Below are 72,089 nucleotides of genomic sequence, written 5' to 3'. Positions count from 1 at the left end.
TTCAATGGCCTTGAGAAATGACACTTCCTTGTTAACCAACCCAAGTTTCAACCCTTAAGTCTTTGTGATTCTTGCTTTTACGCTTTTTATATAAATGTTGTGTAGATGATTGCATAATTAATTCTGGATGTTGGCGACATTGTTGTGTGAGTGTTAGGTCCTCAATTTTGTCTCTTACTAGAGAAGTGTGTAGGTTGTGATTCAATTTTGAACTTATTTTGTTTTAGGAGCTGTTTACATCAATTGTGTATTTAGTATTAGTATCTCAAGCATGGTATTATTTGAGCAAGGGTGAGATGTTGCTTGTGTGCTTATGGAATTTGAACCACCCATTTGTTCTTGTCTTAGCTTGTGCTCTCTTGGTTTTGCTTGTTGATTGTTTTTGTGTTTGTTTTCGTTTGAGGACAAACAAAGGTTTAGTTGGGGAGAGTTGTTAGTTACCAATTTGTGTAAATATCTTAGGTAATTTTTGGTAACTCTCAAGTCTTTTTGTGGTTAATAGTAGTATTTTATTGTCATTTGGTATATATTTATTCTTATATTTATATTATTGTTGAATAGTTCTTATCTTTGCAATCTATGTTGGATTTTGTAGTTTTTATAGATAATTGGAAGCTGGGACCATGGAAAAAGCACTTTGAAGATGTTCCAAGACCAAAGCCAAGGATTGCTGAAAAGAGGTAGCGCGCTAAGCGAGGTTGAGCCCGCTAAGCGCGCTTTTGAAGAAAAGAAGGAAGTTCTGGCAGAGAGTTCCGCGCTAAGCGAGGTCTGGACCCCGCTTAGCGCGGTTGGGCGGTTTAAGCAATTATTGATAGCGCGCTTAGCGGGCTGCACCGCGCTAAGCGCGGTCTGCGAAACTTTGTTTATTTGTTTATGGGCCAGATCACTTTTGTGAGAGTGGGAGATATTTTAGAGAGAAACAAGAGCAATATACACTGTAGCAAATATAGAGTTGAAGATTGGAAGCCTTGATCGTCGATTAATCGCCATTTGATGCTTGTTGATCTTCATCCTTACCTTCTTGTGCAAGCTACCATTCTCATGGATAGCTAAACCACTTTTGTATCAAGATAAGATGTAATCTTCCTAGCCTTTTGTATGTTTTTCTTGTGAATATATGTGTATGAACAAGTGATGATCAATATAGATGGTTTAGTTTGTTTATTAAAGCTTTTCCTTTGGTATAAATGTTTGAGACATCAATGTTTGTATCTAGACCTAACTAATCATCTTTCAAACTATAAGTTGCAGACATGGATTTAGAGTTTGATGTTTACTAAGTATCGGTTCTTAAAACGTTATTTGTATTGTTTAAACGGTGGAGAAATCGTCGGTTAAACAATACGGTAAATCTAACTATATCGTTGCGGACACGGACGATATAGGTGTCGATACGTAATTATATTGATCGTTAGCAAGTTCATAAGCATCTATTTATAAGGAAACATACAAATTTAGGTCGATGAAATCGAATCTTGATACATTTTCTTTAACTTAGAACTTTCATTAATTTACTCTTTGCTACTAAAAGAATTGAATGATCTTTTGCAAACCTAAAACTAAAGTAACATTAACTCAAGACAAAATAGGCTATAGAACGGCGGTGATATCGCAATAATCCCTGTGGATACGATATAAACGAAAAGTACACCACAATACTCTTTCAACAAGGGTGGCCTTTAAGAGCGCTTTTTTAGGAAAAAGCGCTCTTAAAGCCCACCCTATAAGAGCGCTTTTACAGAAGCGCTTTCGTATGTTGCGTTTTTTTTTTTAATTCATTTTTATTAATCTTTGGCAGCGCTTTTACTTAGAAGCGCTTTAGTAGGTTTGTGAGGTTTTTTAATGTGCAGCCTGTAATTTAATCCTCCCAGTCGACCTGTAATATTTTCGACCTGTAATATTTTCGACCTGTAATTTATTTTCGACCTGTAATTTATTTTCGACGATATTATTTCAGCCATCAGTAAGACAATATATATACCAAAATTATATATATACATCATATATTACAACATCAATAATGTTATATAAAATTGTAAGTAAATCGACACAAATCCTACATGAAAAAGTGCTTAATGTAAAAATGACTCAAATCCTCTTTTATTTCTTCCAACTTAAGTTTCGGGTATGTAGCGGCACGGAATTCGTCAAGGTACTACAAAACAAAAAAAAATATGAATGATACATTTAGTTAAATGTAATAAGTTATATGAAATTATCTTAAGTTATAAATTCATACCGTGAGCGGAATCTCTAATTGATTTGCCTGAAGGATTTCTTTTATATACCTCAATACAAAGTATCCGCAATCGTAACTGTTTCGCTGTTGCGGACACTACATAGAAAAACAAATAAGATTCTATAGTTGTGCATTGTTTTATCAAGTAGCATAAATATATTATAAGCAACATTGTGAAAAATAATGTACCTGCACTTGGATCCAAGTAATGTTGCTAGATTTAGTTCGGGATACCTGTGCGTCCCGTTGACTTCGGAACACTTGTATTGATCTAATTAACAAATATATAAAAGCATATGTTTAGATCAATCCCACAAATAAGTAAATATATATATAAATATACACGAATATATATTTAGAACGATCCCACTTACAAATCAACGATGTCCTTCATGGCCTGATAATTGGTCCATTCACCGTTTACCGAATTCAGATAATACACGACTTCCTTTATAGGGTTGATAGCAAGCAGCAACCAGTGTGCTCTATAAATAAAAACAATAGGTTATATGAAAATTTTGCTATTAACAAAAGAAACAGAGATTAGATGAACAAAGAATGAGAAACTAACCCTACTGGTCGGGTATTATACGCCCAAAGATGCAGACATTCTGTGTTGCCGGTGGACATGAATCTATCGACTAATCGCTGTCTAACTGATTCCCGTTCCGAAGCAATTGCCATTCCGCTGCAGTGGGCGGAAGACACGAAACGGAATCTGTTAGACAACGGAGTCCCGCGCAACACTCTGTCATACAACAACCTTAAATAAAAACATAACAAACATTAGATTATTTTCATTGAAATGTGTAAATAAATTATATTGTGAGACTAATTAAATAATATATCGGATGAGGGAATATTACCGGATGTATGAGTGCATGTTATTGACGCCTAGTTGATCATGCTTAAAAATCTCCTCCAAGTCATCAAGTTCAATAAGTGACTTGAATTCAATACCGAAGACACTCTCATCCATAACGATTTCACGTAAAGCACCGTCCTTCAAATCGGACATATCAACCATTGTTGCGAGCGTCGACCGGTACCGAGGCACAAAAGCACCGCCTTTTTTTCCCGCTGGCTTCGGAGGACCAGTGGGTGGTACGGTACGAACATGCTGCGTCACTTGTTGTGACTCCCGAGCGGATGCCTAAAAATCATATAAGTTAGGTAAAATATAAAATCATGCAGATTTAGATTCAGATTAATTATTAACACTTTAAATGTACCTCTTTTAGTGATGCAACAGACTCCTCCTCCTGTAAAATCCCTTTACCCTTATTTGCGGGTTTTATAGGAGCAATCTAAAATTAAAATGTAAAAAATAGTTAATAAACGGTTTAGAATTGACATTCGAAAACTAAATGATTTCTTAATCGTTTTCAATATACCTCATCACTAATGACAATGAGCTCCGAGGGCCATGCAACAAATGATCCTATTGCATCTCGCAGCAATGTCGTCTCTGAGACCAAGTCAGGTACCGGTAGCATCGCATCATGATCTACTACAACATCCACCGATACTTTCAGGTGTCCATCCGGGAGCGGTCTATGGTGAAGTAAATCTCCCACAGTGTTGTGCACTTTTCCCTTGCCAACTAGGCGATAACACGGTGCCGATAAGAATAGTTGGCAAGAAGAAATGCCCTAAACCAATAGTAAATATAAAGTCATTATCGTTAACAAAATAGAACAATTTGTAAGGAAATAGAACAATTTGTAAGAAATACCTCGGGAAATTTTCTTTGACCGTTGAAACTAGCTTTATCACTAGTTTCTCTCACCGATGCAGTATTGCACTTTTCTCTCATATACAAATCTTTATCTTTTTGCAATGCAGAGACTTGTGCTTGCAATTCCGCCAACTTTTGCAACACTTCTTCATTTGAAGGATTTCTTCTCCTAGGATTCTTGTAATAAGAGGTTGGAGTCACACCATGACCCTTACCCCTCACCCGACCGGGATACTCAGGAGCATGTAGGGCTCTACTAAGTACGCTCCTATCATCATGATCCTCACCGGTGGACACCGATTGCGACAAGGTCTCCTGTAATTCATTTATATTTCAATAATTATTAGTGGAGATAAAAAATCATTTATATATTAAAAAACATTTGATTTAAATAAAGACACAGTATTATACTTACACATTCAGTATACACTCTCTGAACTTCGGGATCGACGGCTTGATTCTTGCCCACCCGAGCTTCCCTCCACAACACATGTACAGGAAGTGAGGTTTCCTCACTTTTAGACTCCTCCAACTATGCATTGACACAAATCGCAAAATCGTCAAATAAAACACATTTAGACAATTAATTAAAACGCATTTCTATTTACTTACAATTTTATCCTCCAAGCGTGCATATCCCATACGCCCTTTTTTGTATGGATATGCGGGTTTTGATGCTCTCGCGCTATTTGTGACACTCCTTTTCCGAAAAGCTTCATCTCTTTGATTTACAAACTTAACCCAATCTTCTTCATCAATGAAGATCTTATACTTTAGTGGTCTTCCCGGCGCCTCTTCAAGAAAGTTTCCATCTTTATCCTTAAGATAGTTATTTGTCAAAAAAGCTTTCCACCCTCTATATCTTTTTCCGGCCAAACTAAGTATGTACTTTTTACGCTCATCTGGTATGTCAAAGGTCCTCTGCAAAAAAACATACGCATAGTGTGTTAGTATAAGTAATGTAAACAATTTATCGTCAATATAATAACAACAACCATATATGGTATATACCTGAAGCTCTTCCCAAATCGCCTTTTTTTTATTATCCAAGTCGTCACTCTTCATATTCCATTTAGCTACGGAGATTGGAATATGCATACGAACAAGTGTACCAATGTAACTTGTCAACTTTGCAGAATTAGGACCAATTGGTTGGTTTTCAGAATTCCATTCCAAAGGGTATACTAATCCTGGGTCTCTATGTCGTATGATTCCCTTCATAATCGTGATGCCTCGTGCAACTTCTTTTGCTTCAGTATCAGGTGGAGCATTTGTATCCGGAGCATCTCTTTCTTGTGAGTTTTCTTGTGAGTTTGCAGGTGGAGCATCTTTATCTGAAGCCATTGAACCTGTATCAAACAAAGTAAAGCACATTAGTACACTATTAATAAGCTTACAATCTATACAAGTCAAACCATGCATGAACAAGTGTATCGGAAACGAAATCGGTACAAATCAAAATGAGCGTCAAAAAAGAAAGTTGTCGGAATTGAACGAAATTTACATGGCTATGGTAAAACGTCCCCACGGACTCAAAAATAAAGTCGGTTTTCTGAAATTCAGACCCTAAGCCCGACTTTTGATTACGGGCAGAAGCAAAACCGATAAAAAAACAGTCCCGAAATGTAAAGATAAGTGCATGAGCAGCTCCGGAATCGTCAAAATAGTATATTTACATGTAAAAAAGTCGACAAACGGATACATGGTTCAAAACAAATTAGTCGGTAAAAATTGAATAAAATAATCGGTACAAATTGAATAAAACAATCGGTACAAATTGAATAAAACAAATTGAATAAGTACTATACTATTGAATAAAACAATCGGTACAAAGTGAATAAAACTATTACCTTTATCACTAACGTCTCTTTCTTTTCTTGGTAGGATTGTGTTCAACGCGTCTCTTAACAACGCGGACGGTTGGATTAATCCAAATACCCTCATTATGATCATTTCTAGTACAAGATTCATTCTCATTTTGATCGCTTCTTGTACAAGAATCAATGCCAACACCAATATCACCTTGATCTTCAATGTTTTCATCAACTATTTTGTTAGATAAAAGCACTATAGAGCATTTCGTACTTGAAGGATCATTGACATAGAACACTTGTTTAGCTTGAGAGGCTAGAATGAAAGGCTCATCTTTGTACCCTACCCTATTGAGATCCACTTGCAAAAATCCTGACTTATCCATTCGTATGCCACTATTATTTTCAACCCACTTGCAACCAAATACAGGAATCTGAAACTTCGCGTAATCAAACACCAAAATGCGCTCGATAACCCCAAAATATGACAAATTTGCAAATTTCGGATTTAAGTCATTCGCACTTGATATGCGCATTGCTTCAGCCACCAAGGTAACACCACTATTTTGCATAGTACTTTTATCATCCTGTTCTTTGGTATAAAATGTGTATCCATTAATTGCGTATGCGCTATAAGAAAGCACAATTACAGTTGGACCATAGGCTAAGCATCTCAACCTTTCTGTTACTGAAGCAGGATCTGAACGATACTTTGAATAAATATGATCCCTAAACCACGGTATGAAACTTCGATTGTGCTCTCGTACTATCCAGTTCTCATTTCTATTTGGATTTAAATCTCGGAGAACAATCTTGTGCATTTCAACATACGGCTCAACCTCAATCTCATTGTGCAGAACATACAAGTGCGCTTGATCCCGTTCGACCATTGATACTGTCACAACTTTATTTCCAATTAGCCTTTTTCCTTCTTTTTTTCCGACAATATGAGACTTAGGGAGTCCAATAGATTGAACATTTGACAGATATTCAGTACAAAACTCAACCGCTTCTTCAACAACGTATCGTTCCGTAATACAGCCCTCCGGTCGACTTCTGTTTTTCACGTACCCTTTTAATATTTTCATATAACGTTCAGCAGGGTACATCCATCTCATATAAGCTGGTCCGCACAATTGTGTCTCTTTCACAAGATGCACGACTAGATGAACCATTATGTCAAAAAACGAGGGAGGAAAATACATTTCAAGATCACATAAAGTAACAACTATCTCTTTTTGCATTGTTGGTAAGATCGCGGGATCGACCACCTTACTGCAAATTGACCTGAAGAAGAAACACAGCTTAGTTATTGCGCTTCTTACTTTTTCTGGAAGAATAGAACGTATACCTATTGGTAAAAAATGTTCCATTATAACATGACAATCATGCGTCTTCAAACTCTTTAACTTGAGGTCTTTCATGGACACAAGTCTTCTAATATCTGAAGAGTAGCCTTCTGGAACTTTAACTTCACTGAGAAACTTACACAATGTTTTCTTCTCCTTTCTAGATAGAGTGTAAACAGCAGGTGGCAGATATGTTCGTCTTCCTTTTGTCACGGGTCCCAATTCAGTTCTCATTCCCATGTTTACCATGTCCTTCCTTATGTTAAGGCCATCCTTAGACTTTCCTTGTATATTGAGTAACGTACCTATGACGCTGTCAAATACATTTTTTTCAATATGCATAACATCCAGGAAATGTCTTACGTACAACGACTTCCAATATGGAAGTTCAAAAAAAATTGACTTCTTCTTCCACCCACCCTTGACAAGTGAATGTGCAAAAGGCTTGCCAAACTGAGTGCTCACATCTTTCACCTTTTCAAAAATTTGATCACCTGACAAAAAAGGCGGGGCTGTACCGTGTTCGGCCTTTCCGTTGAATGCTTTTCTCCACCCACGGTAGTGATGATTAGAATTTAAGAATCTACGATGGCCGAGAAAGACATTCTTCTGACAAAGCTCCAATCGTGTCGTATCGGTTTCATCTTCACAAACGGGACACGCCTTTTGACCTTTATTGCTGTACCCGGATAGATTTTCGTATGCTGGAAAATCATTAATTGTTCCAAACAACATCGCCCTCAAGTTGAAACTTTCCTTCCTATACCCATCGTAAACCTCCACACCGTTCTCCCACAAAAACTTTAAATCTTCGATTAAGGGTGCCAAGTATACATCTATGTCATTCCCTGGTTGTTTAGGCCCAGAAATTAGCATAGATAACATCATGTACTTACGCTTCATACATAGCCACGGAGGTAGGTTATAGATCATAAGAATCACAGGCCATGTGCTATGCGAGATACTTTGAATACCATGCGGGTTCATTCCATCAGTAGACAATGACAACCGAAGGTTTCTTGCTTCTTTTCCAAATTCAGGATATTCAGTATCAACTTTCATCCATTGTGGTGAGTCTGCCGGATGTCGCAACTTTCCATCAATAATTCTTTCATCTGCATGCCAAGTCAAGTGTCTTGAATCGGTCTCACTACGATACATGCGTCTAAATCTCGGAATTATAGGAAAATACCATAAGACTTTAGCAGGAGACAACTTTTTCTTATATCGAGGGGCACCACATTTAGGACACTCATTCAACGCTGCATACTCGTTTCGAAACAAAACGCAATCGTTTGGACATGCATGTATCTTATCATAGCTCATGCCAATAGAGGACAACATCTTTTTGGCTTCATACGTTCGATTGGGAAGAACATTATCCTCTGGTAGCATATCTTTCATAAGGGCTAATAACTCTGTGAAACTTTTATCCGACCATCCATTGTCCGCCTTTAAGTTGTACAACTTTAACACCGCAGACAATCTTGTGAATTTTGAACAACCATCATACAACAGTTTCTCTGCATCGCTTACCAACCTCTCAAACATTTTGGGACAATCCGCAAGATCTTCTTCAAGCGCTTCTGCAATCTCTTCGACTCGATCGCAATCGTATGTGTCTGTGCAATCGTCGTTTGAAGCATACTTCCTATTACAACTCGACCCAGCATTCCCGTTACTTTTCTCACCATGCATTGTCCAACATGTATAACTTCTATCAATTCCAAACCGTAGTAAATGGGATCCCAACTTTTTCCCGTCAACCTTATCCCCATAACAGCAACCCAAGCAAGGACACGGCATTCGAAGCGGGTCTTCGGAGTGCGCAACCGCAAACTCAACGAATTTCCATACCCCTTTCTCGTACTCTTTCGACAATCGGTTTGATCTCATCCATGTCTTATCCATGACTTAATTAAGCTAAACAAAAACGGTCAAACTTTCACTCTTCACAAGTAACCCCTATGGCGAATTCAATTCACAAAGTTAGTAAGTACATCACTTAACGATTAACGAAATTGATATCATGTCGGAATAATGAGTATTACTTAATATAATCTAAAAGTTACAAAGTTAGTAAGTTCATCACTTCAAAATCAGAGAATATTCCACATGTCGGAATAATGAGTATTACACTCATGTCTTAAATAATTAAGCTAAACAAAAACAACTAATTATTTAGGAACAGAACGGTATAATGCGTTTCTGTCAATAAAACGCAATGAATCAGAAGCAATAAAACGCAACATATTACGGAATGAATCAGAAGCAATAAAACTCAACATATTACTTTGGCGAGAGAGAACAATATATTACCTGTATAGTAGTAAGCAACTTGTAGACCCACACAATGTAAGATTCTTGAATGAGATCAAACTTTCACTCTTCACAAGTAACCCCTATCAATACAAAAAGAATAAGTCACAAATCTATAACATTGACAACACTAGAAATTGTGTCAATGGAAAGCAATTAATTACCTGTATAGTAGAAAGCAACTTCTTGAATGAGATCAAACTTTCACTCTTCACAAGTAACCCCTATCTAGCAAAGATATTCCTAAAAAATATAAAATAAAAAACTTAATTGAAGAATATAAAAATTAGGTCATAATCCATAGCTTAAAAAAATCAGCATTGTATCATTATGTCAAATTCATTCAAATTCAAGTAAACTCACAAACAAACACAATTTTCAAACCAAAAATGAAACAAGATGCAAGAAGTCACATTGTACCATGAGAAATTGGGTTCAAAACAAGTTCTAAATCCCTAAACCAACATCCCGGACAACCATGATATACGTATAAATTGGCTCTCAAAATTCACTTCAAACAAGTTCAAGATGAAATAATGTAAAATTTGAAAGAGAATAATGTGAATGTTTCCCATCTCATTTCATTTCAGAAATAAATAATGTGAATGTTTCCCATCCCATCTCATTTGAAAGAGAACAACGATCATGTTTTAGAATAAAGATAGCATTTTCATTCTCAATCCCACAAATAAGTAAATATATAAATATACTTCACGAAATAGTATGCCAAAGTTTTCATGTAATCAAAATAACAGTAGAACTTCAAAACTTATACTTTTATATAAAACCTCACGAAACATTGTTCCAATAAGTCAACAAAACCTGAAGCATAACTACCTAACTTAAGTATACTTAAGTATAGTTAAGAGCACAAACCTGAACTAAGGAGAAAGAAGAGTGGTGATATATTGGGAACAAGGTTAAGCAATTTTCTTTTAGAGATTCAGATTCTGCAGATACAAAGAGACAATAAAACAAGATTATAAAAATTGTCTCACCAAATCACCATCTCAAGTAAGAAAATATCATAAAAGTAAGAAAATATTCAATGAAAATTAAACACTCTAAAGACACTTAATCAAACATGTAATATGCTTCATTCTCAAATTGCAGTGCAACCCTTAGTTGAAACCCTTAAAACTAAACCCATAAATCATATTACCTTGCACAGTCAGACGGAGGAGAGAACGACGGTGGTGGCTGGCGACGGAGGGACGAACGTGGTGGCTGGCGACGGAGGGACGAACGGTGGTGGATGGCGACGGAGGGACGAACGGTGGTGGCTGTGGCTGGCGACGACGGAGGGTTTTTCGGTTGCAGAGAAAGTGAGAAACAGTAATAAAAAGAAAACGAAAGAGAGAAAGTGAGAAAGTGAAAGCGTGTTTTTGTTTTTAATTTTTACTAATAAAGGCTACTAAAGCGCTTCTGAAAAGCGCTCTCATAGCCTGGTCTATACCAGCGCTTTTTAGCAAAAAGCGCTCTCATTAAACCCCCCTATAGCAGCGCTTTGAAAAGCGCTCTCATACCCCCCCTTACCAAAGCGCTTTTCAAAAGCGCTCTCATACCCCCCCTTACCAAAGCGCTTTTGAAAAGCGCTCTCATACACCCCCCTACCACAGCGCTTTTCAGAAGCGCTCTCATACCCCCCCCCTCTTTAAGAGCGCTTTTTTAGCGTGTTTTTTTATTTTGTTTTTAGTGCAACCTATAAGAGCGCTTTTTACTAGAAGCGCTTTAGTAGGGGTGCTGTTAAAAATTAAATTTGGCGTAGTGATAAAAAAAATTCATTAATAATAATATATAAGATAACCATGTGTTGTTACCGGTAGGAACTCAAACATGAACATAAATTAGTATTACTCAAATTTGGACAAAGCTTATCCACTAAAAATTTAGTCTTAGCTCATAGTAGAAAATTACCCTAAATCAGTTCTCACATAGGTGAAGATCTAGAAAACATTTTTGATATTTAGGAAAACACTTGAAGTAGTGCATAACAAAATCCAATTAAGTTTGTAAACTATAATTAGAAGAATAACAGTGACTCATGCAATAACCAAACAAAAAACCTAATCAGGTTATTTTAAGAGCATACAAAAACTAACATTAAGAATATGCATCAATATATAATCGAACAAAAGCTTTCAAGTTTTTATTGGGGTGGTGTAAAAACAGCATACAGAATGAGTTCAAAAAACGAAGTTACCAATAACAATCTCTATCCAAAAATAAGACAAACTGAATATCTAATAGAGCTACATGTGTACATATAAATTTCTACTACGACCAACTGATAATCCCCTCAAGCAATCATTCTAGCAGCTCCTCACCCAAATCAACCTCCCCGGACCCGGTCCCGTAGCTAAAGGTTCATTTGAAATGCTTTGTCGGCACAAAATGATATAATTATTGGACCAACTAAATCACCAGCAGCGCATCCTGGTAAATGGAATCTTTGTTAGTCTAAGCAAAAATTCAATGAATAGCATAGAGTGATTCAATTCCTCCACTCACCTTTCCTTTTGATGGACGACCGTCAATGTTCATTCGTCTGTATCCAACTCAGGTGTTGCCTGAGGTTTCAAAAGTATTTTCATTAGTTTTATGACTCAGAATATATGCAAAAAATAAATTAGTTTTATGACTCCAAGTATATCATAATTGAAGATTAAGAGATCAAATGTTACTTACACATCAGAAGTATTCAACAAAGCGAGGTTCTTGGAAAACAATTGAGTGATATTCTTTTGTTGCAATGATAGCCATCTCATCCAAAAGGGCACGCCATTGTGGTTTTGATGACATAGGAGGATGCATCCCGTGTTCCAGGGTAGCTGCAGTGAAACGTTGAAGTGTTCTAAAGCACAAATGCTTATCTCTGAATGATTATTTGATAACTTCACCTTGAATTGTTATATGAAATGAGTTGTGAATAGTATCCGTTTACTAAGATAATATAGCAATATGAGTAGGACCTCTTCCTCTTCCAACTGTCCCTCCTCTGTCGTGGAACATCGTGAGCTTAACACTGAACTCCTCCACTGCATTTATGAGTTCCTATTGAGCCTTGTATAATTTGTCTCTGATTTTTCTCACAGTTGTTGGATCCATTTATGATCCTTGCAGAAACCTTAATAGCCAATTAGCATGTAAGATAAATACACTAAATTTTGACATAATCAAATTAAAAACTACTCAAAATATACCTGTAACTCCCAAAATTTACATCTACAATAACTTCATTGTCAATGCTTTCACCAATGGAATGACTTTTTCTCATAAACCTGGTCATAAAAAGATAGTAGCACACTGAAATAGAATGATCATCATACAAATAAGTTGAAGATATAACGTTCTTTTTTTTACGAGCTGCAATACACAAGATGAAAGTGCCGTTGAAAAAACACTGTTAAAATCTCTTAATATTGCTTGGCAACCTAGCTGAAATGTCAATAAACCGGAAATGTTAGAAAAAATGAATACATATAAATAATTTAGCCAACAAAGTGAACTGTTTATATTGTTAAATCATGAAAAACTGAAACTGCAACTACATGAGGTATACTTGAAATGAAGCCAACAAAGTGAATATGGTGTTTCCCTTTAGAATGACATCCACTTTCCTCATATAATTGGTACTGAAACATAAAAGAGCATATGTATAGAATTTTTACTATCGTAAGCAAACAAATGAATTAGTCAATCATAACACACATTTTATTGAAGTGCATATTACTTCCTTTACTTAAACATGATTTGTCATCTTAAATAACAAAACCTTAAATATGAATAATGATTTATAACTCAATCAATTGTTTGGTTCAGAACTTCACTCAAAATTTGGTTCTCCATGAAAATTTGGACACTTGTGAATTTCTGACCTACTGATGAATGAAAATGCAATAAAGTTTTAGTTAGAACATGAGAAATATCTTGAATCTGACAGAAGTAATAAAACCATAGATTCAATAGTTGATGACACTTTAAGGGAAATGAAAACCTGCATAATTCATAATTCAAATTCTTTGGCGGCAAGGATGTGAAATCAGTTCCAGACTTGCCAAAACATGCATAACATCAACCGTCAATCAATGCTTAAAACATAATACTTGTCTAAACCTGCATAAAATCTACATTTAATCAGTATTCATAAGTCATAATCAAAAAAATGTTTTATAATTTCACTAATCAGTTACCTTTTCCCCAAGCTTTCAATGATGTTACCAGTGATATGTCTTTCTAATAATAATTCATATTCATAGAATACAACAAACATAAGCAAAATATAAAATATTATAACCTGAGATTAGATTCTTTACCAGCAACATCAATATATTGGTGTGCCCATGACAAAAAGATCTACCGATACCGCCAGTAGTGTCATCGATCAGTTTACTTCTTTTCGAAATAACTCATACCCTTAACATCCAAGAAATTAAAAGACCAATTATTCCAACAAAAATCTTCAATTGCAGTTTGCAAAAGAATAAAAATCTAACAAAATGGAAAGAGAGTAAACTCAAGTTCACATTCCAACCCGTTCTTCGTTGAAAAGGAAAAAGAGTGCTTCTTCTAATAGTATAATGACAACTTCTCATATCCAGAGCATGCTACAGAAGAAATCAAATTTATTAATCTTTTTATCCCCAATAAACTGACATATATTTGTCAACTGCAACAGAATAATCAAAACCATAAAATATAATCAAATAACATACAAATTATTTCCTTTTGTAAGCAACTAACCTGGAGCTTATTCATAGCTAGTAGCTAAGCCAATCTTTCTAAAACTTTGAAGATGTATAACTATAGCTTTGAGAAGTTACAAAGTGACATCTTCAGATTCGAGTTCAATCGCTTTGTCGTCTTCGATTAGGACTTTGTTGGTAGTGCAAAGGGAGAAGAGGATTGCGATGATAATGGAAGAAGAAGAGGAAGACGATTGAGGAGGAAGAGAAGAAGAATAAGGAGAAAGAAGATGAAAGATGAGAAAGATAAAAGATAGAGAGAAAGAGAAAAAGAAAACGAATGAGAAGGTGAAAAGGGAGAAATAGGTAAAGGATGAGAGAGAGAGTAAAAAAAAGTAAATTTTGAATTTTGAATTTTGAATTAAAGGTGTAATTGGAATAAGAGATAAGACGAAAAGAATTGAATTAGAACATGTGACATCATCATTTGATCCAAACTCACCAAGAAAGGGCAAAAAATAACAGCCATATAATTGAAATAGAACCATATGACATCAATAGTTGGAAAAAAAAATTTAAGACACAAAATACCCTCATTTTGAAGAGGTGGCAAATTAAGAGGCAAGGGCATTGATGACTTTTCCAGAGCCATTAATGTTCTTATATGGTAGATTTATGAAAAAAATATTAAATCTTTTGAATGCGGCACAAAATTATAAATTCAAACTAAAGATTTAATTCTTTAAATTTTGAATACTTTGAATTTTAAAAATTGTTTTCATTAATTCTAAAATTATTTAATTAGTCTCATTAATGCAATTTAGTTGGTAGTTGTGTAGGAACATCAGGTGCAGGAGTGTAAGTTCGAACCCGCGACATTTCACTTGTTCATTTTTAATAAGGTGAATTTCAGCCACTTGACTACTCAACCAACAAAAATTATTTAATTAAAGAATAATTTGATGTATATATTAATATGTTGTGACAATTTTATTTATTTTTTATATATAAAAATTAAAAAAATATTGGTTTATCACCACCGGTATAGTCCGGATCGAGGGTCAGTTCTGACATCAAGTGGTTTCATCCCTCTCCCGATCGCAGTTGCGGGGGATCAAACTGTGGTCTTCCTACCAAGTTCAGCGTCAATCACCACTGAACCAACTAACGATTGGTATAAAAATGTAATCTTTATCTAATTTAAAATTATACTTTTAGCGTGATTATTCTCTTTGAATTTATTGTTATTAAGTTTTTTATAAGAATGTGTTTTTTTTAATCATGCAATTTGGATAAATTCATGAAATTTATGCTTTATTGTTAGTTTGTTCTCACACTAAGAATTATCAATAAATCTTATTATCATCAAACAACATCCTAAATAAATATGACATACATTGTAATAAGTAGTGTCTTGTAAGATTAAGACTCTCCCTATTTAGTTCATTAAAATATATAGTAATTTTAGTTAACTCGGTTGTTACAACAAGTTGCAAAAGTAATCACTTTTATGTAAATTTGATTAAGTCAAAATCACAAAAGATATAATGTATAATTGTTTATGCGAATTGCTATGATTGACAAAAAGGAATACAGTGTTTGGCCTAACAATTAAGCATAACTTTGATGGTAAATATGTGATAATTATTAATTTTATCCATGTGGGTAATGATCGATGTCAAATATGTATATTGTCTGATCAGATTTATTACTAATGTTTGGTTGTTTTGTGGGAGTACCACTTACAATTAATTTTTACTGTAAAAGATTATGAATTAATGGTGTTTTGGTATTATTCCAACAAAGTGTGATTTGGAGAATAAAGGTATGTGCCTCGATAACCTTTGTCTGTTTTCTAGTAGTATCTTGAATCAACATCTCATCTTTAAGCAATCTATCCAAGTAAGGTTTGAGCTAGGATACGTTAAAAACATAGTGAATTTAGATTGTAGGCAATAAATCAAGTTGGAAAGTCACGTATCTAATTACATTCAACAATTTAAAAGGTCACTCAAAATGTTTACATAACTTATGCATTCGTCTGCCCATCATATAATTTTGTCTACAACGTTTTGACTTTATAAACAATGTGTTTCCCACCTTACATGTACGACGTGTTCTTCATTGGTTTGCACAATACTTCACCATAATATGAACCTTTTTTTAAATTTTATTCAAACTTGTAAAATGTCGATCCTATCCACCAAAGCAATGTCCATGACTTGCAATTAAGTGGTACCAACAATGTAAGCTGAGACGGCTTGAGGTGGCCTTCCAAACATCACTTTGAACGGTGAAAATCATGTTGATTTCTATATGTTTGTGTTATAAATCCATTTTCCCATTGGAGGTAATGGCCTTATTGTTTATGTTTATTATGTATGAAACATCTAAGTATTGATGTACCAATTTACTGATAGTCTTTGTCTACCCATCACTTTGGGTATGTTAGGTGTTAGACATATGTAGTTTGTACCACTAAAATGAAACAACTCATGCACTACTACAAAATAGACTTTTTCATAACATCATATTACTATGGTCATTTTGTTAACCGTAGTAATAACTCATTTTTGGGCGCATTTTTTTGCTATTTATTAAAAGATATTTCACTATGGCCAATGCTAACAACTCAGGTGAAATGTACTCGAAGTGTAAGGGTTCAAATTCCAACACCAACAATTTTCTATTTTTTGGTTACAAATAGGGCTTGTCTTTATATTTCATCACAATTCGTATTATCAACTATGGCGTAAGGTTCTAACATACATCACTGTTTTTTATCAACTGTGGTGAAATGTTATATATAAGCGAAGTTATCTCGCTTCAGTACATAACAGTCGTTTCTCTCAAGACAAAACCCTAACATCTCTCTCACACATTTCTCTTATATATCCTAACATCCATTACAATTTTGACAACCTTTCTTCACAAACATTCAAAATGGAAACTCCAAACTCATGCAATGATCTTGTCTTATTCGAATAGTTACCTTTGTTGCATCAAAGCTTACGAAATAGTTACGTTACAGGTTAGTTTTCACGGTATATAATATAGCGTTTTTCATGTTTTAATAATTTATGTTTCCAAATATGTTTATTGGCACGTATAATACAACTTATTTCATGTTGTTTGTAGGATAATATGACCTAATAATTGGTTCACAAATGGGTTATGTTGCTATAAAAAAAAGTACAAAGGGGTGAAGCTAAAGTGAAAGTTGCAAACTTGTGTGAAAGATATTTATTCAAATTTAATACAAGTTTGTTGCTCTCACTTCAACTTCATCCTCCTTTCATTGCGGATGCCATTCTGAGTTACATACGTTCGTGAAACATTCTACAAGTTGATATGTCGTTCTTGTTTAATAAAAGTTTTTGATGTTGTTTCAGGTGTGTTGTTGTTGATAAAAGTTAGATGTTGTTGGTGATTTTGTTTTTGTTGATAATGTGGTTCTTGATAAAAGTTTTATGTTGTTGATATTGTTTTTACTGTTGTATGTTGTATTTTAATTAAGATGTGTGGTTGTCAATGAAAGGTGGATGGTGATGATTTAGTTTTTGTTGATATATGTTATTGTTGATAAAAGTTGTATGCATATTGATAAATGTTGATGTTGATGATGATTTATATGTTGCACGTTGTTGATTTTTAATGATATACCATGTATATTGCTACCCTGACTATTAGATGAGTAACTGGTGATATATGTATATTGCTACACATTGAAATGTTACATGTTTAGTGAATAACTGGTGAAATAAGTATTCCACATATATTATAGTAAACTCAGAGAACAAATCACCACGATTGAAAGAGATAACCATGGTAAAAGGTTATTTAAATAGCAAAAAATGTATTATTTTTCACTACGGTTATTTAAAACAACTATGGTTACAAGTAGCACATTTTCTAGTTTTCTACTACGGGCATTGGATCGTAGTTGTAAATAACCCATGTACAATCACACCCGACCTAACCAGAGTTGTTCAATTGTTATTATAGGTTTTTCACAACTGTGATTGTAACTATTTTTCATAGTAGTGGTGCCATAAATGACATTGAAAATTAGATCTTTTTCTTACACTATGCTTATTGGTATTCCATTTAAAGAAAAAAATTGTCACTTTATTTGCAGCAAAAAGGGTAAATAACAAACTTAAGTGGGTTGCCTTTGATAAGTGGTATACTACCACCAAGATCACAATGTTTGTTTCGAAGGAAGAGAACCCTACGTTGAAACAAAATGAGATGTTTCCTCATACTTTCTCTAATATTGGTAAGGTTTGAAGCAACCCATGTGGAAGGTTATTTGCAGGTTTGGTCTATTGGCACAATGAGATATCCTTGAAAATCTTAATTACATCTTTCCTCGTGTTGGAGATGACTAGATGTCTTATGTATTCCACTATGACATTTGAGACGAATGGAATTACTCTAATAGGACATGTTTAAGAGGTGTCGTGCTTGTGATAAATAACATTCCCTAGAAGAATAACACCCCCCGTAGGATTTGGAAATCCTTGTGGTAATTTAAATTATCCTTGACATTGCTAACTTTTTTTTAGAAATTCATAATCTTTGGCCAAATTCTCTCAAAACTTATATACAAAATCCATGTGAGGATAAATTTTACTAAGCATTCGAGTCGAAATAACATATTTGCCACCCTATAATATCATAAAAATATCCTTACAACTTGGCTAAGTAAAATTGTTACTTTTGTGTTTAAATTACTTCTGTCATTATATCATGCAAGATCCTTTGATTTGCACAAATAATAAAAGTGTTCCTTAGTAAATAAGTTCACCAATTTTTGAGTGTCGAAGCAATAACACACAACTCTCTAACAGATTTGGATGTTTTCAACATTCTTGGCACAAAATTCTAATTAAAATAGGAAATAGAATGGTGTTGTTAGATTGAATAGTATTTCTCCCCTCCATAACCTTTAAGCATCAGTTTCTACATTGAAATTATCCTCAAAATTAGGTATTATTAATAATGGTGTTTCAAAAATTACCTTCTTCAAGATCTCTAAAACAATGCTGTCTTCCTCACACCATTCAAAGGCATTAACTTTTAAGAGAGCTCTGAGGGGGTGCGACCATAATGGTGTAATTTTTAACAAACTTACTATAGAACATGTGAAACCAAGAAATCCTCGTAACTGCTTGACATATTCTGGTGATGGCTAATTGATCATGGCAATGATTTCGACATGGTTCGCTATTACTCTTTCCATATACACAATTTGGGCCAAATATTCAATTGAGTTTTGTGCAAAAGAACATTTTGACTATTTTAAGAAAAACTCACGATTAAAAAGACACTCAAACACAACCCCTAAATGGTGCAAATGATCATCAACTATAGAACTATAAACCTATATATCATAAAAAAAAACACAATTGCAAAACACAATTGGTAGGGTTCAAATGTAAGATTCATGGTAGCTTGGAATTAGAACTGGCGTTACATATTTTGAAAGGAATTACCAGGAATTCATAATGACCGTGGTGACTATGAAAAGTTGTTTGGTGGATATCGCCATTCTCCATATAAATTTAGTGGTACCCATAATGAAGATCTAGTTTCAATAACTAATGTGTGCCATACAAATCATCCAGAAGCTCACCAACAATTGGGATTGCAAAATAATATTTGGCCGCGATCACACTAAACACTCTATAATTTATACATAATTTATAGTTCTCGTATTTATTTCTCACCAGACGAACAAAGAGAAAAGTGCACTCGTGATATACTGGATGGCGTCATTAGTGAACATCTCTTGAATCCAAGCTTCAATCTCTTGTTTTAGAAGCGGGGGTAATAATGAAAACTGGTCATTACATATTTTTAAGCAATATTTTACTCTATTTTTAAATGCTTTTCCAAGTTCCGTAATGATGATACTTCCGAAAAGACGTTTGAAGTACGATGTATTAAATACACGATTCCGTAAGAAACAAATTTTTTTCTCCTTCATTTGGCCAAAGGGGGACCATGGAGTGGTCGACTCCCAAAACTGAGGCATCAAGCCCCCGCCTTACTGCACACCGACAAGGGCTTAGGGGCCCCCTATTATAGGCCGACCACATCAACGGCCCCGACCGACCATCAAGAAGGGGCCCCACTCTGTCTGCAATTTTTTAAGCACACAAAGATTATCATTCAGATGATCACAAGAGATTTCACCTACAAATGCATAAAACGGTTCTCCATATTTCACTCATAATGAATATCGAGTTCGTTATTTACCCCTCTCTCTCTCTCTATATATATATACTCTCTCTCTCTCTCTCTCTCTCTCTCTATATATATATATATATATATATATATATATATATATATATATATATATATATATATATATAGAGAGAGAGAGAGAGAGAGAGAGAGAGAGAGAGAGAGAGAGAGAGAGAGAGAGAGAGAGAGAGAGAGAGAGAGGACGCCAAATTGAAGTTACAAGATTCATATTCAATTTCACTACACTCTTCTTGCTCACATACTAACTTGAACGTTGGAGTGCTAACATTACTGATCCCCCTCTCCACCGTGTCAGAAACCATGATCTACCATCACCGTTGTTTCTTCACTCCTTTCTAGTTTTAGAACGGAACAGACGCAAATTATTTTTACCCATGACAATGCACATGTAAAAAAGTTTTGTCCATGGACAATGAACATGTAAAAAAGTTGTGTCCTTTAGTGCATAACTATTAATCTCTTATTATAGATTTTTTTTATAAAAATAATACGAGTATTATATATTTTTTTAAAAAATATATAATTATTAGACTAATCAAATACTCATGTGCAAATGATTAATTATATCAACTTAAAAACAACTCAAATTGAAAAACCCAACTTTAAATCTCAAGGGAAAAATTCTTAATTAAATTTTACTTTTTTTGAATTTTAGATCATCAAGAGGCCTTTCCATTAAAAACCAAATGATTAACATGAAAAATTTGAATATTAAACAAAAGAAAAAAAAATCCAAAACAAACCAAAATAGTAAAAAAAAATCACTTTTATATTTACATATGACTTTTTATTGAATATTACATAAAAGCGCTTATTTAAAAATGTTTAATTTAATATATTATAATTTTAAAATATACCAATTAAAAAGTTTTGATTTCACAGTTTAATTGATAAATTTTATTATTTGTATAAAACGGGTGTAACTAAGACGCAGGTGGTGTAGTTAGCCAAGGTAGAAATATAAATAGAGGTTGGAGATTTTTTTTATTCAGAATACTACATTTTAAACTGAAACAATAAAATTCTATTCGAGCCGAAAGAGATCGAGAATTAGGGTTTTAGCGTTTCTCGAAGAAGCGAAAAGATGAGCAGAAGTTTGGGTATACCGGTAAAGCTACTCCATGAAGCCTCCGGTCACGTCGTCACGGTGGAGCTAAAGAGCGGCGAACTCTATAGAGGTAACATGATCGAGTGCGAAGATAACTGGAACTGTCAACTCGAAAGCATCACTTACACTGCTAAGGTAAGCTTTTCAGTTCATCACTTTTCATTCATTCGTACATTTTCAGCAATTTCTGAAAGAATTGAGTAGTTGAACTCGTGGTCGGGTCAATTTGTAGATGCGGTGGTTGGTTAGGGTTTATGTTGTAGTTTAGGTCAACCTAGTAGGTTAGAGGAAAACCCTATTTTGACAGATTTAAGCATTTAGGGGGTTAAGAAATTGTTATAAAAATACAGGATCTTTGAATACTTGAGGCTTTTATTAGAAGAAAAAATAGTAGTGTAGCTGCTTAGTTTTGATAAAGGTATCATATAAACAAATTTTGTAATTGATAGTGGCCTTAGGATCAATGTGGTGCAACTGCTTTCAAGTTGGATTTGAACCCTCTATATGTTTGGGACTTTGGGTAAGTTTAGTCATAAGGAGGAGAGGGTGTGTGGAAAATATGGAAGGAAAATGGAGAGGAAAGATGAGAGAGATAAGGAAAGTTCAAACGAGCACAAGGTCCATACATAGCCTTAGCTGCTTTATCATAAAGCAAGAGCAGCTTCATGTGCTGTAGAGAAAATACCAAGCCAAAGCCTATTTGCTTTCTCACCAACATGTTTACCACTGATCGGCTCGCGAATCTCAGCTACCCATTTACCCCAAATCCTCTGTCTAACTCCTCTGAAATTGCAATCTGAATTCTGAGAACCACCTTTACCTCTCATGCACCCTTTTCTCGAACCTTTTGCAGGAGCTTTATGAATCTTTTCAGCTCCATTATCTCCACGTCCAAGTTTTTGCTGTTGCTGCTTGTTGTATTTCTTCCACTTCTCAAGAGTATCTTTCACTGAGTCCCTTCTTCCACCACTGCGTCTCTTGCGTGATTTCCTTTCTCTGCATCCATTTCAACAAGCAAATAAACATTAATTTTTTTGTTAACTTTCTATTAGCTCTCTCATTCAGAAAAACTTAAGCTAATTCGCAGAGAAAAAAAATCATATAATCTAGAAATAAGCATATGGAGAATCCATTTTCTACTATAGATATAGATTGCTTGAGATGAATTTAGAATATAAAAAACTGACCCAGAAGCAGTATCAATCTTCATACGCTTTCTGTTACTGAAGGAGCATACAACTAAGTTCTTTCTTATGTTTTTGTGTTTATAGTTTTGGATTATGTATTTCTTTTACGGGTTTAAAAGAGGTTTTATGATTTGTATATTGAACTATAGTTGCATGAAAGCGTCATCCCAAACGTCACTCTTGACTTGGAAACTAAGAAAAAAAATGTTGAAGTGATCAATTTAGTATTTGTGTTATTTTTATAACAGTGACCTTTCTACAAAAGGAAACATAGATTTTGGATATGATTGATGACATGACATCACCCATTTTGAGAATCTGGTATTGGATTGAAATCTGGATATTTAGCAGGTTATAGTCATTCTGGATATACTGTGAAAAAAGTTTTAAATTTTGGGATGTTGCGTTTAATATCTCTATTTCAAGTGTATTCCTTAAAATTCAGTGTATCCACTATAGTTTCTAATATTGGCTAATTCTTCTTCAGGATGGGAAAACATCACAACTTGAGCATGTCTTTATTCGAGGTAGCAAAGTCAGGTATGAATCACATGTCTTGCAACATCTTTATAACTTTATATTGTAAAGACGGTTGTATAATACAATCATATGCTGGTCATTAACTATAACTACATACATTCATATTTCTAGTAAGGTTGTATTGTATATTGCATTTTCTGTAAGGGAAGTTCTCTAAAGAGATGCTGATGTGGCAGGTTTATGGTCATACCGGACATGTTGAAGAACGCTCCTATGTTTAAGCGTTTGGATGCAAGAATCAAGGTACCTTCTCATTTAAAAGTGATCAATTACTCTATATTTATCCAACAGTGCTTTTATTTTAATGCCTTGTTTTAATGTCTTGAAGGGTAAGGGTGCATCACTTGATGTTGGTAGAGGCAGAGCAGTTGCAATGCGAGCTAAGGTACCTTTACATTCTTTTTTTGTTCCTATTATATCAGTATTCATCTTGCCTTTAAAAAATTGCTTGTTGAATGTCTTGCTGTATTCAGAATAGTGGACTATGACTATTATAGAATAAGGAGTTTTAAAATATTAGAAAAGGTATTAATTTCCCTTATAAATGTAACAAGTACCATTGCAACGCGGTGCTAACAACTAATTTACATTGTGCATTACTCCACCTGGACACGATGGCTTCTCTTGGACACATATCCTATTGTAATCAATAATGCAGCAGAAAGGAAAATGTTGATTCGGGGTTAATTCTAATGTTCAAAAATGGTTTTTTAATTTAGATCACTGCAGTGTTATCAAATTGCCCCGCTATGGCGGATATACATGGCGGTTTTTGAGCTGGCCGCAATGGTAAATATCAGCCGCTATTGCGGGTTTTTCCGCCATAATCCGCAATAACGGCGCCGCAAAGAGGATGTTATGGCTGGATTTTGGCTCTCCGCCATCCGCCATCGACAACACTGGATCACTGTTAGAAGTAGAATAGAAATCCAAGCAAAGTTTTCATCTTTTGACTTGTGAAATCTTTTTGGTAAAATCCTATTTGTATGCCAGGAAGAAAAGATATTTATATAAAGGAATGAATATCTTAAAATTACTAGGACCACTTGGATAGGATTTTTTTTCCAATCCATAATCTTTTAATTAGAAAAGCAGAGGAGTTACCATTTTGTCTAATTACATTGATGCATATTTCTCTCGTGTTTATTTTGATCAAGCAAAATTTTGCTTGGTTAGGAAATCCTTAATATTATGGATTATGAGATAGATATAAAAGAATCATATCTTTGTTGCAAATTTGGTTTTACATATCTGGTTTTGGTGTCATTGTGAACTTCGAGGTGTCTGTTTAGCACTTGAAGCCTAAATAGTTGGAGGACGTATCAATGTAACAAGTGTGGCATAACTATAAATGTTGTTTGTGCAGGCTCAAGCTGCTGGCCGCGGAGCTCCACCTGGTAGGGGTGTACCACCGGTGCGGAGGTGATCATCATATACCGTCTCTATTATCAGTGTCTGTTGGACATGATATTTAGTTCTGTTGTAGAAGTTTGTGATAGAATGAAATTCAAATTTGAACTGCTTATCCAGAATTAACAGACCACTCTTTATGGATGGTACTGAATGCCAAATTTATTCTCATCCTCTAATTTTGATGACCTGCTATTATCAATTTTCATAATTAGTTCAAAATGGTACCAAGATATTGTGAGTTGCATATAAGGATAGTTTGACAGCTCTCAAAACCTATTTATTTCTGTTTATGATAGATACACTTGGTTATTGACTATCTCTTAATAGAAGAGAGAAAATGCTTTAGGGTAATGCTGCTTCTTGGCATGAAGCATGCATGCTTTAGGAAGAACCAAGTATTATCATCAGAGCTTTCAAAAACTAAGTTCCAATGTACATTTTCGTAAAAAATGAGGTTGGTCTAAATGTTTGATGGGATTTTCAATTTTCAACACTTCTGCAATTGTGTTCAATTAAAATGAGTAAAGTAGTTGAATAAGGACGACGCTCTTTAAATATGTACAAGCTAAGATCAATCGTATTATGGTATTATCCTAGATCACCAATGTTGTCTCTTTTTAATTTTTTTGTTTTTGGTTTATCACCACCGGTATAGTTTGGTTCAGGGTCAGTTTTGACATCAAGTGGTTCCAATCCCTTCTCGACCGCAGTTGCGGAGATTGAATCGGCAGTTGGGGGATTGAACCGTGGTTCTCCCTACGAGGGGATCGAACCGGCAGTTGGGGGATTGAACCGTGGTTCTCCCTACGATTGGGGATTGAACCGTGGTTCTCTCTACGATTGGTTCCTCTTTTTAATTTAAATTTAACTGTTTTTATATAGATGAATTGATTTAAATTTAAATTTAGCTGATATTTTTATGAAGATGAATTGATAACTATCCCTAAAAACTTAAACACAGCTTTTAGTTTTTGAGTTTGAAAATTTAAATTTACTTGGCTTCTTTAAAGGTTGAACTTCAAATCACTAGAATATCCTTTCTCTAATACCAGAGTTAAGCAATTTTCCTTTTTGAGAAATCCCCAAGATACTCTTGAATTTATGTCTTCTACATATGAAGTAAAAATTATCTTATTGTTTTCAGAAGTCACTTTCCATTAACTCCCCAATGGTTTACCTAATGATATTTGATATTTTAAAATGAAATAACAAACCTCAACGTGTACATGATTGATACATAACAACTCCTTTTCCGTCTTCTCCGAAACTTAGTTTTCAATGATCAGAAAATTCACTTTGATTCAAGGACAAAAGAGAACAATGGACACAACAATTCTTGTTGCTAATGAATACCTTTCATGTCATGGACAGGAATAAATTGGCACACGAAATAAAATGATAAATAATCTTGCCCTATACAGTTTTGCGGTACAGATCAACCCATACCAAAAAAGAAGAGAGGAAATTTCAATTTAAATTGATTGAAAACTATTTTTCAATTTCTCTTTCAAAGAGAAAACGATTAAATTAAGAAGAAACGATATTGTCATCGATATTGTCATTCTAAAAATAATATTAAAAATGGAGTTGCTATCCACCTAAAATCATAAAAGAATAAATCAGCATCTTACACCTTTTTTTAAACTAAAAAATTAACCTTATCTTTTATCTTTTATAATAAGGGCAAATTGCACTCACCACCCTTGATTTATGTTGAAATGTCAATCACACCCCCTCTATTTTAAAACTCAACACTGACTTCCCCTGATTAATTTTTACCATACACTAACCTCCCTTTATTTCAATTTTAATGATTTAATATAATAAATCTCTCTTAACACCATTTACCTCTGCTAAAACAGAAGAGGTTCCCTTCCACTTTCCTTTACTTTCTTCAAGGTTTTACTAAACAATACAAACACCCCCTCTAATTTTGAATAAACACTCCCCTCAAATTATGATTGTTAACAACTTTAGCATATAAAAAAAAAAATCCTACACACGATTTTTGAAGTTCTTAAAATTATGCTCTTCCTTTCTACATTTTCCTCATCAATCATTTGAATTAGATTTTAGTTTTATCCTTTGTATTTAATTTTTTTTGAACTATTTAATATTTCCTCTAACATTTTTGTTGGGATTCTATATCTATAACATTTGAAAAATGAAATCTTGATACATTAATTTTGAGCAAGATAATACTGCCTTCTGAGTAGGCATTAATACATGTGTTATCAAGTTTTTAGCAGCATGGTTATGACATTGTGGGTTTGTTGTTAGGACAACAACTTGGCTTAAAATGCTCCCTAATATCCGAATAGATACCAATTTCATACTACAAATCTATTACAGAAACAAAAGTAGTAATAAAATGAAAGCGGAAGAAAACTTAGTAGCTGGAAGAAATTAAAGGAAAGTAGAAGGGAACCTCTTCTGTTTTTACTGAGGTAAACAGTGTTAAGAGAGATTTATCATATTAAATCATTAAAGTTTAAGTAAAGGGAGGTTAGTGTATGGTAAAAATTAAACAGGGGAGGTCAATGTTAAGTTTTAAAATAGAGGGGGTGTGATTGACATTTCAACATAACTCAAGGGCGGTGAGTGCAATTTGCCCTTATAATAATTACTTAGATGAATGAATAGTAATATAATTTATACTATTAAAATTTTTAATTTCTTTTACATATATTTTTTTCAATCTGTTTTTTTTTAATTTATAAAAACAATTGATTTATAAATATAAAAAATTATTTACATTAATACATAAATATTTATATATAAAGCCTCTTATAAAAAAAATATTATCGAAAAAATTGAATATTAGACCCACAGGTTACACATATATTTAACTCAACTAAATATACTTTAAATCTACATACAACACTCTCCTTTATTTTTCTTTATCTATCATTACAATAAATATTTCACCTTTATTTTTTAAAATACTTTTTTATTAACTATTTATATAAAGTTTATAATAATTATAATATGATAAAAGAATAGGATATGTTTTTTTATCAAGAATTTCAAATGTGAGCTTCAATGAAAATATGTTCTGTAGTGAAAAAAGTTAAAGTGTTCACATAGATATAAAGAAATGATAAAAAAAAAAAAGAGTTTCATTAATAGAAACATTGATCTTTTTTATTCTTCTTAAAAAAAATCATTAATAATTTATATGAAATCTATTAAATAATTACAATCTATTTAAAAAAAAGTATGTTTTTTTATTGAAAAAGTAAACCAATTGTTAAATTAAAGGTAAAGAAGAATGATCAAAGTATTGACATAATACTAGTTGAATAATAATGATTAAATAAATGAGTACCACACACATTTATATGATAAAGAGTTTCAATTAATGGTGTGAAAAAATTGACAATTCTTCTTCATGACATTCCGTTTACTCTTAAACAAAGTTCTTAACTACTCTTTTTCTTTTATCTCTTTTACTTTCCCCTTGAAACTCAAACTCACTCTTTTGTCCCCACTTCATATTTCATTTTCATCACTCAACCTAAAAACGTTACAAAAACCACCCAAAATTTAGTTCTAACTACACAAATATTCTTCCTCTCTCTTTATCAGGTAACTAAGAATAGCTATGCTAATTTAGGAATTGTGTTTTCAGGATTTCAATGATTTCTTCTTGAATAAGTTATTGTTGTTGTTGTTGTTGTGTTGAGGATTATTCATGTTTTGTTTTTCTGTATGATTTTTGGATGTAAGTTGAGTATTCTCGTGCAACTGCAAGGACTAATCCGTAATTGCTGTATTCACTATTGATTGGAAATCGAGTTAAACTGGAAGAGACGTGAATTATTTCCTCTACTTATTTTTTGAGTATTTTCAAATGGTTTTTTCAGTAGTAGGCTGGATTTTTTATAGGAATTTGTGATGCTTCTGATGACATGTTTTTCATGCAGGTAAGAAAGCCAGTTTTCGATATGGCTTCTACAGCCAAGGGTGAGAGGAAGATTGCAGTTGATCTTGCTTCATGGATGTTCAATGTAGTCACATCTGTAGGAATCATTCTTGTCAACAAAGCACTCATGGCTACATATGGTTTCACTTTTGGTATAATCATAATCCATTGACCTTTTTCCAATTTCCCTCTCCCTCATAACTGTTTTTGAATAGCTTATTTCTATGATCTTAGTCTTGTTGTCATGTTTATATGTATTTCTGATGTAATTGAGTTCTCGCATAGCATATTGTTAAATTTGTGATTATCTCTGTCAAATAATTGAGCTAAAGTAGTTAATAAACTTCAGTTAATAATGAAACATTTGAAAGAACCTGAGATTGAATCCTGGCGTAATCAATACCTCTCGGCCGAATTTTGGATTGCGAGAGGCACCTTTGCGAGTAATTGATATGAGTTTATGATTCTAGTCTTAGGATTTGATTCTGATTCTAATACATATCATGTACTATTATCGATGCAGCTACAACGCTAACTGGTCTGCATTTTGCCACAACAACCTTGTTAACAACTTTTCTTAAGTGGAACGGATACATCCAGGACACTCATCTTCCTTTGCCCGAAGTTATCAAATATGTTTTGTTTGCAAATTTCTCTATTGTGGGAATGAATGTTAGTTTAATGTGGAACTCTGTTGGTTTCTATCAGGTAGCTTTTGTAAAAGTATCAATATCATCACAGTTTAAATTTTTTTGTATCTCCTTGTAATAATAAAAAATATTGATTCTGTTTCTTAACTTTGTGCGATGAAAATTTCAGATTGCGAAGCTGAGTATGATTCCGGTATCTTGTTTTCTTGAAATTGTCTTGGACAATGTGAGATATTCAAGAGATACAAAGCTTAGCATTTCTCTTGTTCTCCTAGGAGTTGCTGTTTGTACTGTTACTGATGTGAGTGTCAATGCTAAGGGTTTCATCTCTGCTGTAGTGGCAGTTTGGAGCACTGCACTGCAACAATATGTAAGTAACATATGTTCGTAAGCTTATTCTAGTTCACAGCTGTCATAAGTTTTCAGAGGCCCTGTGTTGGTTGGTCATATTTTAACTGTGGCAAAACAAATAGGAGTCCTATTTTGCCACGCTTTATGAGTGGCATTTTGAGCCCTGTGTGGTATCCCGTCTTGCACGCTCTTAAAGACTGCTCTATTATAGTTCTTACTCTAATGTTTTATCAGAGTGTCATAATCAACGATTTTCTGGTCTGACATTTTACTTTTATGCTGGTTAGTATGTGCATTTTCTTCAGAAGAAGTATTCTCTTGGATCTTTCAACTTGTTAGGCCATACAGCCCCAATACAGGCATCAAGTTTACTTCTAGTCGGCCCCTTTCTCGACTATTGGTTAACAAACAAACGAGTTGACGCATATAACTACGGTTTAACATCCATCGTACGTCTCACTTTCTCTCCGTTGCTTAATTGACAAATACATCTCAAATACTTAAAATGATCTGTCAATGTTTGTCTGCAGTTGTTCATTGCTCTGTCGTGCACAATCGCGGTCGGAACAAACCTTAGTCAGTTCATATGCATTGGAAGGTTCACAGCAGTATCATTTCAAGTCCTTGGCCACATGAAGACTATTCTTGTCCTTACATTAGGATTCATTCTATTTGGAAAAGAGGGTCTCAATCTACAAGTAATAGTAGGCATGATCATTGCTATACTAGGAATGATTTGGTATGGAAATGCATCTTCGAAGCCGGGAGGAAAAGAGTCTCAGAGTAACTTGTCCATTCCTATTCCTACCACCAAAACACAAGATTATAAATTACTACCAGTAGAATCTGCTGAAACTAATGATGAGGAAGTGTAGAACTGTGTGGATATATATAAAGGGATGTGAAAATTGTGTTCAAGTACATTGGAAAATCTTTATATGATGTAAAAACTCCTCAACAATTCTCATAATTGGTTTAATACCCCAAATATTGTCCAATAATTTTTTCTATAGACATGAGTCTTTGTGTTGATCATAATCTCCATTTGAAATTGTATTGTGATAGTTAAGTTGTAACATCACTATAACTTATAAGCATGTGTCTTCTCAAAACACAACTTGTAGACATCTTCACCAAAAGCTTTGGGAAATAAGCAGTTTGATTATTTCTTGTCCAAGTTAGACATTCACAATTACATGCTCCAACTTGTGGAGGTATTATGTGTTGACATATTAAGGATGATTGTATTTGATCATGTCATAAATTAGAATTATAAAACAAATGTGAATAGCATAATCATACTTGATCTTGTGAAGAATTATAGGATAACTTTGAATGTTATAAATTTATTCTGATTAGCTTAAATTTAAACGACATGTTATTTTAGAAAAATAAAATCATACAATTCACGTTCTTTCAATAAACAAATTTCCCCTTAACTTTTAGAAGAAAAAAGTTGCGAGGACGATTGTTTTATCAACGAAATTTGACAAACAGATACACAGAAATATATATGTTTAAGAAAAAATTATGCATCTGTTAAATTTTTTAAAAAAAATAGTAATAACTAAACTTTATGAATTGTAATTAAGTTTTCTCTTTGAACTTTTAGGAAATGTTTGTTTAAAGGATTAAAATGACATTCGAATGTAACATTCGTAATGTGATAATCTGAAAATTCTTTGGTAGACACGAACATAAGAAATTCTCTTACACACAACCAATCACAAAATTTTAATTAATTAAAAAATAAATATAAAATTTTCTCTCTGGTTCATAATCACAAATTCACAACTACCTCATGAATCCAAATAAAAAAGAATTAAAATTTAAATAAAATAAAAAATTTCACTTCTTATTGATTGTTCCTAAGAATGAAGATTTATGGTTTTTCCATGTAAGAGTTCCTCAAATCTCATGTGTGTTTTAAGTTTTTAACAATGATTCCGGCCTATTTTTTATTCTAAGCAATATTGTTTACACATAATCTTTCGCATAGTTATTCTTATAATTAAATGGTGGGAATCAAAGACCGTCATGAGAATAAATTTAACTACTTATAACTTCTCACTTCTACTCATTATTTTTATTTTTTTAATTTTAAATTAAATTAATTTGTAAATATTCCTAAGAACTTTAACTTTTGTCCAAAGTCCAAATACATAATGGGGAGTATTATTTCTAGAAATAATAATTTCAAAAATATAATTTTAAGGAATGTAATTTTATAACTTGAAACACACACCCTTAAGTTATGTTTGAATTGATGGAATATAACAATGAAAAATAATGGAACTAAGCGGAGCAAAATGGGAAATAGTGGAACGGAATGAAACTTAAATCACACTCTATTGATTGATTTTTTAAAAAAAAAATCTCATTTCATCAGATACACCCCAAATTAAATAAAAAAATAGAGAATCAGATAGAATGGAATGAATTTCTACATATTCCATTCTATTCCATCCATAATTTACAAAATCAAACAATCTATTCCATCCATATTTTACAAAATCAAACAATAGAATCTTCTTAATTACCACTTCATTCCTTAATTCCTCTTCATTTGATTGCATTCCACTAATCTACACATAGCCTTAAAAGGGTATCACAAATAAGTTTATTAGGATAGAATGGTAATTCTGCTTTTAATAATTACACTTCGTTTGAAATGCGTTTCTGCTTATTCTCGTATCTAACTGGTTTAGTTGTTTTGGAATGGGAAGAAAACTGAGAATATCATAGACATTCCCACGCCCCGATTCATCTGAAAAGAGAACAGAACACCAACAGAAATCCCATTCCTGACCGTGCGCCGCCACAGAACCAGTCGTCGTTCACCTCTTCCCACTCACCATCTTCTTCGCAGGTTCCTCTTCATCTTTCTACATTTCTTCACCAACCCGCTGATTTTTCTTTCATTTCTTCGATTACTCAATTCCCTTACCTAAAACATCAAAAAAAAAAAAATTATGCGCAATGCTAGGCAAGTTCTTCGATTTCAGTAACACCGGAACCTCTGAACATTGAACAAGTTGGGTAATTGCATATTTATTGTTTATCGACAAAATGAAACCCTAACCCCTGGAAAAGCCCTATCTAGTTCTTTCAATTTCCCACCTAAGCATTTCCAAATTATGGCCAAAATATTAAGATAGATTTGAATTTAAATTGGTATAATAAGATATTATGATTCTGTTTGATCTATGATAGGATATTCATTTCATTGTAGTTGATGATCTTATCTTTCCTTTAGCAGTTTGAAAATATGGGTGACCAACAGAACACAGTTGATCAACAGCCGCCATCTTCTCCTCTTCCTCCTCCTCCTTCAAAGGATGATATGATTTCTTGTGTTATGGCTTTGGAGGCTGCTTTGCTTCCCTGTTTGCCTGCCAGAGAACTTCAAGCCATAGACCGCTCTCCCCATCCTTCTCATCAAAGTGAGTAACTCTACAACTTTCAAATTTCTGATTCTTATGCCATGTATTATGTATATATATGTAATAGAAATTAAATTACTTGATAGCTTAATAGTTCTGTCAAAAATATTGTTTTTCTGATACAAACGGTTAATAATTTAATCAAGATATTTTCAAACGAGGCTGTAATAGTTCGTATGTATAAAATTGGATGACTTGTTACAAGTTGGCAGTAAATAGGCTGATTTGTTATAACAAAGCCAAAAGATAATCACTATGTTTTTTTTTGGAAATCTTGGTATCCGGCCTTGCGACCGACTAATCCAAGAGGGACCAATCCCACCGTCCACTAGGGGGGCCCATTTAAAGCCAGAACAAAGTTCTGTATGGACTGGCCCAACACAAGGATTGATATCACTGTTAATTAATTTAAGTTTAAAGGAATGAGATTGCTAAATGCTAACATAAAATATGTTAGAGGATTCTTGATTTAAGCTCCATGTGTCACTAGATACAAACTAGTAGTAAAACAATTACTTACACCACTAGTGATCAAGTCTCAATTTTCAAACAGGCTCCATGTAAGTTATGTTTTGACTTTTGATTGAAATGGTGCCAAATAGGGAGTAACTGTGTGGTTGAATACAATCTTGTCTGAGACTGATATAGATGCTAGAAGTCATGGGAGCTCAACATATTCAATTTGCCTTTTGATTTAGTTTATTTTTTTATAATTTTTCTTCTTTATAAATATGTAGCCTCTTTATCAAAAAGTACGAATATAAAATGATGACCCTTGTATGTATCTATCTTCTTTTATATTTATAAATTAAAAAATGCTGTTCCTTAATGGGGTGCATCAAACTCGTGAAAGCACGCTGTGTTTGGTGTTTGTGATGATACCTTCAGTTTATGAGGAATCATAATTGCAGTTTCTATCTAATGTATGTGTGTTGCCAACTTGAGAACTTTTGTATGATCAATGGATGAATATGATGTACCGTGTGTTAATTGAGTTGTTAGGTAAAACTGTTAAAGTGGCTTAACATATCTTTTTATGTTAAAGATGAGCATTCTTGCAACAACATTGTGTCCCTTGTGGAATTCAGTTGTTGACACATTGTTAAATGTGCAGTTATGAATGCACCAATCATCCATGGGGAGAAAAGAAGGGTGGTAAAAGGTTACTATTGATGATTTTAAAATAGTTATGTAAATTTATAAAGAATCAGTGAACCATATTTTAATCAATAATTATTGGCATGATGCAATATAACCACAGGAATGAGTGAAAATTGAATGTATTGATGGTACCATCTTTAGATGAAATTCAGTGTTTTGATTTTTTAATTTTTTAATTTGATACATTGTAGGGTAGGGCTGAAGACAATGGGCTGTACTTGCATTTATTTAGACCTTGTTAGCCTTAAGTTCAAATAGAACTCTTGTGGTGTGACTGACTGCAACTTATGACTTTTTCATATGCAACATGTATCACTAAAATTAGTTGTGAAGTTAGTTATGTTTGTAGTTATTGGCAAACATAGAAAATGGAAGTAGAACAATCAAACTAATCAAATTTTAATATATTTGAAAAATGATCTTAATGGTGTTTTCCTTGGTTGGGTTTTTTCTATCAGTTGATGTGGATCGCCATGCTAGAGATTTTATGGAGGCTGCCAAGAAACTTCAACTTTATTTTATTAGTCTGCAACGAGAGGATAAGCCAACCAAAGCTGAAACGCTTCAAAAGGTATGCGGACCACTGTGAAATATAATGTTTTTTCTTTAGTCTGTGACCTTCTAATATTGTTATCTAAAGCTTCAATTGCATGTGTTGTCTAACCAGGAGATTGCTCTTATGGAAGATGAGCTTAACGAAAAAAATGAGCTGATCAAAAAACAAGAACAATTGATCCTGGAGTGGAAAAAAGAGCTGACAGATCAATTGGACAAACACAATACTGAGTTGAACAGAGTTTAGTTTAAGATTTTATTCAAAGCTTCTTTAAATATTTAAAAAATTAATGGCCCTTTTTTTACTCAATAGCAATTTGTAAAATATGATGTCTTCTATGGGCAACCGGGGAGAATGAAATTACTCAGAAATCTGTTTGGTGAATTGAAATGTAACTTGTTAATTAGAATTTAAAGAAATGATGATGTTCCATTTCATTCAACTTCATTTTGACCTATATCATTAATCCAAACATACCTGTCTTTCAGCAGTAGATATACTCTTCTGTAATGAGCTTCACAGTTTCTTTTTTGTCAAATGAATAGGATACATATCACTTTACTTTTTCTGCAGAGTACTCTTAACACTCTGAATAAAAGTTGATATTATGGAAAAAGACGGTCGGTTTAAGTTCACAGTGGATTCAGTTTATTCATCCGAACTCGACCAACTTTATCCATATAGATCCAGAATGCTTAACTGAACAACCCGTTTCAATCCACCTGTTTACCGATTTTTACTTTGTTTCAGACGGAGTTCGGTTTTTTGTCCATCCTTCCATTAAGTGAGATAGGATTTTATAAACCAATTGAAAAGCGGCTAAGAATAAAAATTCTGGATTTGGAAGATTAAAATGGAGAGGATCGGGCTTTAGTATAGAACATTGGTATGTAGATTTGGGGAGAAAAATCTGGATTTGGAAGATTAAAACGGAGAGGACCGGGCATTAGTATAGAACATTGGTATATAGATTTGGGGAGAATGTAGGCGTTTTGAGTGAAAGTAGCAGAAATAGCTTGTCGTGGTGGATTCATTTGCCAACTAGATGTAGGCACCATAGAGGACTCAATTCAGTACAGTCAAACAGAAGTTTAAGGCTTTGATGTCATCAAACACGATAAGTTCTAATTTGTCTTGGGCAAATGTGGCATAAATTGATACCTTTGGACTTTGGTATCTACTATAAAGCTAATACTAATAGATTGACCAAACTGTCAATTATGCCCTTTCTTCTAAAATAATTTATACTACCATTTGGACATTTTAGTAACTAGCTAAATAAGCATTCACCTTTCAATCATCATTGGACACTTGGCAACCTCAATTCCTTTTCTCCCAACACACATCTTCTCTCTCTTATTTCAAATTTCAAATTTCTTCCACATTTCATTTTCCCACACTTTCTTACTTTCATTTTAAATTTTCTACATTTACTTATTATCACACAAAAAATATTAATAACCTATTTATTAATTTTAATAAAATTAAATATTTATTTATCTCACGGGTCACTATGAACACAATATTTAATTTATTTTATCAATTATTACACACTTTCTTTATCTTAATTAAAATTTCAAATTTCTCTCACATTTTTTCCCACACTTTCTTACTTTCATTTTAATTTTTTTCTTTTTAGTTATTGTCCCTTAAAAATAATTTATTTTTTAATTTTAATAAAATTAAAAATTTCGTTATCGGATGGGTCACTATCAACATACTCCCTCCGTTTTTTATTATAAGTCGTTTTGGAAAAAAATTTGTATTTTAATATAAGTCGCTTTACAATTCCAATGAATAATTAATGTTATTTTTCCTATTATATCCTTAAATATTTATTATTCTCTCTCCTTTCAATTATATAAATTTATCTTCCACATGTCATTAATGAAGGATAATTTTGTAAAAACCTTCATAATTTCTCATTTTCATACAACAATTATTATTTTACTTAATCTGTGTGAAAAATCTAAAACGACTTATAATAAAAAACGGAGGGAGTAATATTTATTTTATTTTAATCAATCATTGTTTTAATTTGAGAGATAATATTCTTATTTTTATGACGGGCCACTATCAACACGATTCATTTTTTTATGATTATTTAATATAATTAAATATATATGATTATTATTCACTTTACATTTGTATTTAAATATATTTTATATCGCATCAAATAAATTTTTTATTTCACGGATCATTATCAATACAATATCTTTTTTATTTTAATCAACAATTCCTATTAATTGAGAGACAATTTTTATTTTTAAATTTTTAAATTTCATTTTTTTTATCTTCATCTTACAAATTCTTTTTTATATGATTATTTAATATAATTGAATTTATATAATCGTTTTTCATTTATAATTAAACCATTCATTTTAAATTGATACGTATTTAATTAAATTTTATACAATATCAAATAAATTTACCCGTGCGGAAGCACGGGTGTCTTACTAGTTGTGTTTAATATGGAGAATTCTCCATAATAGATTACATGCCAGAAACAACCTCGTTCGAAGAGAAGTTATAAGTCAGGAATCTAGTCAATATGTCAGGGGTGCGATTCTGATGAATAAGTTTCACATCTTTTTCTGAGTGCCAGCAATTGGATCAGTTTCTCTAATGTGTTTCAAAATAAATGCGTGGTACATATGAAACAGTTTGTACATTTATTTGGCAGTTCTCCAACCTCCAAGAAAGTTAATGTGGTGTGGTTCACCTGTATTTGGAACATAAAGAAAGCTAAAAAGCTTTGAAGATGGAGCAGATGGTCAATTTAGTGCAAAAAAAACCGTGGAACTACCTGAATATCCAACCCAAAAAGTTAGTGTATACCAAAGGCTCATAAATCCCAATTTTTGCTTCGGACATATAGCTATGTGAAGTCTAAAGATCTTTTCATAGTAGTCTCAATTTAAAAGCTCGGCCCATCTAAATTTTTCATAAGTTGAAGGGCAAATTCCATTTTAGAGCAATTTGTTTGATTGTATTGTGACAGGTTGTGTTGTGTTTCGTCTCAATTGGAGTATTTCTTTAGTATTTGTTACCAATTTAATTCATATAAAGAAATCTCTTGAATATAAATAAACAAGATACTAAAGATTGATTAACATTTAAATAGTATTACAACTAGAGTTTAACATTCATACATAGAAACTAAACAGTCTATCTCATTCTAGGGTTTAGAAAATAACATTTGGGAATGAAATTGGATTAGACACAAACTAAGCCCTCTCGCCTCTGATTCTCCTAGCAAGCTGAATGTCCTTAGGCATGATGGTGACCCTCTTAGCATGAATAGCGCAAAGATTTGTGTCTTCAAATAGTCCAACCAAGTAAGCCTCTGCAGCTTCCTGAAGAGCCGAAACAGCACTGCTCTGAAACCTTAGATCCGTCTTGAAATCCTGAGCGATTTCACGAACGAGACGCTGGAAAGGAAGTTTTCGGATCAGAAGCTCGGTACTCTTTTGGTACTTACGGATCTCTCTCAAAGCTACTGTTCCTGGCCTGAATCTGTGTGGCTTCTTCACTCCGCCGGTTGCCGGAGCAGATTTCCTAGCGGCCTTTGTTGCGAGTTGCTTCCGGGGAGCCTTGCCGCCGGTGGATTTGCGTGCTGTTTGCTTTGTACGAGCCATTGAGAGAAAGTTCTAGAAGATTGAATTTTAACTTAGTAATTGATAATGAATTGGATGAGTTATGGTTTAGTCTGAAAATGGCTTTTATAGATGAGATGGGAAAGGGGTTTCAATTTGAAGAGTTGAAGTGAAATTTTGGAGGGAGAGAGAGCGAGTTTTGGTTTTCGGACCGATCCGTGTAAGTCTCAATCTAACGGCTAGGATTGGCTTAGAAGATAGCGCACGGATTCTACTTTTCTTTCATTCAGCTTCTATTTGTTCTCAGTTTCTCACTTCTCCGCTCAAACTTTGGGATTTTCCCCCACTTCTTTGGTTTCTTTGTAAAAAACATGGTTACTGATTTTTAAATATAAATAAATAAAATATAAAATAAATGAATAATTGTATGAAAGGTCTTTAGGTTTCATGAAAGCCAAACAGAGATTGCATCTGTTTTCTTCATTGAATCTAATTTTTATCGTCAAGCATTGAAAGTGAATTCGGAATGTCGTTAGTACCGTTCATCTTTGCAACGATTGATTCATGTTCTCTGGAAATACAATCTTTGATGTGAAGTTCACAAGAACAATAACCGAAAATTTTAAATACCAATTTGTTAGTGCGTGAGGCTCTGAATACCAATTTCCAGGGATTTCAATCAAATTATAGGTTCACATGAACATAGAATTAGACATGCCCCAAACATAATTCATAAAAAGGAGTTTTAGAGTTAGGTTGATCATAACAACCATGTGGATATGCCTACCGAATTTTTTTCACTTGTCCTAATGACAGATTCGGTAATGGCTCAGTAGAGATAAAGCAAGATAAAGTTTTTATACTCAAAATTGCTTACCTACATGTACTTCAATGATAGTTAACACTCTACCAAAGCTTAGGCCTGATCAATTTTCCATCTTACTCGATGCTAGTTTCACTCCTCATGTGGACTTTACATGATCAATGCCAATATTTTATAGTCAATAGTTGGTCAACACATGTGGTTGTTTTTCCAATGTACATCATCAACAACAAGATTCAAAGGCTCAAGGAAAACCTAAAAATTTTGAACAATTAATTTTTTGGAAACATCCAAAATCTAGTCAAATATTAAACTCAAAGTCTAGTCAACATTCAATATCACATCAAAACTATTGGATCCAACGAGGCTTTAAGAGCTCGAGAAAATTAGTGCAAGTTGATTTAGAGAAATCTTTGGCCAAAGAATATTTTTTTGGTTTGAAAAGTTAAAAGTTATCTGACATTTTAATGGTGATAGGAACACAAATTTCTTCCACGTAGTGGCAAAGATTAAAAAGTCTAGGAACATTATTTCTTATTTAAGAATGAAGATGGAATTATCAATGACTATGAAGAGATGGCCAACCATGCTATTAATTATTTCATTAACATTTTTTTGCCTTGCAGACAAGACAAAACTTTAATTTATAAGGTTGTTCCAAATCTTGTTATACCACCATGAATAATTTACTTATCATGGTTCCCTTTAATGAAGAGATATCTTTAGCTTGAACATAAACAATGGCCAAAATCCATGTGGTTTTGGAAGAGTGTTCTTCCACGCATATTGGATAAGTATTGAAAAAGATGTATGCAATGTTATTCTCAGAATTTTCAAGTCTGGATGAATTCTTCCAAATTTGAATGTCAATACCATCACCCTATTTCCTATATCCAAATATGCATACATAATGGACAAATTCAGGCAAATTGCATTGGCCAACTTCAAGTTCAAAATCACTTCTAAGATGTTAGCAAGTGAAATAGCTCACATCATGCCCTACTTGATCTCCAAGGAGCAAAGAGGTTTTATACATTACATAAATATCTAAGACTGCATTGGTTTGACCTATGAGGCAATCAATCTCTTGAAAAAAACATTAATGGTTTTGAGGTGATTTTGTTCCCTCAAAGACTGAGGTATAGTCAGAGATCTACATAAGACATTGACAGTAGGTCTTTGTGGTTGTAATCAGTTTGGTTATAGCGGATTAAGTCCTTGCGAGAAGGCAAAATCACCTTGGTGGGTGGATTGGAGGTAGCTTAATTAACAGCGAACCAGTATAAAAATATTGTGTTCATTATTTTTATTCAAAGTTCTTTATTTGTTTGTATTGGTTAATAAAAAATTGTCATTATGGAAATCCAATTCAACCCCCTTCTTATGTTTCATTAACCTTCAATTGGTATGAGAGTCTGGTTCTGGTATTGATTTGTTTATCAAATATGAAATTGATCTTTTGAAGGAAAATAGGATGGTAACCGTATTCACAGTCTCTATCATCAGGTAAAGCGCTACCTCGGGATACAACCATCGCGTCCGACCTCGAGAATTCCACATCGGATATTTAGTGCTTCGGAGAGCAAACATCGAAAATAAAAATGCTCGGGATGGAAAGTAACCAGCTAACTAGGAAGGTCCCTACTGCGTGCGGGCCAACACTAGGAAGGGAGTGTAATTCTTGGAGTCCCTCAAAAGGGAGCAGGTACAAAGGACATGAACGTCACCATGTTGAAGCAGTATTACAATTAATGAATTTTTTTTTGGGATAATTATGTTACGGCCGGCTTTTAATTTTAAGCTTTTAACTTAAACTACAGAGTCGCCACCTATGTTTTATTTTATCCTAAGACAAAGGTAAACATGGGATAAAAACCTAATTAAAGAGTTTCTAGGTAAGTCGAGAAATTAGGGTCAAGGGAAGGTGTTAGGCACCCTTAACCCTTCCTTAAGGTTTTCTAAACGTCTCTAAGGTTTGTAAGAGTATTATGATAAAATTTATAAAAAGGTTATGTTTAAAAGCGCACAGTAGGGTAGAGAATAAAAATCTCAAACCTACTTAAATTTAAGGGAAGGGGACTCGTTCTGGTTGCCCAGATGCCTACGTACCTCCTTAATGGAAGATCAGAGTCAACGTAGTTCGTAGGTTTGTTGGTGTTTTTTATGGGATTGCACGTTATTTTGTATGTTGAGTGTGGTTTACGTAGTTCGCAGTTCGTAGTTTTCGTAGTATGTAATTATGATTAAAAGTATTTTTTTGTGTACAATCCCTATTTTTTTTATATTTTTGATAATTGGTGATTAGTATTTTTTAATTGAATTAGAAATAGTTATATTTTATAAGATACATATATATTATTAATTTAACTCTTTTGTTTTTAAAAAGAAAATCAAATTATAATGACTAAACGAGAAGAAATCAATTAAGTACATGTGTAAATTTGTATATTAAAACACTTCAATATGTATTCTAATTTGTACAAAAGCTTGTTTATTTCAAATATTATTCGCTTAATTGTATCATGAAATGAATTTAATATTTAAGCAAAAATAAGTTCTATTTTATTAAGTTAAATATACTATTAATTAGTTTACTTAAATTAATTATTAAGTGGAGATTGGAATAAAAATTAATTGCTAGAGGTTAACGATTATAAAATAAATTAAACTTATAGAATATGAAGTAACATCCATAATCAGCATATTTTTTATCCCAAGTATTTATTAATAAAAAAAAGAATAATATACGTTAGGAGATAAAACTATTATTAGTCATATTTTTTTATTTAAATGTTCTTATTAATAATAATACAGTATAATTTAAATAAAATTAATTTATTCAGTTATTATATAAAAATGTTTATTAAATATAAAATGTGGATTAGAAAATTTAATAAAAAAAATTGGGGGGAGTGTATTATTGTATTGTTAAGTAATTTTATGGGGGTGTTATTATTAATAGGTTCAGCCCAATATGATTCAAGATCCGTTGGACATGGTGCGGAAGGGTTCACGGTGTTACAGTAGGTTGCAGAGATACGATCGTTGATCCAGATCCGATGGTCAACAAAATCATGATTTGTAGACGTAGATCTAGAATATTTTAATCGAGTGGTCTGCATGTATTTATTTTAAACGAGGGAGTATAATAAGATTATGTGGGGCACCGCCCACTTGACCAATCACGTGGCCTTTAAATGGCCAAGTGTCGCGATCATGCTTGAGGTGGGAATTAAACATACATTTTTTATAATTTTTCATTTTTTATTAACACAAATTTCATTTTGGTCTATCTCTCTTTCTCTGCATCGAACAAAAAAAAACCAGAAAATGAAATTCATCTTCTTCCCCTCTCATCTTCATGAACAAAACCCAGAACCCATATTTTTTCAGAGAAAAAAAACACAATCAATCGCATAAATACTCATGCTAACAACGATATTTCCTAAGCTAAGAGTTCTTTCGGTTTACCTCGTTCCAGAAATTCTTTTCGTATTGCTCCTCTAGTTTCCGCGGCTAATCCTTCTTCTTCTTCCTCGCAGGTACGTCGGAGCGGCGGTAGGTGCGGCGGTGATCGGCGAACTCGAAGGCTCTCTTCTCACTTTTTTCTACTCCTTTCTCTTTTTCTTCTTTTTCGTTGTTTTGATTTTTTTCTCCCAGATTGTCGATTTTGGACTCAGTTTTATAGTGTTTAGGATTAGACGAGTTTTAGGAAACAATTTAATTTGATTCAAACGCCTTTTAATTAGCCAGATTCTATTGTTATTAGGTTTTAATTGTCACAAATTCGGATTTGATTTTGCTGTAAATTTTAATTTGGACATTGATTGTAAATTGAAAATTGACTGCAAAATCATCTTACTTTAATTCGATTAAATGTGTGTTTGATTCCTTTTCTGGTTTTTGTTGGATTTGATTTGAAGTTGGATTAGGGTTTGTATTTGGTTGAAAGGGCGGTTCCGTTTGGAGAAGAAGATGAACAGGGCTAGTTGACCTAGTCAATTATTCCTAAATATTTAATTAATTAATAAAAATGAATATATAAAACCTTTAAAAAAAATTATTAAGTTATATATATATATATATATATATATATATATATATATATATATATTACTCATAATGCTATTAATCTTAACAGAATAATAATAATAATAATAATAATATAGTGTCACAAATAGTTGGAAAAAAGTCATAATTTACATTTTCATATTGCCCTAAAAAAACGAAAAAAACAAAAATTCTAGCCTAAAAAATGGCCAATAAGCGCCCCTCTTGATACTAGTTTTTTTTTGTTTTTTTTTTTTATCATTAATAAATAGTCTTTTTTTTCAAATTGATTAAATTTAGGAAGTTAGTTAGTTTTAATTTTGAGAAGGTCAAAGGAAGGTTGATTGTGGGCATAGAATGGCGAGAAATGATTGTAATAAAAAAAAAGTTAATAATGTTAATAACTATTAACTTTCTTAAAAAAAGGTTGTATTAAAAAATAAAATAAATGATAATGACAATACTAAGTATAATTTGTTAATAACATGATATTAATTTAGCTCATGATCCTAATGTCAGTTTTAAATGAAAAAACAAAATAATAGTATGCTCTAAAATAAAATACATAATCGATAATAAAAATAAAAATAAAAACTAATGATAGTATAAAATAACTATAAAAAATAATATAGTAATTTTAATGTGATTTTTTTTAAAAAAAGCATAAGAATGAAATATAACAAATGTTAGATGTATGCATCTAATAAATCATAGTGCCATTTCTAATGGGCCTAAGGTGTAATTGAATCCAACATGATTTTCAAAAGGGAAAATACACCTCACCTTTGAATTAAGTGATTCAAGAGAATGGGCTTAACATTTTGATTGTTAAGCCCAAAGACACCCCTATTTTTGAATATACCCTTTATAAAATTAATTTTAAAATAAAGTCACTATATTAAAATAATAGGATAAATTTTGGGGTATGACAGCTGCCCCTATTTAATTACTCTTCGATTGAAGAGCGTGAGAATTCGCACGTCTCACGCGTTTCAGATCGGAGTGTTATTAAATAATGGAAGACCCCTAAATTTGTCCGACAAATAGGCATGAATAATTAATTTATTCATACCGAGGTTTGTGAATTGACATATTCGTTTCGCTATAAGATTGACACCTATAACCATGAGATATGTTTGTCCCATGCTTCGCTCCTTCACTCCGACTTATGGGGTAAGGAACACGAACGTCGACTCTATATTTATAATAAAGCCGGGAATGTTCAACAATGATCATGCATTCTTACCGCGACCTAGGGGGTAAGTGATGCGGGTCCACACTCTAACTTAGGATTAAACCAATAGAGTTGGGAAACATGAAGAATTAACTTGCTAAAGTCTAGGGACTGACGAAGCAAGCATTCACAGATTCTTGTACCATGTTTTCAATATCTCATTGACGCTTTGAGACTAACACAATGAGTTATATCGCAAGTATTTATCATAATCTATATGATAAATAATATTGGTTTCAAAATGATCTGCCAGACGGGTACTGGTCTTTGAAATAATTTGCCAGACGGGAACTGGGCTTTGAAGTAAAAGTCAGACGAGAACTGACTACAAAACGAGAAATATATTTGACGTAACAATGAGACGGGAACTGACTAGAGGAATCTACTGCTGAGATTCATCTAAGGATACCTACTGCCGAGGTTTTCTAGGAAATCTACTGCGGAGATTAACTAGGGGAATCTATTGCCGAGATTCATCTAAGGATACCTACTGCCGAGGTCTTCTAGAAAATCTACCGCCGAAATTAACTAGGGGAATCTACTGCCGAGATTCATCTAAGGATACCTACTGCCGAGGTCTTCTAGAAAATCTACCGCCGAAATTAACTAGGGGAATCTACTGTCGAGATTCATCTAAGGATACCTACTGTCGAGGTCTTCTAGGAAATCTGCTGTCGATATTAACTAGGGGAATCTACTGTCGAGATTCATCTAAGGATACCTACTGCCGAGGTCTTCTAGAAAATCTACCTCCGAAATTAACTAGGGGAATCTACTGCCGAGATTCATCTAAGGATACCTACTGCCGAGGTCTTCTAGGAAATCTACTGTCGAGATTAACTAGGGGAATCTACTGTCGAGATTCCGTTATAGAATTGATACTTGATGACAATGATGATTGTCTCCATATAAAACATGGTTTATGTTATGGGTTATGATTTATGATTATGCTTACACGTTGTGTGTTTTAATTGATGCGTGAAATGCCATGATTGACCAATGCATGCAATGCGTAGCTTGAATATGTATCGACAAAACGTTGGAATTTAAATGAATAATTTATACAGACTCGTATGCTTTTGGCATATGCCGTTGTGGTATGCCATGGATGGTTAAGTCTTGGATGTTACTTAAGTAACAAGGCTACTTGTCTCATAATCGTAGGATATCATACTAGCCCGGTTTCGTAATACTCGTTTTGAACTCGAAGATTGCTGATATAGGAGGGGGCTTGCTCGAGAACTTGCCCCTTTATGGTCTGCCTTGCCCCAATATGTAGGGTATTTGAAGTAGTTTCCTGAGAAGGAACTTGAACACCACCATGTAGTAATACGACTTTGCTGTTGACTGCCCCAGTATTTGAATCTTTGAAAAGTTTGCCCCAATGTTAAATCTTGAAAGCTTTGTCCCGAACTGATTGGTTCTTATAGGTGCGACCCACGTTGATTAGTTCTTAGAATAAGTTGCCTCTGATTATTAGGATATGGAGGAAGTACCCTTAGAAGGAACTTACCATACGAATTTGATACGCACCGCTTCAACATTTAATAGTTGAAAGGTTTGTCCTCAATCTGTGGGATTTAGAGGGGCTAACCATGGTGTAATATTAGTTCGATATGAATTGCCTCAAAATTTGGATTCTAAAGGATATGCCCTTGATTTCCTAGAAATGATTGCCCAGGTTGACAAGTCTTAGAATAATCGCCCCATGTCAGCAGGGCCTTCATGTTATATGCCCCTATGACCATTGGTATTTGCCCATGATTAGGGGAAACCCTTAGATGTTTTCCCCTAGTTAGAAGCTTCTTGAAATGGATTAGGTCTGATCAGACCATTATTGAAATCTCCTTGCTGCTAAGTGTTGGTTTGTAAATAAAATTGTACATTTTGAAAAGTAATTCCGACGTGATGCACATGCAAGTTTTGAAATCGAAGTTTTTAGGAAGACGTGGATGGAAGATCTGGATAAGAGATATAGATAGTCATTAACAAACAATAAGAGTCAGTTTAACCAAATTATGCCAAGTATGCTTTCATAGTGAACCTAGCTTCAATTAGGACTTTTAAAGGTTGTAATGTGGCTTTGTTCACGGTTTAAGAAACAAAGGATATATGGCTCAAAATTTATTTAGCCCACCCCATTCTCCTTGATATTCTTCAGTCTTAAATCCAATTAATCCAATAGATGCATCCAATCTCCAAGAGAGTTTTCGCAGTCGCGTAAATAAGGTTCAAGTAACGAGAAACTCAGATGACTCTTTTTTTGAGATGGCAGTCACAAGCTTATTTTCTAATTTTTTATTTCAATCCCTAAATTTTGCATGGGCCAATTCTTTTGAATTTCGGCCCATCAGAATGCCCTAACTTTTGCCTAAGTCATTTTTCAATTTTTTTTTTACTTAGCGGGCTTTTTTTTTTTAAATTTTGCTTGTGAATTTTTTGCTCTTGATTTTGAATGTTTGTGACTGCAATGTTGAATTTTAAGAGCTTCATCTTTGTTACTTCTTCGATTTTGGATGATGTGCTGAAGAAGAAGACGTTGTGCATGCTATCTCCATCGCTTCCTCCATCTTTGTTGCGAAGAAAAGGATATGCTTGAACCTCTGGCTTGGATTCACTGATTTTCTTGAGAATAGAATGCACCCTTGAATTAATTGAAATCTACCCTGCCCCAGGTTAAGATTAAGTTTTTTTTTTTTAAAAGAAAGAACTCCAACTTCTGGCTCGAGGGGGTTGACTACGGATTAACTCCTTATTTCTCCACTGTTTAGGAAGTGAAACAATGCCTTACATCGTTAACTAAGTCTTACTATTAAAAATCATACATCAGCAAAACTCAATTATTTTATTTACGTCATTCTTCCTCCAAGTTTGTTAAATGTGAAAAATAAAAAAAGAACCAAATGGATTGACTTTTTTTCATATATTTTTTTTTGTATAAGAAAGAGTGAATAGGAGTGGATTTACTTCAAAAACATGCATGCTCATTCTATTAAAATTATTGATCAAAAGAGTACAAGTTTAAAAGTAAACCACACTTTAGCAGGAAAGAAATTACAAATAATAAAGCCTAATTATCCTAAGGTCGAGCTGCTTTAGTGATCCACCGATTTCTTGAGAGGCCACCCAAGGTCTCTGCTTTTATGGGGGTTGTCCCACTATGCACGGGCCATCTTCCCCAAAAGTCAATTGTTTGTTGTCAATCAGCTCTTGTACCACTTCTTTGAAGGAGTTGCATTCTTCGATTGAGTGCCCCACAACTCCATCATGAAACTCACATTGAACATTCTGGTTGTTCCAAGGAGGAAATGAAGACTTCATAGTTCTGGTTTGTCTAGGGGTCATTGATGAATTTCGGACCAAATAAGACCATAATTGACTATATGTCATAGGAATTGGGTCAAACTGACGAATTTCTTCTTCTTGATGATTTGGATACCTCTGTTGATTTTGATGTTGATGTTGATGGTTTGGATTCCGAACCTGCAGATTTTGACGTCGATGCTGAGGTAGAATCTTAACTTTCCGGTTCTGTGGTCCATGCCGCGACTTTTGGTGTTGAAGACCAGTGGGTGATTGTTGGCTTTGAACAACTGCTGCATATGGATGTTGATAATAAGGCATATGAGATGGAGCTTGTGGAGCTCGGTGAGTTTCCCATATTGCATCCATTTCATTTTCTCCTTCCCCTTGAAAATTGCTAAAGGATTCATCTTGACTACTTGAGGTGATTTGGATTTTCCCACTTTTGATGCCGCTCTCGATGCGTTCTCCGACTATTACTAAGTCTGTGAAGTTTGATGATACATTGCACATCATTTTTTCATAGTATTGACCTTGCAAGGTGCTCAAAAACATGCCTACCAGCTCTTTATCCAACAATGGTGGTTGTACTCGAGCAGCCAATTCTCTCCATCTCCGGGCGTATTCTTTGAATGATTCGTTGCTTTGCTGAGTAAGGTTTTGCAACTGAGTACGGCTCGGGGCCGTATCAATGTTGTAATTATAATGCTTCACAAATGCCAAAGCTAGGTCATTCCATGTGCGAACATGATTTCTCTCTAATTGTGTATACCATTCTAGTGATGCTCCAGTGAGACTGTCTTGAAAACAGTGGATGAGAAACTTGGCATTATGTGAGTACGCGGTCATTTTTCGAATATACATCGTCAGATGAATTTTTGGACAACTTACTCCCTTGTACTTCTCAAAATCGGGCATTCTGAACTTTGGGGGAATATTCACATCCGGGACCAAACATAAAGCCGAAGCATCAAGGTTATGGGTATCATATCCTTCTATGGCCTTGATCCTTTCTTCTATCATGCGATATCTTTTAGTGGCTTCATTATTTTGCGGCTCTTTAGTATCCATGATCGAGTTAGATACGGGGAATGCAAATTGATGATACTCAAAAGAGTCATGAGGTGAGGTATACCCATCTCGGATAGTGGTGTGTTCTTGTATATCATGGTTCTCCACTAGGATTTGTATAGGTTGAGGTTCAACAGGATCGTTAACTTGTGGTATATTGACGTCTTTAGCTGCGGATTTTTGAACCTCTCCCTTTTCCATATCTAATGTTGTGCTTCGTTCATGAATCGTCTCGAGTTCGTTACGAGTATCGGGGAATCACCTTGGGATAGACAAAGGTATGGTAAGTTTAATGATCATGATGAATGTATATGCATGAATTTAGTATATGCTTAAAAGTTTTTACGGAAATGCAAAGTCACGTCATGAATGCAATGCAATTTCGTGCATAGGTTTTAGGGTTTATGATAGACAAATGGAAATCCCTATAGGCTAGGGACTATGACACAACGAAGGAAATCCCTACAGGGTAGGGAAAACTTAGAAGATAGCATATGGTGGCCGTTCAAAAAGTCACCAGATCCCATGGTCGTCGGGAGGCCATGAGACATGCATTAACGAAGATGTCCTTCACGAGAAGAACAAGATCTTCAAAAGGAATCCTTATAGGCTAGGAATTGCAACAAACAAAGGAAAACCCTACAGGCTAGGGAATGCGTGGGAAAGAACACATGGTGACCGTTCAAAATGGTCACCAAATATCATGAGTCGTTCGCTTCAAATATAATGGCCCTCAGAATAGATATCTGAGGGCATAGATTCAAAGTCTAATAACGGATGACTAGGATTGAATATTGAATAAGGATATACGGTATGCGAGCGCTCGGGGATCCATCAAGAGTCTCCTTATCACGTGGTCATCATGAGGCCACATGTTGTGCATTCGAGGACGGAGGGACGTCCACTTAAACCAAAATCTGAGAGGTCTTATAGAAAATGTCAAATTAAAAGGGAAATCTACAAGCTATGGATCCAGGTTAAGCGAAATAATATCTTACGAGTCTATGGGATGATACTCGTAAGAGGTAACCCTACGTAGACTTAGATTTACCATGTAATGCCCCTCTCGGGATGGCTTCCCATGATGGGTGGGATGATAAAATTACCTTAGTGCGTAGGTTCATAAGTTCGTCCTACGTATCTTCTACCTTTCCCCAAAGCTGGTTTAGTTCTAAAGGTCTCATGGGGTCCTTCATATCCTCCGAAACTTTTTGTTTCTTTGGATTTTTAGAAGGACTCTTTTGTCCATGAGGTTCGAATTTTAGGGGTAGGTTCCCAGAGAGATCAGCCAAATTTCGCATCCTACCCTCGACAAGGTCTAGCCCCGTCTAAGATATTTCTCGAAATTTAGCCCACTCTGAGTGGAATTGTCACTAAAGCTCGTAGGCGATGCAAGTCTCCTCTTACTTAGTGACAATTCCCACACTTAAGGTTTAACAACAATTTCATATGTATATATAACCCAGCAATAATAAGGCAAATATATTTCAAATAATAATATTTAACATTATTAAAGAAATAAAATAAAGAATAAAAGAAATTGCCAAATAAATATAAACCATAAAATCAAAACCTAAACCAAAGAGACCTGCCCCAAACCTTAAGTGCTTCTCTGCTCTAAGGTTCCCCAGCAGAGTCGCCAGCTGTTACGGCCGGCTTTTAATTTTAAGCTTTTAACTTAAACTACAGAGTCGCCACTTATGTTTTATTTTATCCTAAGCCAAAGGTAAACATGAGATAAAAACCTAATTAAAGAGTTTCTAGGTAAGTCGAGAAATTAGGGTCAAGGGAAGGTGTTAGGCACCCTTAACCCTTCCTTAAGGTTTTCTAAATGTCTCTAAGGTTTGTAAGAGTATTATGATAAAATTTATAAAAAGGTTATGTTTAAAAGCGCACAGTAGGGTAGAGAATAAAAATCTCAAACCTACTTAAATTTAAGGGAAGGGGACTCGTTCTGGTTGCCCAGATGCCTACGTACCTCCTTAATGGAAGATCAGAGTCAACGTAGTTCGTAGGTTTGTTGGTGTTTTTATGGGATTGCACGTTATTTTGTATGTTGAGTGTGGTTTACGTAGTTCGCAGTTCGTAGTTTTCGTAGTATGTAATTATGATTAAAAGTATTTTTTTGTGTACAATCCCTATTTTTTTTATATTTTTGATAATTGGTTATTAGTATTTTTTAATTGAATTAGAAATAGTTATATTTTATAAGATACATATATATTATTAATTTAACTCTTTTGTTTTTAAAAAGAAAATCAAATTATAATGACTAAACGAGAAGAAATCAATTAAGTACATGTGTAAATTTGTATATTAAAACACTTCAATATGTATTCTAATTTGTACAAAAGCTTGTTTATTTCAAATATTATTCGCTTAATTGTATCATGAAATGAATTTAATATTTAAGCAAAAATAAGTTCTATTTTATTGAGTTAAATATACTATTAATTAGTTTACTTAAATTAATTATTAAGTGGAGATTGGAATAAAAATTAATTGCTAGAGGTTAACGATTATAAAATAAATTAAACTTATAGAATATGAAGTAACATCCATAATCAGCATATTTTTTATCCCAAGTATTTATTAATAAAAAAAAGAATAATATACGTTAGGAGATAAAACTATTATTAGTCATATTTTTTTATTTAAATGTTCTTATTAATAATAATACAGTATAATTTAAATAAAATTAATTTATTCAGTTATTATATAAAAATGTTTATTAAATATAAAATGTGGATTAGAAAATTTAATAAAAAAAATTGGGGGGAGTGTATTATTGTATTGTTAAGTAATTTTATGGGGGTGTTATTATTAATAGGTTCAGCCCAATATGATTCAAGATCCGTTGGACATGGTGCGGAAGGGTTCACGGTGTTACAGTAGGTTGCAGAGATACGATCGTTGATCCAGATCCGATGGTCAACAAAATCATGATTTGTAGACGTAGATCTAGAATATTTTAATCGAGTGGTCTGCATGTATTTATTTTAAACGAGGGAGTATAATAAGATTATGTGGGGCACCGCCCACTTGACCAATCACGTGGCCTTTAAATGGCCAAGTGTCGCGATCATGCTTGAGGTGGGAATTAAACATACATTTTTTATAATTTTTCATTTTTTATTAACACAAATTTCATTTTGGTCTATCTCTCTTTCTCTGCATCGAACAAAAAAAAACCAGAAAATGAAATTCATCTTCTTCCCCTCTCATCTTCATGAACAAAACCCAGAACCCATATTTTTTCAGAGAAAAAAAACACAATCAATCGCATAAATACTCATGCTAACAACGATATTTCCTAAGCTAAGAGTTCTTTCGGTTTACCTCGTTCCAGAAATTCTTTTCGTATTGCTCCTCTAGTTTCCGCGGCTAATCCTTCTTCTTCTTCCTCGCAGGTACGTCGGAGCGGCGGTAGGTGCGGCGGTGATCGGCGAACTCGAAGGCTCTCTTCTCACTTTTTTCTACTCCTTTCTCTTTTTCTTCTTTTTCGTTGTTTTGATTTTTTTCTCCCAGATTGTCGATTTTGGACTCAGTTTTATAGTGTTTAGGATTAGACGAGTTTTAGGAAACAATTTAATTTGATTCAAACGCCTTTTAATTAGCCAGATTCTATTGTTATTAGGTTTTAATTGTCACAAATTCGGATTTGATTTTGCTGTAAATTTTAATTTGGACATTGATTGTAAATTGAAAATTGACTGCAAAATCATCTTACTTTAATTCGATTAAATGTGTGTTTGATTCCTTTTCTGGTTTTTGTTGGATTTGATTTGAAGTTGGATTAGGGTTTGTATTTGGTTGAAAGGGCGGTTCCGTTTGGAGAAGAAGATGAACAGGGCTAGTTGACCTAGTCAATTATTCCTAAATATTTAATTAATTAATAAAAATGAATATATAAAACCTTTTAAAAAAATTATTAAGTTATATATATATATATATATATATATATATATATATATATATATATATATATATATATATATATATATATATATATATATATATATATATATACTCATAATGCTATTAATCTTAACAGAATAATAATAATAATAATAATAATATAGTGTCACAAATAGTTGGAAAAAAGTCATAATTTACATTTTCATATTGCCCTAAAAAAACGAAAAAAACAAAAATTCTAGCCTAAAAAATGGCCAATAAGCGCCCCTCTTGATACTAGTTTTTTTTTGTTTTTTTTTTTATCATTAATAAATAGTCTTTTTTTTCAAATTGATTAAATTTAGGAAGTTAGTTAGTTTTAATTTTGAGAAGGTCAAAGGAAGGTTGATTGTGGGCATAGAATGGCGAGAAATGATTGTAATAAAAAAAAAGTTAATAATGTTAATAACTATTAACTTTCTTAAAAAAAGGTTGTATTAAAAAATAAAATAAATGATAATGACAATACTAAGTATAATTTGTTAATAACATGATATTAATTTAGCTCATGATCCTAATGTCAGTTTTAAATGAAAAAACAAAATAATAGTATGCTCTAAAATAAAATACATAATCGATAATAAAAATAAAAATAAAAACTAATGATAGTATAAAATAACTATAAAAAATAATATAGTAATTTTAATGTGATTTTTTTTAAAAAAAGCATAAGAATGAAATATAACAAATGTTAGATGTATGCATCTAATAAATCATAGTGCCATTTCTAATGGGCCTAAGGTGTAATTGAATCCAACATGATTTTCAAAAGGGAAAATACACCTCACCTTTGAATTAAGTGATTCAAGAGAATGGGCTTAACATTTTGATTGTTAAGCCCAAAGACACCCCTATTTTTGAATATACCCTTTATAAAATTAATTTTAAAATAAAGTCACTATATTAAAATAATAGGATAAATTTTGGGGTATGACAGCTGCCCCTATTTAATTACTCTTCGATTGAAGAGCGTGAGAATTCGCACGTCTCACGCGTTTCAGATCGGAGTGTTATTAAATAATGGAAGACCCCTAAATTTGTCCGACAAATAGGCATGAATAATTAATTTATTCATACCGAGGTTTGTGAATTGACATATTCGTTTCGCTATAAGATTGACACCTATAACCATGAGATATGTTTGTCCCATGCTTCGCTCCTTCACTCCGACTTATGGGGTAAGGAACACGAACGTCGACTCTATATTTATAATAAAGCCGGGAATGTTCAACAATGATCATGCATTCTTACCGCGACCTAGGGGGTAAGTGATGCGGGTCCACACTCTAACTTAGGATTAAACCAATAGAGTTGGGAAACATGAAGAATTAACTTGCTAAAGTCTAGGGACTGACGAAGCAAGCATTCACAGATTCTTGTACCATGTTTTCAATATCTCATTGACGCTTTGAGACTAACACAATGAGTTATATCGCAAGTATTTATCATAATCTATATGATAAATAATATTGGTTTCAAAATGATCTGCCAGACGGGTACTGGTCTTTGAAATAATTTGCCAGACGGGAACTGGGCTTTGAAGTAAAAGTCAGACGAGAACTGACTACAAAACGAGAAATATATTTGACGTAACAATGAGACGGGAACTGACTAGAGGAATCTACTGCTGAGATTCATCTAAGGATACCTACTGCCGAGGTTTTCTAGGAAATCTACTGCGGAGATTAACTAGGGGAATCTATTGCCGAGATTCATCTAAGGATACCTACTGCCGAGGTCTTCTAGAAAATCTACCGCCGAAATTAACTAGGGGAATCTACTGCCGAGATTCATCTAAGGATACCTACTGCCGAGGTCTTCTAGAAAATCTACCGCCGAAATTAACTAGGGGAATCTACTGTCGAGATTCATCTAAGGATACCTACTGTCGAGGTCTTCTAGGAAATCTGCTGTCGATATTAACTAGGGGAATCTACTGTCGAGATTCATCTAAGGATACCTACTGCCGAGGTCTTCTAGAAAATCTACCTCCGAAATTAACTAGGGGAATCTACTGCCGAGATTCATCTAAGGATACCTACTGCCGAGGTCTTCTAGGAAATCTACTGTCGAGATTAACTAGGGGAATCTACTGTCGAGATTCCGTTATAGAATTGATACTTGATGACAATGATGATTGTCTCCATATAAAACATGGTTTATGTTATGGGTTATGATTTATGATTATGCTTACACGTTGTGTGTTTTAATTGATGCGTGAAATGCCATGATTGACCAATGCATGCAATGCGTAGCTTGAATATGTATCGACAAAACGTTGGAATTTAAATGAATAATTTATACAGACTCGTATGCTTTTGGCATATGCCGTTGTGGTATGCCATGGATGGTTAAGTCTTGGATGTTACTTAAGTAACAAGGCTACTTGTCTCATAATCGTAGGATATCATACTAGCCCGGTTTCGTAATACTCGTTTTGAACTCGAAGATTGCTGATATAGGAGGGGGCTTGCTCGAGAACTTGCCCCTTTATGGTCTGCCTTGCCCCAATATGTAGGGTATTTGAAGTAGTTTCCTGAGAAGGAACTTGAACACCACCATGTAGTAATACGACTTTGCTGTTGACTGCCCCAGTATTTGAATCTTTGAAAAGTTTGCCCCAATGTTAAATCTTGAAAGCTTTGTCCCGAACTGATTGGTTCTTATAGGTGCGACCCACGTTGATTAGTTCTTAGAATAAGTTGCCTCTGATTATTAGGATATGGAGGAAGTACCCTTAGAAGGAACTTACCATACGAATTTGATACGCACCGCTTCAACATTTAATAGTTGAAAGGTTTGTCCTCAATCTGTGGGATTTAGAGGGGCTAACCATGGTGTAATATTAGTTCGATATGAATTGCCTCAAAATTTGGATTCTGAAGGATATGCCCTTGATTTCCTAGAAATGATTGCCCAGGTTGACAAGTCTTAGAATAATCGCCCCATGTCAGCAGGGCCTTCATGTTATATGCCCCTATGACCATTGGTATTTGCCCATGATTAGGGGAAACCCTTAGATGTTTTCCCCTAGTTAGAAGCTTCTTGAAATGGATTAGGTCTGATCAGACCATTATTGAAATCTCCTTGCTGCTAAGTGTTGGTTTGTAAATAAAATTGTACATTTTGAAAAGTAATTCCGACGTGATGCACATGCAAGTTTTGAAATCGAAGTTTTTAGGAAGACGTGGATGGAAGATCTGGATAAGAGATATAGATAGTCATTAACAAACAATAAGAGTCAGTTTAACCAAATTATGCCAAGTATGCTTTCATAGTGAACCTAGCTTCAATTAGGACTTTTAAAGGTTGTAATAAGGCTTTGTTCACGGTTTAAGAAACAAAGGATATATGGCTCAAAATTTATTTAGCCCACCCCATTCTCCTTGATATTCTTCAGTCTTAAATCCAATTAATCCAATAGATGCATCCAATCTCCAAGAGAGTTTTCGCAGTCGCGTAAATAAGGTTCAAGTAACGAGAAACTCAGATGACTCTTTTTTTGAGATGGCAGTCACAAGCTTATTTTCTAATTTTTTATTTCAATCCCTAAATTTTGCATGGGCCAATTCTTTTGAATTTCGGCCCATCAGAATGCCCTAACTTTTGCCTAAGTCATTTTTCAAATTTTTTTTTACTTAGCGGGCTTTTTTTTTTAAATTTTGCTTGTGAATTTTTTGCTCTTGATTTTGAATGTTTGTGACTGCAATGTTGAATTTTAAGAGCTTCATCTTTGTTACTTCTTCGATTTTGGATGATGTGCTGAAGAAGAAGACGTTGTGCATGCTATCTCCATCGCTTCCTCCATCTTTGTTGCGAAGAAAAGGATATGCTTGAACCTCTGGCTTGGATTCACTGATTTTCTTGAGAATAGAATGCACCCTTGAATTAATTGAAATCTACCCTGCCCCAGGTTAAGATTAAGTTTTTTTTTTTTTAAAAGAAAGAACTCCAACTTCTGGCTCGAGGGGGTTGACTACGGATTAACTCCTTATTTCTCCACTGTTTAGGAAGTGAAACAATGCCTTACATCGTTAACTAAGTCTTACTATTAAAAATCATACATCAGCAAAACTCAATTATTTTATTTACGTCATTCTTCCTCCAAGTTTGTTAAATGTGAAAAATAAAAAAAGAACCAAATGGATTGACTTTTTTTCATATATTTTTTTTTGTATAAGAAAGAGTGAATAGGAGTGGATTTACTTCAAAAACATGCATGCTCATTCTATTAAAATTATTGATCAAAAGAGTACAAGTTTAAAAGTAAACCACACTTTAGCAGGAAAGAAATTACAAATAATAAAGCCTAATTATCCTAAGGTCGAGCTGCTTTAGTGATCCACCGATTTCTTGAGAGGCCACCCAAGGTCTCTGCTTTTATGGGGGTTGTCCCACTATGCACGGGCCATCTTCCCCAAAAGTCAATTGTTTGTTGTCAATCAGCTCTTGTACCACTTCTTTGAAGGAGTTGCATTCTTCGATTGAGTGCCCCACAACTCCATCATGAAACTCACATTGAACATTCTGGTTGTTCCAAGGAGGAAATGAAGACTTCATAGTTCTGGTTTGTCTAGGGGTCATTGATGAATTTCGGACCAAATAAGACCATAATTGACTATATGTCATAGGAATTGGGTCAAACTGACGAATTTCTTCTTCTTGATGATTTGGATACCTCTGTTGATTTTGATGTTGATGTTGATGGTTTGGATTCCGAACCTGCAGATTTTGACGTCGATGCTGAGGTAGAATCTTAACTTTCCGGTTCTGTGGTCCATGCCGCGACTTTTGGTGTTGAAGACCAGTGGGTGATTGTTGGCTTTGAACAACTGCTGCATATGGATGTTGATAATAAGGCATATGAGATGGAGCTTGTGGAGCTCGGTGAGTTTCCCATATTGCATCCATTTCATTTTCTCCTTCCCCTTGAAAATTGCTAAAGGATTCATCTTGACTACTTGAGGTGATTTGGATTTTCCCACTTTTGATGCCGCTCTCGATGCGTTCTCCGACTATTACTAAGTCTGTGAAGTTTGATGATACATTGCACATCATTTTTTCATAGTATTGACCTTGCAAGGTGCTCAAAAACATGCCTACCAGCTCTTTATCCAACAATGGTGGTTGTACTCGAGCAGCCAATTCTCTCCATCTCCGGGCGTATTCTTTGAATGATTCGTTGCTTTGCTGAGTGAGGTTTTGCAACTGAGTACGGCTCGGGGCCGTATCAATGTTGTAATTATAATGCTTCACAAATGCCAAAGCTAGGTCATTCCATGTGCGAACATGATTTCTCTCTAATTGTGTATACCATTCTAGTGATGCTCCAGTGAGACTGTCTTGAAAACAGTGGATGAGAAACTTGTCATTGTGTGAGTACGCGGTCATTTTTCGAATATACATCGTCAGATGAATTTTTGGACAACTTACTCCCTTGTACTTCTCAAAATCGGGCATTCTGAACTTTGGGGGAATATTCACATCCGGGACCAAACATAAAGCCGAAGCATCAAGGTTATGGGTATCATATCCTTCTATGGCCTTGATCCTTTCTTCTATCATGCGATATCTTTTAGTGGCTTCATTATTTTGCGGCTCTTTAGTATCCATGATCGAGTTAGATACGGGGAATGCAAATTGATGATACTCAAAAGAGTCATGAGGTGAGGTATACCCATCTCGGATAGTGGTGTGTTCTTGTATATCATGGTTCTCCACTAGGATTTGTATAGGTTGAGGTTCAACAGGATCGTTAACTTGTGGTATATTGACGTCTTTAGCTGCGGATTTTTGAACCTCTCCCTTTTCCATATCTAATGTTGTGCTTCGTTCATGAATCGTCTCGAGTTCGTTACGAGTATCGGGGAATCACCTTGGGATAGACAAAGGTATGGTAAGTTTAATGATCATGATGAATGTATATGCATGAATTTAGTATATGCTTAAAAGTTTTTACGGAAATGCAAAGTCACGTCATGAATGCAATGCAATTTCGTGCATAGGTTTTAGGGTTTATGATAGACAAATGGAAATCCCTATAGGCTAGGGACTATGACACAACGAAGGAAATCCCTACAGGGTAGGGAAAACTTAGAAGATAGCATATGGTGGCCGTTCAAAGAGTCACCAGATCCCATGGTCGTCGGGAGGCCATGAGACATGCATTAACGAAGATGTCCTTCACGAGAAGAACAAGATCTTCAAAAGGAATCCTTATAGGCTAGGAATTGCAACAAACAAAGGAAAACCCTACAGGCTAGGGAATGCGTGGGAAAGAACACATGGTGACCGTTCAAAATGGTCACCAAATATCATGAGTCGTTCGCTTCAAATATAATGGCCCTCAGAATAGATATCTGAGGGCATAGATTCAAAGTCTAATAACGGATGACTAGGATTGAATATTGAATAAGGATATACGGTATGCGAGCGCTCGGGGATCCATCAAGAGTCTCCTTATCACGTGGTCATCATGAGGCCACATGTTGTGCATTCGAGGACGGAGGGACGTCCACTTAAACCAAAATCTGAGAGGTCTTATAGAAAATGTCAAATTAAAAGGGAAATCTACAAGCTATGGATCCAGGTTAAGCGAAATAATATCTTACGAGTCTATGGGATGATACTCGTAAGAGGTAACCCTACGTAGACTTAGATTTACCATGTAATGCCCCTCTCGGGATGGCTTCCCATGATGGGTGGGATGATAAAATTACCTTAGTGCGTAGGTTCATAAGTTCGTCCTACGTATCTTCTACCTTTCCCCAAAGCTGGTTTAGTTCTAAAGGTCTCATGGGGTCCTTCATATCCTCCGAAACTTTTTGTTTCTTTGGATTTTTAGAAGGACTCTTTTGTCCATGAGGTTCGAATTTTAGGGGTAGGTTCCCAGAGAGATCAGCCAAATTTCGCATCCTACCCTCGACAAGGTCTAGCCCCGTCTAAGATATTTCTCGAAATTTAGCCCACTCTGAGTGGAATTGTCACTAAAGCTCGTAGGCGATGCAAGTCTCCTCTTACTTAGTGACAATTCCCACACTTAAGGTTTAACAACAATTTCATATGTATATATAACCCAGCAATAATAAGGCAAATATATTTCAAATAATAATATTTAACATTATTAAAGAAATAAAATAAAGAATAAAAGAAATTGCCAAATAAATATAAACCATAAAATCAAAACCTAAACCAAAGAGACCTGCCCCAAACCTTAAGTGCTTCTCTGCTCTAAGGTTCCCCAGCAGAGTCGCCAGCTGTTACGGCCGGCTTTTAATTTTAAGCTTTTAACTTAAACTACAGAGTCGCCACTTATGTTTTATTTTATCCTAAGCCAAAGGTAAACATGAGATAAAAACCTAATTAAAGAGTTTCTAGGTAAGTCGAGAAATTAGGGTCAAGGGAAGGTGTTAGGCACCCTTAACCCTTCCTTAAGGTTTTCTAAATGTCTCTAAGGTTTGTAAGAGTATTATGATAAAATTTATAAAAAGGTTATGTTTAAAAGCGCACAGTAGGGTAGAGAATAAAAATCTCAAACCTACTTAAATTTAAGGGAAGGGGACTCGTTCTGGTTACCCAGATGCCTACGTACCTCCTTAATGGAAGATCAGAGTCAACGTAGTTCGTAGGTTTGTTGGTGTTTTTTATGGGATTGCACGTTATTTTGTATGTTGAGTGTGATTTACGTAGTTCGCAGTTCGTAGTTTTCGTAGTATGTAATTATGATTAAAAGTATTTTTTTGTGTACAATCCCTATTTTTTTTTATATTTTTGATAATTGGTGATTAGTATTTTTTAATTGAATTAGAAATAGTTATATTTTATAAGATACATATATATTATTAATTTAACTCTTTTGTTTTTAAAAAGAAAATCAAATTATAATGACTAAACGAGAAGAAATCAATTAAGTACATGTGTAAATTTGTATATTAAAACACTTCAATATGTATTCTAATTTGTACAAAAGCTTGTTTATTTCAAATATTATTCGCTTAATTGTATCATGAAATGAATTTAATATTTAAGCAAAAATAAGTTCTATTTTATTGAGTTAAATATACTATTAATTAGTTTACTTAAATTAATTATTAAGTGGAGATTGGAATAAAAATTAATTGCTAGAGGTTAACGATTATAAAATAAATTAAACTTATAGAATATGAAGTAACATCCATAATCAGCATATTTTTTATCCCAAGTATTTATTAATAAAAAAAAGAATAATATACGTTAGGAGATAAAACTATTATTAGTCATATTTTTTTATTTAAATGTTCTTATTAATAATAATACAGTATAATTTAAATAAAATTAATTTATTCAGTTATTATATAAAAATGTTTATTAAATATAAAATGTGGATTAGAAAATTTAATAAAAAAAATTGGGGGGAGTGTATTATTGTATTGTTAAGTAATTTTATGGGGGTGTTATTATTAATAGGTTCAGCCCAATATGATTCAAGATCCGTTGGACATGGTGCGGAAGGGTTCACGGTGTTACAGTAGGTTGCAGAGATACGATCGTTGATCCAGATCCGATGGTCAACAAAATCATGATTTGTAGACGTAGATCTAGAATATTTTAATCGAGTGGTCTGCATGTATTTATTTTAAACGAGGGAGTATAATAAGATTATGTGGGGCACCGCCCACTTGACCAATCACGTGGCCTTTAAATGGCCAAGTGTCGCGATCATGCTTGAGGTGGGAATTAAACATACATTTTTTATAATTTTTCATTTTTTATTAACACAAATTTCATTTTGGTCTATCTCTCTTTCTCTGCATCGAACAAAAAAAAACCAGAAAATGAAATTCATCTTCTTCCCCTCTCATCTTCATGAACAAAACCCAGAACCCATATTTTTTCAGAGAAAAAAAACACAATCAATCGCATAAATACTCATGCTAACAACGATATTTCCTAAGCTAAGAGTTCTTTCGGTTTACCTCGTTCCAGAAATTCTTTTCGTATTGCTCCTCTAGTTTCCGCGGCTAATCCTTCTTCTTCTTCCTCGCAGGTACGTCGGAGCGGCGGTAGGTGCGGCGGTGATCGGCGAACTCGAAGGCTCTCTTCTCACTTTTTTCTACTCCTTTCTCTTTTTCTTCTTTTTCGTTGTTTTGATTTTTTTCTCCCAGATTGTCGATTTTGGACTCAGTTTTATAGTGTTTAGGATTAGACGAGTTTTAGGAAACAATTTAATTTGATTCAAACGCCTTTTAATTAGCCAGATTCTATTGTTATTAGGTTTTAATTGTCACAAATTCGGATTTGATTTTGCTGTAAATTTTAATTTGGACATTGATTGTAAATTGAAAATTGACTGCAAAATCATCTTACTTTAATTCGATTAAATGTGTGTTTGATTCCTTTTCTGGTTTTTGTTGGATTTGATTTGAAGTTGGATTAGGGTTTGTATTTGGTTGAAAGGGCGGTTCCGTTTGGAGAAGAAGATGAACAGGGCTAGTTGACCTAGTCAATTATTCCTAAATATTTAATTAATTAATAAAAATGAATATATAAAACCTTTTAAAAAAATTATTAAGTTATATATATATATATATATATATATATATATATATATATATATATATATATATTACTCATAATGCTATTAATCTTAACAGAATAATAATAATAATAATAATAATAATAATAATAATATAGTGTCACAAATAGTTGGAAAAAAGTCATAATTTACATTTTCATATTGCCCTAAAAAAACGAAAAAAACAAAAATTCTAGCCTAAAAAATGGGCAATAAGCGCCCCTCTTGATACTAGTTTTTTTTTGTTTTTTTGTTTATCATTAATAAATAGTCTTTTTTTTCAAATTGATTAAATTTAGGAAGTTAGTTAGTTTTAATTTTGAGAAGGTCAAAGGAAGGTTGATTGTGGGCATAGAATGGCGAGAAATGATTGTAATAAAAAAAAAGTTAATAATGTTAATAACTATTAACTTTCTTAAAAAAAGGTTGTATTAAAAAATAAAATAAATGATAATGACAATACTAAGTATAATTTGTTAATAACATGATATTAATTTAGCTCATGATCCTAATGTCAGTTTTAAATGAAAAAACAAAATAATAGTATGCTCTAAAATAAAATACATAATCGATAATAAAAATAAAAATAAAAACTAATGATAGTATAAAATAACTATAAAAAATAATATAGTAATTTTAATGTGATTTTTTTAAAAAAAAGCATAAGAATGAAATATAACAAATGTTAGATGTATGCATCTAATAAATCATAGTGCCATTTCTAATGGGCCTAAGGTGTAATTGAATCCAACATGATTTTCAAAAGGGAAAATACACCTCACCTTTGAATTAAGTGATTCAAGAGAATGGGCTTAACATTTTGATTGTTAAGCCCAAAGACACCCCTATTTTTGAATATACCCTTTATAAAATTAATTTTAAAATAAAGTCACTATATTAAAATAATAGGATAAATTTTGGGGTATGACAAATTACACTTCAATGTAACTTACTACTCGTAGTATGAATACAAATATTCGCCTATTATAGTTCCTCTATTTGCGTTCTTTCATGTTTATCTTTCCATAGGGCCTTAAAGGCAAAAAAAAAGTCAAAGATTACACATATTTTTGTGTAAACCAATACTGCACACATTTATGTGTAGCCAAAGATTGCACAAATTTTTACATAACCAAAGATCACACGCATTTTTGCGTAGCCAAAGACTAAACACATTTATGCACAGTAGAAAATTACACGCATTTCTACGTAGCTGGCACACCCCATTCAGATCTAGCCAATCCAAGGACATTAGGCAGTGGAGTCTGGAGACATCCACCTTGATCCAAGTCATACCTCAGGGGAAAGGACATGGACCTACCATTGGTCGTGGAATGGTCTCCTGTGACGCAGAGCATTGTTCAAAGATACAACCATATCTCGCTGGTTTTGAGCCCCCACTGGGCGAAACAAAGTCAAACTCTAAATACAACACCCAAAAGCGCTAAACACAATATACAAATACAACGAAGCTAATTATAACAAAGTAAAATGTGAAAAATATCGTTTGATATTTCAAATAGCATGTTACAAAAAGATCAAGCTCATACCAATGAGAAAAAATCACAGGAAGTTTGGAGACCAGGTGCGAGAGACTCTAGTTGGCATAACACATTATGAAAGACAACTTCTTTTTGGTCATCTTTAGAAAGGTTATGCAACCGGTCGCTCAAGGTGCCCCTTCCTCTTGAAGATCCCCTAGAGCCTTAGTTTGGCCGATCATTTTCTCCTCGAGATCATTCCTGATATTTAAGGCTACAGAAGATGAAGTCTCTGACTTAAGTTCCATCTGACGAACATCCCCATTATTCTTATTGAGTAGCTTTTGAAGCTCAATTACGCGACCAACCAAGGTTGCGGGGACTCAAACTGTTTCACTTTATCTAGGAATGAAGAAACTTCGTCCAAACAGCCGCATAACCTGAAGAAGTCCCTCTCAAAGCTGACCATTTTCTCCTTAATCTGGTCATAACGAGCCTTCAAATCCTTAATCCTTTGGGACACGAGTGTCGAGGAATAAAAGCTCTTTATGTCAGATTGCAAGATGATTCAGAAGTGAAGCCACGTGGAACACCTAATAAGTTGAATCGTCTAACATAGTATACTTGTGACTTCGTAAAGATGGAGAACCTGGGCGTAACAATCAATTGATACACAATCTTCCATTTCTATTGTAGTCTATGGCAGTCGATCGACCAACACAAGGGTCAAGGGGCAAGGAGAAAAGAGTATCTCCCAAAGGAAGGCTCAGAGCAGGACCAAGATGTTTTGACCTTTTTATCTTTGCAGAACTTCCCTAAATGATTGTGTTGCCCCGATCATTTAGTCATGATTCTTCTTACTCTGACCATCTGAAGATGCCAATACGACTAAGGAAGCCTCGACATCTAACATAAGCGCAACCTCGATAGATGAAGAGTTCATCCTTTTGAGTCTATTTGAGAAAAAATAAAGATAATTAACTAACATAAGAATATGCAAGATCGCTAACCCCAAATAAAGCTACGACAATGGCAATACCAAAAAGTTTCTTCCTCTCGTCAAAAGGATCGCTTCAACAATGTCATGATAATGTATTTCTGGGTAAAAAAGGAAAACAATGTCTCTTTCATAGCCTTCTTCGCATTAGTAAGGTACCATACAAGATGAAATAATATTTACCTTTCTGGGAGAAGTGATTTATGGACCAAAATCACCTTTTTCGTTCAGAACAAGCCGTTGAGGCCGAAGAAGAAGAAGAAGGGATGATGCATAAATCATTGTGAGCAAGAGAAGAAAGTGGAGTAAGCAAGAAATAATGCTCCTTGAAGTTTTTTTAGTTATTAATATAAACACGAAAGCTCTTGTTTCTTAGCCTCCAAAGAGAAATGAGCTTACAAGCCTGACCATTTGAAGAAGGATTGACTTTGAGAAGGTGAAATAAGAGATTTAGGGAAGTCGAACTCATGTTTCCCTATTACTCATACCAATATTGAAAGATCCTCACGAAGCCCTAGGCACAGGGATGAAACTACAACGGAGGAACACGAAGATAGCCCAACACTTCTTTTTCAAAGGCAATTAGAGGAAGTCGTACACCCAACTTCTCAAATAATCATGATTAGAAAGGGAAATAACACCCTTCGAACTTGTGACACACCTTATTGTCTGTAGGAATCACTGAGACTGCCCAGTCTGAAGAAGATCCCACTTCGAACCTCTATCTCATCATCATTATGGGTATATCTAGAGGTGTTCCCAAATACCCTTGCATTACGGACATATTCGCTGAGTTAGCGACGACGAGTCTATAATAAAGGATAGACCCATAGAGATCAAAAATAGGCAAACCTCACTTTCTTAAAGGAGGGGGCAATCACATACCTACGTGAAGAGAAAGGGGAGCACAGTGGAAACCTAGAGTTGAAACAATGAAGGCGATGGTTAATAGTCTAGAAAAATGTGACGATAAAGGAGCAGCAAGAAAGCAAAATGGGACCCCGAGGAAAAAACTCATTTCTTTTATAAAAATTAATGAGATATTAATGGTCCAGATCAAAGGCAATATACCAATTCAAGGGTAATATTCACACTGCTTCATCTAGTAGAACAAAGTGACAAAAGTACTCAAGTGCTCTAAGTAGGATATTGTTCTCTAGTCGGCTTCCCTAGGGTGGCACTTTGACTGCAAGTAATGAATGTTTCTGTAGATGTTGTTGATTGGCTGTAATTTTTGGTAAAACTCATTGTGATTTTATCATGTCAAAACTGATGTCATGACATGTATTGAAGCCTTTATTTGTGCAGGCCTTTACCTGATGTCAACGCCGATGTCATGACATCCGTAGGTGCTACATATTATTCTGTTACTAATTCTGTAGGTGTGATCTGTTACGATATGCGCTTTATTTGGAAATATTGGACTGAGCCTTACTTGGAAATATTAGATTATGATCTGGTTGGACTTTTCAAGAATGTACTTGGTAGCTATTATCTTAGGCTCCTTGAATGTTGGAAATTAGTTTAATTGGGTTAAAGACTAATTTGGATCCAAGGCCCAGCTGCTGCGTTTTGAAGACTCTATATATTACTGAAGAAGCTGCAGCCCTAATGTAGTTTTTGAGAGATAGAAGTTGTTTGGTGATTAGGGTTTTTGAAGTTCTAGTTTTATTGTGAGCCAAACAATCATCGTGATGGTTGTCTTGGTCTAGGTGTTTTTGTTTGTGTTGTAAGAGGTACTTGAAGCTTTTAAGCAAGAGTACCATTGTACTTGATTGAAGCTTTTAAGCAAGATCAAGTTGTGTCCTTGAAGTGTGTCTTCTTTTCATATTTGTTGAGAGTTATTCATCACTGCTGTGATTGAGGGGGAGCGAGTAGGATCTCTGATCTAAGTAGCTTAGATTGAAGTTGCATTGGGTAGATATTAAGTGAAAGGTGTAGTCTTGATGTGTATTACTCTGAATTGATACTACTTATAGTGGACTTCCTCCCTGGCTTGGTAGCCCCCAGACGTAGGTGTATTTGCACCGAACTGGGTTAACAAATCACTTGTGTTATTTGTTTTATTTCTTGTTCATTATTATAGAATTGTTCAGATAGGTAATGTCGTGACATCCTTTTCGACATCACGTATCTGATTCCAGAATTTCAGTTTCGATAATAAGGAAACATTTAATGCTCCTGTCCCCCATTACCTTTTTAATTAATTCCCAGTGTTTCATTCCTTATTCACTGGGCGATATCCTTATAAGTCAATTGATATCACTAAATGCTTCCTCGACCCACTCAATGCCTGATATGTGACGGGGATGGGCCGAGCGAAGCCCTAAATAACTAAGGCCTTGTTCTCCTCAAACCCTCTCCATTTTACTGAAGGTATATATCAAGTTCACACACAAAAATGAGGTATAATGTATGATCTTTACTTTTCAACATATTCATCTTGAATCTTGAACTGACTTGAGCATTTGAGTGTTAACCATACAAGTCCACCATGTACTGACGTAACACAGATCAACACCACCATTTCAAGATCATCGATTCTCTAACTAGATTTATTTTTTGGAGGCCTTGTGTAGATTAACCACTGTCTAACAATAGAAAAACAAGTAAATGCTCTATTTAATCACGATCTAACGTGCCAAATATTTCATAAGGCCCCATTTAACTATAGCTTGACCTTGAAAATTTTGAAGCTTGTGTGTAAGTCCTCAAAGACTATCTTTTATATATATATATATATATATATATATATATATATATATATATATATATATATATATATATATATATATATATATAATAGGGTTAAATATATTAAGCTCCCTGCCATTATAGCGTGTTTTGCTTTTGGTCCCCTGAAGTTTTTTTTCACTAAATGCCCCTTATAAAACATAAATCCTAGATTTACCACACCTTTTATCCTATTTGCTGACTGGGTTTTGACTGAATTGATGACTGGGAACCACAACAACACTGCGCCTCTGTTACTTCCCAAACTGCTTCATCACGCATCCATGTCTTAAAAGCATCCCTGTTATTTATTTTCTCATTAACCAACTTCTCACTCTCACAAACCATCTCTCATTCTCAATCTCATCTCTGCCATCTCTCTCATCACCGCCATCACCTTCGCCCTTCTCTTCTTCTCCCCCTCCCCATCCCAATCCACCGCCGCCACCTCCCGCCCCCTCTGTAGACTCCTCCACTCCGTCGTCATCCTCATTTCCTCTCACGACTACCAATTCAAAACCCTAACCCCAAACATCCACTGTCTCAACCACAACGGCACCAGAGCTCAAACCGACCTCATTCCCGTTTTCCCAACCCTAACTTTCCCCAATCATTACTCCATCGTCACTGGTCTCTACCCTCCCCACCATGGTATCATTAACAGTTTCTTCACCGATCCAATCACCGGCGATAAATTCACCATGGCAAGTCACGGATCTAAATGGTGGTTAGGTCAACCTCTATGGGAAACCCTCACTAACCATGGTTTAACCGCCGCTACTTACTTTTGGTCTGGCTCTGAGGTAATCAAATGCTTGTGGATTTACCACTGCATGATCTCTTCAACGCAAAACCACCAAACCACTATCTCTCTACCTCTCGATTCCTCCACTCACTTCCATCTCCTCGCTTCGCAAACCAACAACACCGCAACCACAACCACACGATTAACCTAACCTTCTTTCTTCGCATCTCTCTTCTTGTTAAACATCTTAAGTAATATATTTATTGTAGATATCTACACCTTCTAACACAGACCGGTCCTTTTGCTCCATGGACAAATCAATTGATGGTTCCAAATGAGTGAACATTCCGTCTTCAGTGTCAAGATCAGCATCCTTAATTGAAATGTTGGAATGATTTTTCATGGAAGGAACTGACATTGGAAAGGTAATATCACCAACCATTTTTGCCATTGAAGTGTCCTCTCGTCAATTTCCAAACAACGTTGTCTCAAATGGTGATTCACCAGAAATTTCAGTTGGCATGGAACTTAGGCTATCAGAATTGGGATAAAGGCGTTCTATTGAACTACTGCAATCCCCTACCCCATCCCCTAATAAAACTAAGTTGTTATACCACATCATCAATTCAGTCAAAGCCCAGTCAGCAAATAGGATAAAAGGGTGTGGTAAATCCAGGATTTATGTTTTGTAAGGGGCCTTTAGTAAAAAAAAAACTTCAGGGAGCAAAAAACAAAACACGTTATAATGGCATGAGGCTTAATATATTTAACCCTATAATATATATATATATATATATATATATATATATATATATATATATATATATATATATATATATATATATATATATATATATATATATATATATATATATATATATGAGGAGGGTTATATTGACTCCAAGAGTAAGTTATAATAACTTACTCCACATCTTGACCATTAATTCTTTTCTATCTAATGGTTAAAAATAATAAGGAACTCTCTCTCTCTATATATATATATATATATTATAAAGTTATATTTACTTCAGGAGTAAGTTATTATAACTTACTCCAAATCTAAACCATTGATTCTTTTCAATCTAGTGGTTAAAAATAACAAGTAATTAAATGTGGAGAGAGAAAACTATTACTTATTATTTCTAATCATTAGATTGAGAAGAATCAATGGTCTAGATTTGGAGTAAGTTATAATAACTTACTCTGGATCCGAGAGTAAACATAACCCTTCTTTTATATATATATATATATAACATAAAGAAACACATATTCTTCTTAGGTTGAAAAATTAAATAGTATTCCGTGGCACTCAAAAATCTTCATTTTCCTTTAATTTATTTTTGAGGCCCAAGTCATGCCACAATATCACGTGCCATAAACAAAGAGAAAAAAAAATTACAATTGGAAAAGAAAAGAAAACCATCCAAGATAATAAGAAAATGACGAAAGCAAAACAAAAATGAAACAAAATAAATCGCTCATCTCAACTCTCAAGAAAGAAAGAAAATAAAAAATCGTGCAACAAGAATATAATTGGCGAATTTCATAACTATGCATTATCTGTCAGTTTAATCACGACACACAGTATCTGAAGATACACCAGTCTTCAGATTCTCTCTGATTTTCCAGTCAAAAGGTTCGTCCAATTCAAACAACACAATACACTTTTTCTCCACTTGCATCATTTACCCGTTGATAATCAAATTCTGTGATGTTTTGTTGATATTATCTTGATTATGTGACATGATATGCTATGGATTTGTTTTTGTTGAATTCATTCAGCTTTGATATTATTTGGCAATTGGTTATTATCATTAAATTTTGTTAAGATTTTGTTAAGTAATTCTCACTGGTTGATTGTAATCTAAATTTTCACTCTGCAGAAGCAAAATTTTAGCTGCTAGGGTTTCCTTATTTTATAATCAGCATGTCTTTGGGTACTTCCCAAGCAGTTTATCAGATTCTGTCTAGGGTTGTGCCTCAATCTGGGTATAATGAGCTTTATGGGAACACTTCGCAGTTGCGAGTAAAATGTAGGAAGAAACTGTCTTCAAGGCGTAGGTTTTTAATCGAGAGCTCTACTTCTAGCCAGTTAAGACCTCATCGATTTCCGTTGACTGCTGTCAGTTTTTGTGACTATAAGACCTATAGTCATCCGCGGTTACAGACATGCAAATGCCAACAGGCTGAAAATCTGAGTGGCATAACTTCAGGAGATGGGAACGGGGCGAGGTTTGCGAGTGACGTTGAGAAATCAAATTTGGTAAGCAATGTGATGAGTGCCAAGTCTGTCGTAGAGTTTGAAGATGTTCAATTGTTGAAACAGGAAAAGGAGATTTTGTCGTCTAATATTACAAATGGGAATATCTCGAAAAACTTTGACTCTGTTAGCATCAACTCCATTGAGGACGAAGCGTGGGATCTACTGAGGGAGTCTGTAGTTAATTATTGTGGCAATCCTATTGGAACTATTGCTGCAAAGGATCCAAACAGTACCAATGTTTTGAATTATGACCAGGTCTTTATTCGGGATTTTATTCCTTCTGGAATCGCTTTCCTATTGAAGGGAGAGTATGATATTGTTCGTAATTTCATTCTTCATACGCTTCAGTTGCAGGTAATCTCTTCGTCTTATACTAATGACAACATGTTTGAGCAACAGAAACACATTTGATCCAACTTCCCGTGTTTACATGTCTTTGATGCATATGTTCATTTTTTTATTGACCATGTTGAACTGATGGTTATGTCTTCACAAACTTAGTTTATTCATTAGTCATTACCGTTCAAACTTTGTCTACTAACCTAGCTCTATCTGCTTGTAAACTTTTTGGTGAATCATAGTACTACCACTCCTGTTCTTAAATATAAGACCCTCTTGACTTTTTCCTTGTCCCTTTTTATATGTCATCTTTCAAGTTTTCAACTGCATTTATTATTTCTTTATCAACATATTCTTAATTGTGTTACATCACTTTCCACAATCTATAATAAATAGTTAGATGAAAATGTTTACTAATTTGCTCTCATGAAAGGTAAACTTATAAAACAATACCAATTGTCAACAAATTTAATACCACAACCAACTTTCTTAATTCTTGTGATTTACTCAATGAGGTCCTATAAGAATGCTGAAAAAGCTTTTGCGTGACATTTGTCATTGATGTTAATTGTCCGTAATTAAAGGAAGGGGCGTTAATTAACACTTTTCATTAGTAATCTTTCATTGTTCCCACTTCTTTGTCTAAGACCCATTTGTATTTTCATGTGAGCTTTACTGTTTTTAATTCACTTAAGCATTGAACAAATTTATCCCATTTCAGAGCTGGGAGAAAACAATGGATTGTCATAGTCCAGGACAAGGTTTGATGCCTGCTAGTTTTAAGGTTCGGACAGTTCCTCTGGAAGGGGATGACTCTGCAACAGAAGAGGTTTTGGATCCTGACTTTGGAGAGGCAGCCATTGGCCGTGTTGCCCCTGTTGATTCCGGTAAAATAACTGATTGGATCTATAGAATCTTTCTTACATGGAAAACGAAACTTACTACAATATTAATACTTCTTGGATTGGTTAACTTATTGAACATGTGTTCTCAGGATTGTGGTGGATTATTTTACTACGAGCATATGGAAAATGCTCCGGAGATTTATCAGTTCAGGAGAGAGTTGATGTGCAAACAGGAATTAAGATGATTTTGAAGTTGTGTCTTGCTGATGGCTTTGACATGTTTCCAACATTATTAGTAACTGATGGTTCTTGCATGATAGATCGAAGGATGGGCATACATGGGCATCCTTT

At 34.1% G+C, this 72,089-nt stretch overlaps 5 protein-coding genes and 1 pseudogene across 9 annotated transcripts in view; 4 read left to right on the top strand and 2 right to left on the bottom strand.

The window, feature by feature from the left end:
- The first annotated feature begins 21,399 nt into the window (after positions 1-21,399).
- Positions 21,400-24,886, top strand: LOC131602806 (small nuclear ribonucleoprotein SmD3b-like). The gene is made up of 5 exons (XM_058875002.1): positions 21,400-21,657; positions 23,197-23,249; positions 23,426-23,492; positions 23,578-23,634; positions 24,616-24,886. Exons 1-5 carry the CDS (start codon positions 21,499-21,501, stop codon positions 24,673-24,675), a joined length of 396 nt encoding a protein of 131 aa, XP_058730985.1. The 5' UTR covers positions 21,400-21,498; the 3' UTR covers positions 24,676-24,886.
- LOC131601454 (putative dehydration-responsive element-binding protein 2H) lies at positions 21,737-22,732 on the bottom strand (annotated as a pseudogene).
- Positions 24,887-28,096: 3,210 nt separating the features above from the next.
- LOC131607583 (UDP-rhamnose/UDP-galactose transporter 4-like) lies at positions 28,097-30,626 on the top strand. Of its 2 annotated transcripts, none has more exons than XM_058879565.1 (6): positions 28,097-28,250; positions 28,589-28,739; positions 29,111-29,295; positions 29,407-29,607; positions 29,876-30,037; positions 30,119-30,626. In XM_058879565.1, the coding sequence occupies exons 2-6, from the start codon at positions 28,610-28,612 to the stop codon at positions 30,461-30,463; spliced, it is 1,023 nt and encodes a 340-aa protein (XP_058735548.1). In that variant the 5' UTR covers positions 28,097-28,250; positions 28,589-28,609; the 3' UTR covers positions 30,464-30,626. The 2 variants fall into 2 exon arrangements, with proteins under 2 accessions (XP_058735548.1, XP_058735549.1); XM_058879566.1 differs by lacking the exon at positions 28,097-28,250 and adding an exon at positions 28,358-28,476.
- Positions 30,627-32,249: 1,623 nt separating this feature from the next.
- Positions 32,250-35,220, top strand: LOC131602805 (mediator of RNA polymerase II transcription subunit 28-like). 4 transcript variants are annotated; one of them, XM_058874999.1, is made up of 4 exons: positions 32,250-32,457; positions 32,845-33,031; positions 34,651-34,763; positions 34,860-35,220. In XM_058874999.1, exons 2-4 carry the CDS (start codon positions 32,857-32,859, stop codon positions 34,992-34,994), a joined length of 423 nt encoding a protein of 140 aa, XP_058730982.1. In that variant the 5' UTR covers positions 32,250-32,457; positions 32,845-32,856; the 3' UTR covers positions 34,995-35,220. The 4 variants fall into 4 exon arrangements, with proteins under 4 accessions (XP_058730982.1, XP_058730981.1, XP_058730984.1 ...); XM_058874998.1 differs by having other exon boundaries at positions 32,253-32,457; positions 32,848-33,031; XM_058875001.1 differs by lacking the exon at positions 32,250-32,457 and adding an exon at positions 32,465-32,622.
- A 2,611-nt stretch (positions 35,221-37,831) lies between these two features.
- LOC131602804 (histone H3.2) lies at positions 37,832-38,458 on the bottom strand. The gene has a single exon (XM_058874997.1). The coding sequence runs from the start codon at positions 38,384-38,386 to the stop codon at positions 37,976-37,978; it is 411 nt and encodes a 136-aa protein (XP_058730980.1). The 5' UTR covers positions 38,387-38,458; the 3' UTR covers positions 37,832-37,975.
- A 31,271-nt stretch (positions 38,459-69,729) lies between these two features.
- Positions 69,730-72,089, top strand: part of LOC131602803 (neutral/alkaline invertase 3, chloroplastic-like) — a 4,994-nt gene continuing 2,634 nt past the window's right edge. Inside the window, exons 1-4 of the mRNA XM_058874996.1 lie at positions 69,730-69,927; positions 70,175-70,908; positions 71,615-71,780; positions 71,888-72,089. The exon at positions 71,888-72,089 is cut by the window's right edge and continues 10 nt beyond it. Coding sequence (XP_058730979.1) covers positions 70,219-70,908; positions 71,615-71,780; positions 71,888-72,089 — 1,058 coding nt within the window. The 5' untranslated portion in view covers positions 69,730-69,927; positions 70,175-70,218. The remainder of the gene's footprint in view (positions 69,928-70,174; positions 70,909-71,614; positions 71,781-71,887) is intronic.

The sequence above is a fragment of the Vicia villosa genome, linkage group LG5, assembly GCF_029867415.1.
Source record: "Vicia villosa cultivar HV-30 ecotype Madison, WI linkage group LG5, Vvil1.0, whole genome shotgun sequence".
Classification (NCBI taxonomy): Eukaryota; Viridiplantae; Streptophyta; class Magnoliopsida; order Fabales; family Fabaceae; genus Vicia; species Vicia villosa.
Note: the sequence above shows the minus strand (reverse complement) of the source record. Positions and strands in the feature narration are given on the sequence as shown.

Bases quoted from the DNA above. Each gene is read 5' to 3' on its own strand.
- LOC131602804 (XM_058874997.1), bottom strand. From the start codon at position 38,386: ATGGCTCGTACAAAGCAAACAGCACGCAAATCCACCGGCGGCAAGGCT.
- LOC131602805 (XM_058874999.1), top strand. From the start codon at position 32,857: ATGGGTGACCAACAGAACACAGTTGATCAACAGCCGCCATCTTCTCCT. The intron at 33,032-34,650 runs GTGAGTAACTCT...TTTTTCTATCAG, and splicing joins TCCCCATCCTTCTCATCAAA to TTGATGTGGATCGCCATGCT. The intron at 34,764-34,859 runs GTATGCGGACCA...TTGTCTAACCAG, and splicing joins AAGCTGAAACGCTTCAAAAG to GAGATTGCTCTTATGGAAGA.
- LOC131607583 (XM_058879565.1), top strand. From the start codon at position 28,610: ATGGCTTCTACAGCCAAGGGTGAGAGGAAGATTGCAGTTGATCTTGCT. The intron at 29,296-29,406 runs GTAGCTTTTGTA...TGAAAATTTCAG, and splicing joins ACTCTGTTGGTTTCTATCAG to ATTGCGAAGCTGAGTATGAT. The intron at 30,038-30,118 runs GTACGTCTCACT...GTTTGTCTGCAG, and splicing joins ACTACGGTTTAACATCCATC to TTGTTCATTGCTCTGTCGTG.
- LOC131602806 (XM_058875002.1), top strand. From the start codon at position 21,499: ATGAGCAGAAGTTTGGGTATACCGGTAAAGCTACTCCATGAAGCCTCC. The intron at 23,250-23,425 runs GTATGAATCACA...CTGATGTGGCAG, and splicing joins ATTCGAGGTAGCAAAGTCAG to GTTTATGGTCATACCGGACA. The intron at 23,635-24,615 runs GTACCTTTACAT...TTGTTTGTGCAG, and splicing joins CAGTTGCAATGCGAGCTAAG to GCTCAAGCTGCTGGCCGCGG.